Source organism: Magallana gigas, chromosome 4 (assembly GCF_963853765.1).
Source record: "Magallana gigas chromosome 4, xbMagGiga1.1, whole genome shotgun sequence".
Lineage (NCBI taxonomy): Eukaryota > Metazoa > Mollusca > Bivalvia > Ostreida > Ostreidae > Magallana > Magallana gigas.
The window spans coordinates 49,154,000-49,226,088 of NC_088856.1; the positions used below are offsets into that span (position 1 = coordinate 49,154,000).

At 35.4% G+C, this 72,089-nt stretch overlaps 3 protein-coding genes and 1 long non-coding RNA gene across 4 annotated transcripts; 2 read left to right on the plus strand and 2 right to left on the minus strand.

Moving 5' to 3' along the window:
- Positions 1-1,936: 1,936 nt before the first annotated feature.
- Positions 1,937-7,773, plus strand: LOC136274884 (calcium-dependent secretion activator 1-like). The gene is made up of 8 exons (XM_066082707.1): positions 1,937-1,954; positions 2,264-2,281; positions 3,162-3,236; positions 3,564-3,647; positions 3,757-3,864; positions 4,131-4,235; positions 4,759-4,845; positions 5,196-7,773. Exons 1-8 carry the CDS (start codon positions 1,952-1,954, stop codon positions 5,331-5,333), a joined length of 618 nt encoding a protein of 205 aa, XP_065938779.1. The 5' UTR covers positions 1,937-1,951; the 3' UTR covers positions 5,334-7,773.
- Positions 7,774-22,608: 14,835 nt separating this feature from the next.
- LOC105320447 (uncharacterized) lies at positions 22,609-25,075 on the minus strand. Its single transcript, XM_034457591.2, has 8 exons — positions 24,948-25,075; positions 24,512-24,653; positions 24,175-24,272; positions 23,989-24,063; positions 23,677-23,799; positions 23,183-23,299; positions 22,820-23,004; positions 22,609-22,719 (listed from the first exon to the last, which is right to left on the minus strand). The coding sequence occupies exons 1-7, from the start codon at positions 24,954-24,956 to the stop codon at positions 22,822-22,824; spliced, it is 747 nt and encodes a 248-aa protein (XP_034313482.1). The 5' UTR covers positions 24,957-25,075; the 3' UTR covers positions 22,609-22,719; positions 22,820-22,821.
- A 58-nt stretch (positions 25,076-25,133) lies between these two features.
- Positions 25,134-35,520, plus strand: LOC117687027 (uncharacterized). The gene is made up of 17 exons (XM_066082683.1): positions 25,134-25,604; positions 25,726-25,851; positions 27,697-27,794; positions 27,906-28,101; positions 28,225-28,313; positions 28,791-28,926; positions 29,339-29,592; positions 29,699-29,846; positions 29,949-30,121; positions 30,237-30,297; positions 30,583-30,732; positions 30,853-30,930; positions 31,094-31,219; positions 31,524-31,720; positions 31,958-32,096; positions 32,420-32,584; positions 33,682-35,520. Exons 1-17 carry the CDS (start codon positions 25,134-25,136, stop codon positions 33,988-33,990), a joined length of 2,916 nt encoding a protein of 971 aa, XP_065938755.1. The 3' UTR covers positions 33,991-35,520.
- A 15,009-nt stretch (positions 35,521-50,529) lies between these two features.
- LOC136274358 (uncharacterized) lies at positions 50,530-51,837 on the minus strand. Its single transcript, XR_010712661.1, has 3 exons — positions 51,615-51,837; positions 51,018-51,121; positions 50,530-50,919 (listed from the first exon to the last, which is right to left on the minus strand). It is a non-coding gene; the product is annotated as an uncharacterized lncRNA (long non-coding RNA).
- Positions 51,838-72,089: the final 20,252 nt, after the last annotated feature.

Genomic DNA, 72,089 nt, shown 5'->3' on the forward strand with positions numbered 1-72,089 from the left:
ATGTTCGTAAACTATGAGTGATTTCTACCGTATTAGCAATAATGGGGAAATTAATTGAAAGCCTTCTTTCATTTTCGGTAAACTGCATGCCAACAAAAAGTTGAAGACAGGCTTTGGTGGATTTCTGTTATTGTGAGTTTGTATCAATGTGACAGCTTGCAATGATATAATATTAAACGATTACTTTAAAACTGCATACACTAATTATCCGCCAATGATTTAAAGTATACATAGAAATAGGGAAATGACAAGTTGAAGTAGAATTAAAGTAAATAAAATGCGTAAATTCATTTTTTCAATCTTCTTTAGTATCTATGTTGTATCTGTGTTGTATAAATGTTTTTCCCCAAACGTGAATTTTTGTGGGTAATTTTCAAGTCGGACACATGCTGAAAATACATATCTTTAAGTAGTTTAGAAGAATGGGCTTGTATGCAGAACTGGAGGACCTTTAAATCAAAAGCGTTTAAAGCAGGTTTATTCTTGTTTGCGGTATTCGCAGTGATTTTGAATAGAGATCATTTAACTGTAACGCACAGTGTTTGTACACATTGACGTAATGTCAAAATACTGTGTAAAAGATCAAAAAGATATTTGCAAAGCGTTTCGATAAATGATAAACCTTTTTACATTAAGAAGAGAAATGATAAATGATAGGTATTTTCAAAATAAAACTAAGTGGTGGAAACTTGGGTTTTTGTTTAACATTTAATATATTGAAAAGAGTTTCCCTTCCCCTTCGGCCCCATACGCAACGTGGGGTTTTCGGTCAAATACTCCATAATTCATAATTTGGGATAGTTTTCATTAAGAATTTCGATTTTCTATTCTAAGAGAACGATTTTGGCCGAAAAAAATGTAGTAAGATTCAAACGTTTTCATAAATGACACAAAAACAATACGTGGCGCCTATCTCGATGACCTACTTTCACTGTATGTGTGTTTGTACATGGTGTTTTAACTTACAAATCATTAGTGGCTAGGAAGTATTTTATTTGTAAAATATGGAGGTTTAAAGATCTAATACGGGCAATTCTATTCAATAATATTGATTTATATGGTGTTTTTATTTGAATCTTTGAAATTGACGTACTCAGCTTTGTAGAAGGAGAAAATAATCAGCGCTTCTGGCATCGCATCGTTTTGCGCACAACCCATGCAAGATAGAACTTAATTTATGGTAGATAAAACAATGAAATACTGTGAGCATATATGGACAAAGAAACAATTTAACGTCAATATTTTCACTCTTTGGGTGGCGTCGATTGCACCAGTTCTTCAACATGTAATCATGTAACAAGTTGATCTACTTAAACTTAATTTAATTAACAGTTGGACAAGGACCTAAACGATACTTTACAGAAAAATGTTCGCCAAAAATATTATAAATGCAATTCAAATTGTTTCAAAAACTTCCATCTGAGAATTTACCACGTTACATTCTAGGAGACAAAACATTACAAGTTCCAAATTTGAAATTTTGAAATCTGTATTAAAACCGCCTCTTTGACCAATGTAAAATCATATGATTAGCTTTCTACTTTTTCAAGCTTGCAGACCGAGCTCTCTGGTAGGATTTTTGTGATGAACATTGTATTTACCAGTTAGCTATAGATAGCTAGCTTGACTAAAGCATTACATTGCCAAGGTGGATTGTGGAGATTTGTGAAGCTTGCAGACCGAGTTCTCTAGTAGAATTTTTATGCTGAACATTAATTGTTATTGGCAGTTAGGAATTTTAAGTTCACTTAAAATGCTTCATATACTGTAGATTAAAATCAACTCCCATCAGTACCTCTCTACTTTGATAACAATTTGAAATCTTGTAATTAAAAAATGACTTGTCAGTGTCAGAATTTTTATGAATTTAAAATCAAGTTATTATCCTTAAGTTTGCGTTTGTTTTACTTTAGGCCTTGCATTTGTGTGGGCACTTGACAGTGGAGAAAATATGGTATGTAAAATACAAAGACTTTTGCTGGGTTTTATCTTTAATTCATGAAATTTAAAGTCCCTGTAATATCAGACCATCAAATCTCTATATTTCAAGACAGTAAATACAAATTCACTGTTTTCAGATATATAAAACTTTCTTTCAAATTGATTATTATTTTGTAGTGTTTTGATTTGTGACCTCATCAATAACATTGTATCTACTTGTTGTTTATTATATAATTTATTACAAATTTTTTTAAGTAGCAGTATACATGTTTGTTTATTTTCAAACCAACTTTTTATCTTTTTGGATTTTGTTTCTTTTCAGACACTTGTAGAAAATTCGGTATTGTGGTATTATGCTAATTCATTTTCTCCCTCAACTCTGTCCTTTTTTTCTCCCCATGTGTTCTTTCATTAACATTCCTGGTGTCTCTCTGTGATCACATCAGCTATTAACATTCAAACATCCTCAGTATTTCTCAAAGTGTCTCATCCCTTCTTATGATCAGTGTGATTTTTCATGTTCTTTATGTATTTTACTAAAAATTGTGTTTGCTGTAATGCTTGCTTCTTCTGAAGCATTCATAAACGATTTATGGTATTTACAGTAATATATTATGCATATTTCCATTAATAGTTTCATAATTCTATCTTCCGTAAGAAACTAAAATGGTGATTGTAATAATCATTTTATCTCAATACATATGTACTAGGTTTTTTGGTTTTTAATAGAACTCAGTATTAACTAATGCAAGAAATGTTTCTCTAAAAATAGTCATTGTAAATCTTAAGCTGGCATGTGCTTTCAAAGTTGGAATATTTCAGTTTTCTAACAGTTTTGCTACATTTTATTATGGTTTGAATTTCATCTTGTAAGAATATGAAATATTTATAAACGATACCCATATATTTAAGACCTCCAAGACAAAGGGATTAGTAGATAAAAGTATCAACTGAAAGTAATATTTTGTTTGATAATTTTGTAATAATAATTAATCTGCTTATGATACATGTACTTGAAATAATTAAGTATTTTTATGGGCTTAATTTCAACTATTCTCATTATAATATGTTAATCTAAAATGAAAGTGATTACATCAAGATATGAGTTCCTGGTATTTTCTGTACTTTTGGTTTAATATATTCTTGTTTGGTTAAATATGTTACATTGATTATTCTTAAAAGATTTGAGAGTCTAACAAAATCTGTTTTGTTTTTTGAAGCACCAGTACCATACTAAAATAGTGGATTTTTTGGATAGGATACAAGTTCAAATGGTCAAATGTTTGATAGAAAAGGTAAAGTATGATAATGTGTGTTTCATGTGTGGGTTTGTGCCAGGGGAATAAAACAAAAGAAAGAGGCAAGGGTAGAATGAAGAGAGAGAGAGAGAGAGAGAGAGAGAGAGAGAGTTTAAAATTTAAGTAATTGCAGTTCTGACAAGTAAAAAAGAGAAAGAGAAGAGGAGAGATATTAAAGTTAATAGTCCTTCCAATAGTGAAGATAGTAGATGATATGAGAGAGAGAGAGAGAGAGAGAGAGAGAGATGAGTGATGAATGAACAAATCAGAAGAAAACCTGATTATTAGAACGTTTGAGAAGAAGGTGAATATTTGTCATTTCAGCTGTTGTCAGTACTGGAGTCAGTGCTTAGTAAACTTGCCGGATATGATGAGGGAACATTCTTTTCTTCAATATTATCACTAACAGTATGTACTCTCTCATTACATATTTGAAATATCTCAAATAAATACATTAAAACTTTTCAATAAATGCTATATATCAATGTATTAATTTCAACTGTATTTAATTGAATAGAAACCAGTGAATGAGCTGGGCAAAGCTTATGTTGATTTCATGAGAGGAAATCTGGACATTCTTAGGCAGAAAATTGCAGATGAGTTATTTACTCTGTCTATATTTGAGGTGAGGAGCCCAATTATTTAAGATGTCAGGCTTTCCTTAATAACAGTATTCTAGCAATGATGCAGATTTTTGTGAAATGAATTTGTTGAAATTTAATAATGAAATTAACATGGGTGTGAATCTTTATAAATTATATTTATATCTACCTTACTGTCAAAAGTAGTCTTAGGGACAAAAATCGTAAAATAAGATTTTAAGAAACTGATTTAATTAAATTGTATTGGTAAATGTGAAGTTCTAATGGTGTTCTATCTTGGACATTACAGCAATGGTACACAGGTCAGATGAAGATGATCTGCGATTGGTTGTCCGACCGGCTGGACCTGAGTCTCCACCCCTACCAGTTAACCTGTGTCATGACCATCAACAGGGTGAGTTCCGGGCCTCCATACCTCAATGTGAGGCTGGATGGTCAACAAATTAACATCAGTCTTCCTAAAATTTTAAGACATGATTTGTTAAGCTATAAACTATGATTCAGTAAAGAAGAAATCCATATATTTTACCTTTTAGATTAGGGTATTTTCCTATAGAGCTCTTCTTTAAAAGGAGATCAATGGTGTCTAAAATTGACCATGACCATTGAGCCTTTTTGATGTGAAAACGGGATCTTTATTTTGTCAGCTTTCAATGAATTGAAATTGTAATCATGTCTTCATTAATTTTGCTATCCATATTTTGTGGACTGTCCTAATTATTTACTAGTATATAATAATCTTGTTATGTACCCCAAAGCAAAAGCAGAATCAATGTAATGTCATTAATTCAACAATTCATGACTCTATGTAGTTTGGCATCCTTCTTTATTTAAATTTGTGGACTGTCAAGTAATTACTGTGTCATTTGGACTTTTTAAAAGTGGTCAATAAACTTGTGTGATGTATTTTGTTTCAGAAATGTTTCTCTGACTTTGAGCTGCAAGGTGTCCCAGAGAATGCACTCAATGCAAAAACCTACCAGACCATCTGTAGCAGACTACAGGTATTGCTTCTGCTCATACTCTGTAAAGATAATGGTTAAATAAAATATCCTATGCAATGTGTGATTATGATTTTAATCTAATATATATTTCTTTTGATACAATTAAAGACTATGAGTGCTTTTGCTTGATATCAATACAAACCTGGATTTAAATGATTTACTTAATAAAAGATTAATTGAAATTTTGCAAGTGTAATTATTTTTCAGTGAAAGAATTTAAAAAATAAAGCATGTACATTTCAAAATGAAGTAGACTGTTTCACAATTTTATGTTATCAAATTTTGTCCCTAAACGTACTGTTAAATGTTTGTTGTACTTGTATAAGTATAATATTCTGTTTGAATTTAAGGTTGAGGAGGCCACACAATCTGTAACTCAGTCAGAGAACAGCAGCAAGACTTCAAGATTCCTGGGGGGTGGGGGTAGCTCCATGGGGGGAGCCAGCAGTGGTACTGGGAGCCAGGCCAGTGGTGACGAGTCTGACTGAGGGAGAGGTGGGGGGTTTTATGATGGAGGGCAGGAGTTTCGAGAGGGAGGGGTGCAAGTTTATGAGGAAAGAGTAGGGTTCTATGATGGTGGTTCATGAGGTTATAAGAGTTAGGGGTTGGGGCTTTATGAGGGAGGGGCGGGGTTATAGTTCTGTGATCTGCTGTTTTACACGTCAGCTTTGTTTTCTTGTTGAAGTTGACACACTTCTCAGTAAATATGTATGCAGTTAAGCTTTACTGTGTGAGAAGTTTAGACTAGATGTGTTCAATTCAGACTTTACGGTGTGTAGAAAGTTTTATTCCATGTATCTGAGTGCGTTAGAAAAATTTACCAGACTTAATTGTTGATCTCAAAGGCTCTGATTTGTCTGATTCACTTTGTGCTAGTTTATCAAAAATTTTGTGATTCTTTTTTTTGCAAAGGGCAACAAATTGCTTTACAGACAAATTCATGTTTAGAATAGAATGTCTTCATCTTTGCGAAAGCAAAATTTTTTAACTTTATGAGTACAAGTCAAGATAAAGAATTATTTCTTCTTCAATGTGATTCTGTCAGTAAAATTGTCCTTTCTCTCCAATTCTTGTTACAAGGTATTAATAATTGTTACTTCTTAATACCAATACTAATATATAGGCTTAAAATAAATCAGAGTAAATGATGACATTTTCTTATGTTGAAGCATAATATATTGTATATTTAAATATGTATTTAGATTGTAGCATTGTAACTGCTGCTTGGTCAATGAGCCCATGATTGAAAATTAATTGTGTAAAATATTTTTTTCTTTTGTTGCCATATTTTTTTTTTACAAGAAAGTGAGTAGAAGTAAGCTATAAAATTGGAAGAGTAAATTTCCGTATTTAAATCATATAAGTGTTGTGGAGCCGTAAAGGAGAATAAGTTATATTTTACATTATACAGATTACTAAGCTAAAACTATCATGCCTTTGGGTGAAGCTTTGTTGAATTGCAAGTGGAAAATTTCTGTCTAAGCTCTGGTAATAATTTCCACTTTTGATGGAATACTTTTGTCATATCACTGCCAATTCTGTATTAAGTAATTAATCACTGGTAAATGATTTTATTGATAAAAACTGGTTGTTTTTTTCTTACACATGTACACAAAATATCAAGATGCAGAATGATGCAATTTTTTTTGGAACATTTTGTTTATTTTTGATTGTTTGTGAGATTACTAGTATATACATGTACAAGGTTGTTTATGTTTTTACTGTGAACTTATTTCAGAATATTTTATTTTTATCAGGCATTCCCGACTGTTTTAGATTATATCTATAATATTTTGTCTACATGACATTACATAGTTATGCATTCCGAGTTATTTTTTATGGTAAAGAACATTCCAAAGATTTAAGTACAAAATCTCTTTATAAGCGATCACAAATGTCAGTTGTGATGGAACTGATTTGGACATCTCAACTTTGTCTTTTTACGGAGTAAGAACCAGTAACTGTTGTATTTGACAGATTTTTGAAATCAAGGAGCTATATTATGTAAGTTCAATTCAAACAATTGAAACAATCATAGCTGATCCATGATTTATGTCAAAATTTTGTCAACTCATATGTGCTGTTTTAGTAAGGCCTTCCTGTGGTGTTTTTCGATCAAACAAAAGGGTCATTCATGCTTTCTGAAAAAAAGGTCATCAATATGTGTAGCAATTAAAGAAGCAATGTGGATTAATTATCTAGAGACTTTATGTAGCTGTTTGTTATTTATTGCTGTGAAGTTCATATATGTATAGCATTCCTTTAGGATAAAAGCAAACTCATTGGTTAGTAGAGCTGATAATCGATGTAGGGCAATTTTCGTGCAAAATTTTGATCCAGAATTTCTCTCTACATTAACTATGACCAAAGATGTCTAGCATTTTTTTGTTTCATTTATATCATCCTCCTAAGGCTGTTGCTGTGCTACATTTGTGTTTTTGGTTGAGCTCATGCATTCAGTTTTGTGTTCTATTGAGTGATAGTAGAGATTATTATTTTGTCTGCCGAATTTTCACTAGTTTACAACATGAAATCTACAATTTTACAAGAACAGTTTTAATTCAACATGAAATCCATATAATACATAGAAAAAATGTGCTTTTTGACTAGAAGTTACAGTATTTCTATATGAAAAGAAATCCAATTTATTCAAAACAGATATCTTAGATACAAATTATAATGTGCTTTTTACATGTACAATAAAATGCTGTCAATCTGTGCTAGGAAATCCAATTTATACAAATCGCTTAAGGTTACATTTATGAAATCCATCTGGATGCCAGTTGGCATGATCCAGTTGGCTCCAGTTCAAGGCGGTCGTTGGAATCAGTATACATGTTGTTTCTTCTTGTTATTGAGAATTATGCAATCTGCGTGCAATATTTATTAAAGTCTGATGATCCATATTAAAGATGTAGAATGATTTTATGCCTGCGTTAGTTTTTTTTTCAAAAAGATTATTTTTTTGTACCTCACGAAACATTTGGTGGCTACGAACCAATCCATTCGTAAAATATGCATTCTTGAAAATTTGCACGGACGATTTTATTCAATAATGTCTGATTCAAGTATTTAGAAGGACATCTTAACACTTCTGCTATCTTTCGCACAAATCGTGCAAGATGGGATTATTATATGCGAGGAATCAAGTATGTGGAGGCAAAACAATTGATATCACTGTTCTTTGTCTGCAAAATGGCCAAAAAAGTATGATAGATGTAGTCTGCAATTGAATTCTGTAGGGGAAGCATGCATCAATCATACATTTGTGCTAATATTTTAAAGTATAGTTATTATATATGTTTTCAGAATTTGGGATCTTAACAAGCAAGAGAGTTTATTATGTGTATCCCATAAATATTAATTTTTAAGATTTTTTATTTTTGATTCAAAGAGATAACATTATTAGTTTTGATTTGCCCATCATAATACGTTGGAACATCATTATTTCTGGTGTTGGTTAGGTATTACAACGCAGGTATGATAAGGCAACTCTCAGCGATCAAATCCCTCTGATCGACATGACGTCACAATAAGCAGGATGATGTCATATTTTACTCAGAAACATGTTGATTTTAACTTTATCTCTGGTTTAAATTATAAAAACTACAGGCATAAAATATCACCAGAAACTCTTCTAACTGAATATATCTTCGATTTCTCTGTATTACGTATAATTATCATTGATGACGTCAGAAGCATGTTTAATAGAGAAGATCATGTCGGAAGACAAATCATCGGAATGCAGTGTAAACAATGCCGAAATAAGACGTATTTAATGCATATATCTAAGATTTAGATGAGTTTCAGTTCGGATATAATCGGGATAATATAGGCATGGATACTTTGTTTAATCAGCGAGTGTTATAAGGTAAGCAGATCGACATTTATATGGCTTTTCCAGTCTTTCCTCTGTCAGTGTGTACAAAAAAGGCAAAAGTGTAACACTACCCCGGATATTATAAGTGATGACTTTGGTAAATATCAACAGTATATGACCTAAACTACATGAAAAGTGCTGCTAGAATCCTGTGCTTCGTTGTTTTAAATGAAATATACGTAGTATTTTCAATGAAATTATAGAAGTTGAGAGGGTTTCCGATAAATATTTACAATATTTATGTTATGCGATCAACACTAGGATTCTAGCAGTAATACTAATAAACATGAACTAATGGCCTATCGAATAATTGTAGCAAACATACAAATGAACTTTGGGGTAGTGTTACACTTTTTGATTTTTTGTTAAGGTACAAAAGTGATCTATTTTTAACTGTCACGTGATATCAGGGCACGGCAGCTTCAAAGATCGAGTCGATTCCGAAGTAGAAAAATAATATTTTGGTGAACATATTCACTTGGTATTAATATTCCGCACTGTTTACATATAAATAAACAGTTTTTAAATTGATCATAATTTTGACGGTCATTAAACTCGGAGTTGCCTTAACCTACCCGCGAATTTCTAGTCAGGCAATTTTTTCGCCCAGTTTAGACCCTTTATGTTTTGAACATCCATGATGTTTGTCCACAAAACGCCTGGGCGTCGATAGAGATCTGTTACAACTAATTAATTTATATACCCTATAATGTTGCTGGGACAGAGATTAATGGTGGTGCCACTTTTTCAAAGGCAGGAGTTTCAGGACAAAAAATAGCTTCAGCAAGAAAAAACCAGAGAACATATTATTTACAAATAATGATCATGTTAAGTCATAACTCTAAAATAATGACTTGCACCTAAAGTTTGGTGTGGTACGTGTTGTCATACAGATTTGTCATTCCTGTGACCTAGAGTAAAACAGATAAAACATTGCGGTTCCCAACACTGGCTCATCAATTCAGACCTAGCCTGTCTACTTTTCTTTTTCATGTCATTGTACTATCACAGTGGTCTAGACAGTAATAGTGCTGTAATTGTCCATGGTATTTAAAGGACAACAGACTATGTCAGAAATAAACAGCATGTTAAAAAGTTCACCGGGATATTAATTTTTCGTTGGACACATGATCAAAAATGAAGAAATAGTTACTCTGTCATTGTAAGTTTTATCATTTTCCTTGATTTACACATTACAATTACTGGAAGACAGATAATTGTCTGAGAAACATACCAGCCACAACTAGAACTTTTTTGTCTTCAGCAAAAAGTAAGGGCTTTTCGACATCCCCTTTCCCTTTTTTGATTGTAAATGTAAGGTAAAATCGTATCTATTTTTTATTTAAAAATTCTTCACCGCCTTGGTATAATCAGTTGCCTATTAGAAATATAACATTATAAATAATGCAATGTTAAAAAAAAGATAACTTCAGCACTTTAAAAGTAAATATACTTTTAATTTCTAAAAGAATATTTCCAAAAAATCATAAAAAAGTAAGTATTAAATAGAAAACGTGGTATGCCTAGAGTATTAATGTTCTACGTTCATTAAGCAAAGCGAGATAACTCTTTTTAAATCACTTTTTTAACTTTTAAAAAGTTGCAATATTCACGCCCTTAATACTCCTATAAGAAGTAAAAAAATGGCCGTATGGACCATCATTTTTAAAATGTACTCTTTACTCAAAACCGAAAAGATTTTAAAAATCGGATGAAAAATAAAAAAGATACAGCTAAAGGGTTGTTTTTAGCTTTGACCCCTCTAGATCCCTTATCTTTCAAAATTTTTATCTCAAAACATTTTTCGGTCTGCAAATTAGGTCCCTCAATATAAATATTAAATATGAAAATATTTACTTCAAAACTGTTTGAGAAAAAGTTTAACATTAAAACACCCATAGACGATTTTTTTTATCAACTTATAAAACTGGAAGTTCTCAATGGTTTCAAACGAAACTTTAAATATATGATAATTATGACAGTTTTAACATTTTCCATTCCCCATTTAAACAATTTGTTGGTTATTTCAATTTTTAGTTTTTTCATCCCCCCCTTTTTTCATAGTTTGAAGTCTAATATCTCAAAAACAGCAAGAGATACAAAAAAGTTGTCGCTTACGATTTTGTATATCATACTATGAAGTATCTAAATCCAAAAATTTTTTAGTTTATAATCAAAAAATAAAATAGATACAAAGGTCCTTTTAATATTTTGTTTTTTGCACGTGTAAACCGGAAGTTTATAGACCGGAAGTCCAAAAAGGGACATACGGGAGAACTAAACAATTGCTAAAAGAATCTAACATTAAATTTTTATTTTTCGGTTCCGTTTTCAAAAAATCGCTGACGAAACTTTGTCGAGAAGAATAATAATAACTAGAACTTTTTTTTGTCTTCAACAAAAAGTAAGGGCTTTTCGACCGCCCCAGTTTCCCCTTTTTTGTTTAATATTTCAAAAAATTATCTTTAATCTATTTCCAAATTTTCTGAACACCTTGGTATAACCAGTTTCTTAGATAGGAATTTTTGAGTAGTGCAATGTCAATACCTCAATTTCCAGAGGAATATTTTCAAAAAAATCATTCCCCGGACACAAAACTTGGTATGCCTATAGTGTTTATGCTCTACATTCTTACAGCAAAGCAAGATTACTCTTACTAAATGAAATTTTGAAATTTAAAGAAATGATGATCTTTTGGCCTTCCAAACCCCTATAACGAGTCGAAAAGTCGAAAGTTACAGCTAAAGGGCTGTTTTGTTCGTTAGCCCCTGCAGATCTCTAATTCTTTCGAATTGTCTACCCACAAACGTTTTCGGTCTGCGCATTGTGTGTATCATTATATATATACATTGTGCGAGTTATTATAAATATAAAACCTGTTATATTTACTTTGATTTGATCTTAAATTAACATGGAATTCCAATAAACGAATTGATTTTTAACTATATACATTTATAATAAACACTAAAAACAATCTTTACATCTATCTTTATGATACTACATTTCAACGGCTTTAATTTGTTGTACTAAATAATTTTAATTTGAAGTTGAACCAATCCAATTAAGTTTAAAAGCCACAAATGCAATATTTATTCTATTAGGAATTTGTAAGCTAATCAACAACTAGCTCTTGAGTCAATTTAAACGTGTCTATTTTCAATAGTGTACCATAATCTAAAGTTTTTTTTTAAAGATATCTTTTTGACAGAACACTTAAAATAAACCCGGTATTTTTTTAACAACATTTTGGTCTCATCAAGAGGATAAAATAAATTTCTTATATATCATTTTCTCATATAAACACAATCTGAATTACTGGAGTTGTTAAGAAACTCCAAAAACTGACAATTCAAGCGCTTCATGGTAACTATAGTATGTTGGAATCATTGATATTTTTGCATTAATATCTTTGCCATACACATGATCTATCATTGTTCCACTATCAGTAGTTACTTCCGTTACTAGTTGAGTATATCCATTTCTCTCCATTAACTGTTTAATCGAAGAGCTCCCATTGTTTATGTTTTGATTAAAATCACCAATAATAAGGCAAGGAAGATTCAAAGTCTGAACAACTACTAACATTTTATTCATTGTTTTCAAAAAGCCTTCAACAGAATACGACGAGGGTCTGTACAATGTAATAAATAATACATTACTCGCTTTAAAAGCTATGTATTCAAGATTGTCAATAGGTAGCATAACTTGTTCATACTGGCATTGTCTGTTAAGCCCTCTGTATACAGATACTCCTCCTTTGGCTTGAGTTTGTATAGCATTGTCCGAAGTGTATGAATTTTTGCGAAGTTGATGAACTGAAGCAAACGAATTCAATTCCGTATTAGGAGTTATTTCATTTGTGATCCATGTTTCTACTAAACATACGAAATCAATATTTCTGTTTCTTAAAGTAATCTTAAGATCTTCTAAATGGTTTTGCAAGCCCTCTATGTTGTGATACAACACTGTCAGTGTCTTTTCAGTCACCTCTTTCTCTGTTTCAAGAAACTGATCCATCGATGCTAGAGATTCCTGGATACATGGATTTGAATATATTGACTTTTCATTGAAATCTCGCAACGTTAAACCTTCCAGAGAAGTTACACGGCTTAAGGCAACATAAGCTTGTCCTGGTTGAAAAATCTTTTTCAATGATACAACTGCTTTAGAAACTGTTAAACCTTGCACTTTATGAACAGAACATGCCCAGGCAAGCTTTAATGGAAATTGTTTTCTAACAATGTTACCGCCTTTTCCTACCATTTCTTCTACCCGCTCGATTAGAACTCTAAGTTCGCTATTTACTTTTGTTCCCCGTCGTTTACCAACATGGTTATTGTCAAAACAAACTTCTATCAACTTCACTTCCGATGTATTCGCCTTTCCATGTACCAATCTTGTAACAGTTCCAAATGCACCGTTAACCAAACCATCTGCAATATCTACGTTGTAAATCAGCATAACACGTGCACCAACACATATTTGAAGCTCTTTTACTAATCTGAATTGTTTTTTAACCGACGAAAGCGTGTTTACTTTCTGTTCTCCTCGTGATGCCTTTTGTTTGACACAGTCTTCGGCTTTTAAAACCATTGGTTCTATTTCATTATTTGAACAGAGTGAAGCTAATGCTTGTGCATTGAATTCATTGACTTGAGCGTTTGTCGAAAATATATGTAATGCATTAACAATTTCGTCATTTTCTCTGCTCTGTAGTAAATCTTTGTCCTCCGAATTTAAGTTTTCCTTCTTAACCTTTATTCTACATCTGTTGAGAAGCTCGGCAAATTGTTTATCTTCCTTTTGTCTCATAATCTCGGTCAAAGTCACAAGTTTGAAAGAATCATTCCAAAGATCAAAGTAGCAATCGTTTATGAAAAGGGGTTTTCCCTTAACTGGTGGTAATTGGTAAAAGTCCCCAAAGGCTAAAACGCTCACATTTCCAAATGGGGTGAAATCTCCAGTTTGTTTAATTTGTCTTAAACGGCCATGTATGTAGGTCAACATTTTTTTATCAACCATCGAGATTTCATCAATTATCAACAATTTTAGCTGCCCAAGTTTTGTTCTAAGAGTATTTAACTTATCATCACCAAGCGGTTGATATTCAAAAGGCAAAGCGCTGTTTCCAGGTATGGCAAATGTACTGTGAATAGTTGCTCCTCCAATATTAAATGCTGCTACACCAGTCGGCGCCGTTAACAATACAGATATATCGTCAGGATTTGCAAGGGAAGGAGCAAACAATCGGGATAATTCATAGTAAATGCTTTTTATCAAATGACTTTTCCCCGTTCCAGCACCTCCTGTGATAAAAACTTGTAGTTGCGAAGGTTGTCTTCCACCAATTGTTTCAAGACACCATGATTTCAGTTTGTAGAAAATCCTTTGTTGGGTTTCATTTAAAGATCGTATAATCTTTGAGCCTTCATCTTTTGAAATTAAAGGTTGGGAAATTTCAACTGAATTCGAAGACTTTTCTAGCAAATCAGGAACTTGCAATTCCAATTCAATATTGTCAGTTTCTTGAGCTTCGAGCCTTTCAACTTCTATTTCTGGACAAATCTGTGACCATGCATTTTCTTGAATACCACCGTTTTCTAGAGTTTCTTCAGCTTTTTCTAAGGCTTCTATATCTTTTTCAAATGAACGCCGGTTCTTAACAACTGTTTGTTTAATACCCGGAGAATTATAAAATTTCTCGTAGGTCTTTCTTGATTTGAATTCTTCGATTGATCTATGTGGACAAAATAATTGCAAAATACTGAGATAATATTTCTCAGGTGCTTTGTCGGGTGAAAATCGGGGATAGCGTATGACAGCTTTTTCAGTTAATGTTCTTTTCCGAATGAAACCCAAGTTCTTTTGCAATGAATGAATGGGACTTCTTGGATTTGTTGATACTTGTGATGAAGCTAAAACTCTATACTCTGAACAGAATGCAGCCAAGCACATACTATCAAATTCATTAGAGATAGGCCTTGCACTGTATTTCTCCGTAAGGCTTGACATCCAAATTTTTTCATCAGCATCTGATTTTTTTTCCAAAACTTTTAAAGGTAGACTCATACGAATTGGATTTTCTCCTATAGGTATAAACTGAACTTTTCTTGAACATCCTTTCAACTGCAAATTGCATACTCTGAAAGCAGCCTCTTGTGCACTAACTTCTCTGTGATGTAAATATGCTGCTCCAAGTTTCTTCATGGCAGTTTTTGCTTCATGATTACCATCTCTTGCTTCTCTTTGGGTGCAATCCAAAATTTGACTCATTTCTCTTTCTGCTTTTGAAATGTAAGACACTATATAGACCACGCATGCATATGCATCAGTTATATATTGAATGTCCATATTTGCATTCCAGCAGGCGAGTAGCTGTGCGTTGTACTGATTGATCCATGATTCTTTAAGATTTCGTTTAAGGACAACACATGTTGACTTTGTAAGAGAGTTGTTTGCCTCTTCGAACTGTTCTTGAGTAATACCTAATGTCTGGAACAGTTCTCCAGCAACCATTTCTGTCGAGTCATTTTCTTTAATAAAATTCCAAATCCTTGTTAAAAGTTCCTTCGATCTATCTTTTCGGTTGGTCTCTTCAATATTGTGACGAATAACTTTATCGTATTCTTCTTCTGAGAGATTCAAATCAACAGTCTTAATATTTTCCTGTTGTGGATGACACACAAAAGTTTTTTCTGATGGTGGTCGTGGAAAATTGAATCTACATTCTTTAGAACCCTTTTTACATGACTTTGAATGCGACTTGCTGTGTGATTGAACGCTTTTAACTATTTCATATGTTTCATCATCTTCACAAGGAATTTCACAGGTAACATACGTGTCAATAAAGTCAGCTACTTCACAATCAGAATCTGTATGCAATTTTGGTGCATCTTCAATCCAAAATAGACAGTGCGTATGGGGAGATCCTCTTTGCTGGAATTCAACTCGATAAAAGTAATCTTTAACTTTTCCAATAGGATTGGCATTTGATAAGATCACTCTCTTGAGAAAGGTTTGAAACCGATAATCAAACATGCGTGAAACAGTGATTGGATTCTTTTTAAGAAGTTCCCATTTTTCTGAAAGTGATAAGTCTTCAACATTTTTGTAGTCATTCTGTTGTTTTAAGATAGCTTCAAATATTTCTGGCCATCTCATTTCAGCAGCAGAGAAGGAACAAAACCATGTTGGAAGACCAAGTTGTCTGATCATTGCAAACAGATCCTTCTGTGTTGTCTGCCAATATGGAGGAGTCCCTCGAATCGGTTTTAGAAATTTATATCCGTCATCCGCTTTAAAAATTTCATTAAGAGATTCTTTGTTTTTTAATGACCTCAAAGTCAACTTTTTTCCATCAAAACCCTTCTCTGGTGTCTTTCTTAATGCTATTGAAACGTTTGATACTACTTGTTGCAATTCTGTTAAATACTGAGAAAAGAAAATGAAATCGGTATCATTCGCGTATCTAGGGTCAACATTCATTAATTTGTTCAAAAGGTATCTGGACAATGTTAAACGCACATTTCTTTCATCGTCAAATACATTTTCACCTGTTGGAAAGTGACATGGAAAGCACTTTGTATCTATTCCTTTTTCTGTTAAAATGCTAACTGGATTATTTCTTTCACAAGGTGCAAAACAAAATATTTGATCGAAATATTGGTCAAGAACCTCTAAATCAACTGGCTGCAGACAAGTATCATGTGGCAATGCATGATTCAATTCGTCATCAACAGTTTCGCACATTTCTTTCTCGTGTACAGGTTCAGCGTCAGGGTCTTCATCGTTATCAGTTAGCAATTCAATGGGGTTTTCCCAGGTCTCATCAAATTTAAGGTCGTTGTAATATTTATTTGCTTTACATAAATATTCAATTGCTCGTCTGACCTTTTGAGTGTTAATAAACTTGAAATCGCAATGTCCTTTGTAAGAAAGTTTTCTTTTTAATTTAACTTGGATCAATTGGTTATCATTTTCAGGTCGTGGCAGTGACTCTATAGTATCAGAAATATTGCTTGGTACACACACAACAGGTCCTTGAACACCAAACTGACCTCCTTTAGGTAAAGCCATCATTTTCTTGAATGGAATGATTCGCGAGACAAGGTGACGCTCAACAGAGTTTAATTCTTTTAAAACTTCTGGTACCTCCGCATTTTCTAATTTATTCATATAACATTCACTAGGCATAGTTCCAGATAGGAGTTTTCTATGGCAAGTGTGGCAGACCCACAATTTACATCTAGAAGAACACATGTGTTTTTCAGTCCCTGGACATCTTTCTAGATAGTTTCTGGATACACATGCCTGTCCTAATTCAATTCCGTCTGGTGTTTTCTTGTCGTATATTTGAGGCTCGCATATCAAGACTTGTTTTCTGAATAATAGTTTGTAACATACCGAACAGACATGATCGGGGTACATCTTCATTTCATTTCGAAACTGTTCTTGCACAAAAGTCCATTTCTTTTTATTTTCGTGATATTTTCTTCGTTTACCATAAACAGAGTTCTTTATTTGTTGTCTGTGAACTTCGCTTGTTTTATACTGTACATGAGAAGCTCTTTTTACTTTGTCTTTGTGAATGATATCGGTTTTGTACTTTTTCACCGAAGCTTCTTGAACCTTTGTTCTATGACTATCGTTCATTTTGTACTTTTTAATTGATGCATCTTTAAGTTTGGCTTGGTGCATTATATCTGAACTGTATTTCGTTATTGATGCGTCTTTAATCTTGTCTCTGTGTTGCTGATCTACTCTATATTTGATTTTTGAATACAATTTAAAACTCTCTCGAAGCTGTTCACTTGTTTTATATTTTTGCTGTGATGCATCGATCTTTTTCTGTTTGTATTTTTCATCTAGGGTGTATCTTTTTGTTGCATACATTCTTTGTTGATCTTTTCTTTTATCTATCTTATCATTACAATCAAAATCATTGCAATTGGCAAATTTTGCTCTTTTCTTTCTGTATAAATTCCGGGTTTCAGTACTCTTTCTTTTTCTTTTCGATTTCAACGAGTCAGCAATTTCATTCCGGTTGAGTGTATTGCTCGGGATATAATCTTGAAAATCTGTGTTTTCAATCGACAGCTTTCGGTCGTTTTCTGAATTTGTTTGTTCTAATTCATTTATTTCTATCTGATTACCGGGTTCAGTGGTGGAAGTTTCAATTTGGCATAAATACGAATTCTTAACTTTTACCCCCGTGATTTCAAACTGTTCTAACCTAGTGGCTTTCATAGAATTTGCCAACTCTGTACAGTGCGAACTAAGCTCTTCTGTTGTGTGAAACTCAAGAAGTATACTAGATCCACATCCCGACACTTTACCATTCATATCTCTAGCGTGAGGATCAAAAACATAAAAGGAATTTCTGTCCTTCAGAATAATGTAGGTATTACCTTTGAATGTAACAAATGCGCCATCAGATTCGACAAGAGCAATATCCAATGCTTCTTGCACTGTATAGCTTTGAAAACCAGAATCATGCACACAATTCCCAGGATTTATCAAACCATACAATGAATCAGCAAATTCAAATGAATATTCTTTATTGAAGCATTCAATTTGTCTAGGAATTTCTGTAACTAAAACATAATCATTGTGCATTGTAGAACTGCCTGCCAAATACTTATACAATTCATTTCCAGTATTCAAAACAATATTCATATCATTAACATCCCAGTCTCTGGACTGTTTCACTTTGTTATACATCAAGGAAGCTAAACTGTTCAAAACACATTGTTTTCCTGCAGATGCACCGAACTTGGGATGTCCTTGATGACAGCTGCCTTGAAGAATTTTTTTCTGATATCTAGCTTCACGTGTGGTGCTTTGCTGGAGCTCTTCCATTACATTGTCAACACTTGCACATTGGTAATAAAAAGTCTCGTTTTCTGTAGATACTTCCTTTGTAATTGTCTTGGCTGTTTTCGGTGCTAAATGAAGGTCTTTATTTTGCTCTTCCACTGACAATACAACTTCGTAATGTGCCCTGTAACAATGTTTAAGATAAATACTTTCTGTTTCAACACTTAATCTGCGATTTGCTTGTTTTCCTGAATATCTTGACCAAGATTTGCTATTATCGTCATAAACAAAAATGTCAGTTTGTAGCAAATGTGCTGCAGCAAACATTTCAACTTCGGTAGCCCAGGTACCATTTTTTAACATTCCTTTTTTCAGAACATAATTGCAGACTGATTGATATCCTGATCTTAAAAAACTAAAAAATATATCATCATTTTTCAAAAGATGATTCACAATTATGCTTCTAATCTTAAAATGATGGCATTCTTCACCAAAGATTGCAAACGAGAGCGCTCTAAAGAAACAATTACCGTCCCCTATGATAGCTCTTGTTCTCGAAGGAAATGTAAGCACTCTGTAATTTGATGTAGATTGTTCTTTCAATTCATCTCCAACGACGAATGAGTTTGTTCGTTTTTGCAACCGTTCTTTTGTGGCAGGCGAAAGTGGACAGAAATTAAATTCGTTTTGTTCACTGTCAAACACATACACTTCTTTATCCTCTTCTTTTTGTTTTTCTGTGTCCCTGGCGACTTTAGTTTTTGGTTTTTGTTTCAAAACATCAATTAATCTTACTTCCCTTTGTCCACAGCCTGGCTCTGATAATTGGCGAAGTTTGCGTTCAATTTGATTTTGTATGTCGGTTGAAATTGAAACACGTCTTTTCTTAGTTGCATCAGTAATCTCGCCAATCCTTTCTTTGTCACCCGTTCGAGTTATTTTGCGCTTGTTTGACATGTTGAAGTCACTTTCCATTTCCCCTGCTTTGATTTCATCATAGTGATAAACTTTGCGTGGTGCTGTTTCATGATATGTTTCCTCCATTTTGATTTTCTGTTTGGATTTATTGGTATGTTTTCTCTGAGTTTTAAATATTGTTTTTATTTCTTTTTCACTGTTCTGTTTTGTTTTTGTCCCGATATCTTTTTCTTGACTCAGTTTGGTTTCATTTTTGTTTTTCAGTTTTATATCCATTTCTTTTTCATCGCTTAGTTTTGTTTCTTTCTTTTTGCTCAGGTTCGTTACAGTTTTATTGCTCAGCTTTTTTTTCGTTTCTGGTTTTGTTCTCGTTTCTGTTTCATTGCTCAGTTTATTTTTCTTTTCATTGATCACTCTAATTCTTGTTTCTGTTTCATTTTTCAGTTTGGTTTCTTTTTTACTTTTCACTTTTGTTCTAGTTTCTGCTTCATTGCTCAGTTGTGTTCTTGTTTCAGTTTCAATGCCCTGGTTTGTTTTCGTTTCAGTTTCTTTGCTCGGTTTTGCTCTCGTTTCAGTTTCTTTGTTCAGTTTTGCTCTTGTTTCATTGTTCAGTTTTGCTCTCGTTTCATTGTTCAGTTTTGTTCTTGTTTCATTGTTCAGTTTTGTTCTTGTTTCAGTTCTTGTTTTTGTTCTTGTTTCAGTTCTTGTTTTTGTTCTTGTTTCAGTTCTTGTTTTTGTATCAGTTTTTGTTTTTGTTCTTGTTTCTGTGTCAAGCTTTTTTAAAGAGGATTTGACAAGCCTCTGGCCACTAACATCGTTAGTTTTGGCCGTAGTTCCTGGCAAGGAACATGAGTTGCCAGGGTTTTTTAACGAGTCACCCTCTAAACTCGGGAGGTTCTCAGATTTCGACTTCCTTTTTTCTTTTGCCTTTGCTGCTCTCTGTGCAGCTGACATTCGTTTTGACCTCATCCTAAAAAAAATAAACAAGAAATGTTAGCAATAATTAGTCGTACCTGTCAATCAGTGACAAAATGTTACACTTTATTACAAAACTATGAATTAATAAACATTTCAAAAATTTTCATTCTATGTTTTATCAAACTCTACTTTGACAACTTATATATTGTTAAAGAACAACACTCTTTATATCATCAACTGTTACAGTGATATTCAATAAAATGAAGAAGCATAGTGAAATTTTTTAAATTCACATTTGTGTATAACTATCTTTGTTACTGTGGCTTCTACGTTGTATTAATATAACTCTTTTATTGTAAATTGCTGATGGAGCTTTTCCCCACTAGTAAATTCATTGTAAAATATTGAGATTCAAGCACAAAATAAAACTGCACGTAGAGATATATATTTTTAAAACACCTAAACAGCATAAATGGGAGTTAAAGTGGAAATAGTTGAGCTCTTCATTGTTTGATCAAGCCATCAATTCAAACAAAAGGCCCACGGGCCTACACAATGACCCGAGTATAGTGCATTATCAAACGAATTTGGAGGATTGTTATGTATACAATGCAACGAGTGGGTCTTCATGTTCCAAATACAATTCTAAAATTAAATGTTCTACACAATGACCCGAGTATAGTGCAAACGTAAGTAATATCATCAAACGAATTGGAAAGCTCGTTCTGTAAACAAAGTTGTGCCAAAAAAAACTTCTCAAAGATCTTCATATATATTCGAATATTTCCTGGTACGACTTATCAAAAATCAAATTCTCAATCGCAACTTCTCGGGAGTTTCCGGCAAGCTCGGTAAAACCCTTGGTATGTATTACCAAGGCGCCCATGACAACCTCCCTTTTTATAAAAATTGATATAAATTTAACACATTGTACGATCTGTTGAAATGTGAGTTCATTAAAGTCAATGATATACCCTAAAATATACCACAAAAACGACATACAATGCTGTCTAGCCGATATTCATTTTCATGGGAAGCGTCTCAATTTTGTATAAAATTCTAACATCTGGTTATGTAATACATTCGAAGTGTTTCACGAGCATGCCAGAAAGGTCCGAGAAGTTGCGATTGATTATATCTGGTACAGTTACAATATTACCGGAGCAACTTAACAAATTACTTATTTTTAAGCCAAACACTGGGAAATCGAATTGCCGGAAAAATGTATTGTTAGACCTCAATATCTCTGACATGTTTCTGCCGATTTTAAAAGGGATTTCAGTTTTCATCATGATACAGTCTACGAAATGCATTTGGTCAAAATAATCTGAAATCTTTTCGGTTTAGAACGTAAGTTACAGATGTTATAAATTTCAGACTTAACTCTGAAATACATGATAAATTAAAAAAAAATTCCAGTCTCTCTTCAACAGTTTACAAAAATATCATGAACAAATTGGCTTGTCTTAGTTTTAAAACTGACGTACCGTTAAAACGGAAGTACGTCAACTTCAAATATGTTAACATTCTTATAAATATATAGCTTTGAGGCACTACAAATTTACATAACCTCTTAGCCTCATCAGTTTTGTTCAAATCAGTTGAATACTTTTTGAGATACGAGGCAGAAATAATAAAAGGAATAATAAATAATAACTAGAGGTACTGTGAGCAAGCTCACAATTGATACCCCCCGCTAAGAAAAAAATCATAACTCATGTATGTTTTTCTATGATAGAAAATATTGGATGAATCTATTTCACCGTCCATTATCTATAAATAATAACTGCTTTATTTTTTAAAACTGATAATGCTAATATGAGTACACAGACCAATTTCTATTCTTTCAATTCCATTTTAGTTTAAGTTAACTGTCAAATGCATAACACAGGCAATTGTGCCTCACGTGAAATTCACGTTAATTTCACGTGAATTTCACGTGAAATTCTTCACGTGAATTTCACGTGAAAAGAGCACTCACACGAATTTCACGTGAAATTCTACACGTGAAATTCACGTGAAAATAACGTGAATTTCACGTGAAATTCACGTGAATTTCACATATGTAAGCTAGTACACATGCACCGGCATGCTTTTCATACCTTAGAATTTTTTTTAGCCTCTCCAATGATTTCTTTGTAAAAAAATTAATTAATTTGGTTTCAATTTTATCATGGTTAAAGAAAGCATTTTACATCCCATCAAAATGTATAATCAAAACAAAAAACAAATGTCATCTTATATGTATAAATTTTATTTTTCCTACGTAAAATTTAATAAAAAATTGTTCTCCTTCACTCTCAGTCATGATCATCTTCACTCTCAAAGTCAACCTCGTGCACCTAAAATTCAAACGGATAATTATAATATATATCAAGATACTAATATGATATCATAATCATGAAACAGGATGTAATATTTTGTACTGTGTATTGTACATACATCTAAAGCTTCTCATATCTCTCAATCCGCTTTTCCTCTCGGGCTTGGAGTTTCTCCCATTTAAGAGGATCTTCATCTGAGTCTATCCTTTCCTTGTGCTCTTTCAATTCAACCCAGAAATCCAAGGAGACTGGTTCCCGACCTCTGAGTTTTTTAAGGAGCTTCTTCTCATGGCAGAAGGAGCGCTGAAAATAGATTTTTAAAAATCAATATATTTAACAAGTATACATACATTGTGTTTTTTGGTTCATGCATTTTAATGTTGGATGTCGTAGTCAATTTGATCAAGGTACAGCAATTTTGGTGATCAGACATATATTAATACAGTGTATATAGTAAATAACATAAATAAATAATAATTACCAAAATGATGGTCATCTTGATAATTTCCAAGTTCCCAGCATCTGTGAACTTGGAAAAGATGGTCCTGGCCAGTTCTGCCAACTGCATTGCCCCCACATCTAATTTTTCTGAAAGCAACTAAAAAAAACCAAATCTATTTATGAAAATGTCTTACAACACACCATCAAGCCAATTTGTTTGTGTGAACTTCTCAGCAGCTTAGACATCATATTCATGACATCATAATCATTACTATACAAGCTTATGGTTCTACAGAAATACAAGCATAACACACTTTTATAACATGTCTTCATTACTAATTATATTTTTATTGCAGATGATCCACAACATCACTGTTTCTTATTATGATTATCATTCCTTGGAATGTGGCCATTTGTCTGAACAAATTTGTGAACCCTTAAGAATTCAAATTTTGTTCATAAAAGTGATCCCTTTTGCATTTATTCAATATGGGCTAAAAACTAAAATGATGTAAAATAAATTTAAATGTTGACCTTGGATTTGGTCTGTGCCCTGAAGTCAACGAACTTTCTTGCCGCATACTTTCGAACACTTCTGAGAACTACAGGAAGATCAGCGGTTACCCCGTTCTTTTGAAGAAGTACTGTCACTTTAGCCTGTAGTAATAAAGATTATAGTAAATGTAGTGCAGAGTACTCACTTTAAGTAATTTATTCATGCACAAATAAAACAATAATTAACTAATACATTTCATAGAAATTGATAATTTGTGTTATTTATCAGACATGCCTATCAGCTGATTACTTAATATAATTGCCTGCTTAATTTACTTTTCATTAACTTACTTTTAATTCTGTGTCTGGATTGACTGGGAATAGCATGATAGGGAACTTTTTCTTCAGGTGTTCAACAAGAGGGGCCTTTGATAAATAATGAGTATGAAGAAATTATTAATTCAATTTGTTTTGATCATAGACTATATGAGAGAGAGAGAGAAAAACAGAGAGAGAGAGAGAGAGAGAGAGAGATACCTCTATGGGTGATTTCTCTACAGTAAATCCAGTAGTGTTTGGACTTTGCTTATTTGTGTTCTTAGACAGTTCCTCTTTTAGTTCTTTTAATTCCTGTACTATAATAAATTAAAAAAACAAATCAAATTCATTGAAAACAACAATTTTGAATCAAACTATTTTCAGAAAAAAGGAGATATTTTCCATGCATGATGAATGAAATATTTAGAGTTATGCGCACGTACAGACACAGAGAGAGAGAGAGAGAGAGAGAGAGAGAGAGAGAGAGAGAGAGAGAGAGAGAGAGAGAGAGAAAAATTATCCGTAATTCTTTTTTAATATAAATATATATACATACAGACTTGTTTCAGAAGTTTTGTGTTTTCAACACAGCCATGGCAGGAATTTGAGGCACCCGAATGTCTGCTTAATAGTCTTGGGCTCGGGGGCTCCGAGTCCGAAAACATTGTCTCGCTGTTCTCTATTGTTTTCTGGCTATCCTATAATTTTGATAATATACTTAAAACCAAATATATGTTCAGTAGTAATAAGTTTTACGTGTGTGTTGAAAATACTAAATTGAGTATGGGTGTTTTTCACTATTGCTTTTTGATAAATTAATAGATCCTATATATATCGTTTATTTTTAACTTGGATTTTCCCTATGGGCGGAGCTTATGCAGTAAACAAAGGCATGCATATTCCTTCAGCGTAAAACAACAGCTAAAACTATGAATTTGATTATCCTGCTGATGAATTTTTTGATGTTTTTTTTATAAATAGTATATACATACCTCATACATATCTTTAATTTGACACTTCCACTCTCCCTTTCTTAATGTTGACAGTATTGTCTGCTTGACCTAGTTGTCGTCTGCAAATCTCGTGCAACGAGAATCTTACTCTTTAAAACGTTTCAAATATTTAGATAAGGGTTAATATTTTTCAAGGAGTAGATTGACGTCGATGAGCTGTCAAATATGTATCGGACAAAATTCAAGAAAAAAGAACGTTTCATTTGTGAATGCTGCGATTTTTCCACTGACCGATTTAATAACTACAAGCGACACTGTGAAACAAAAAAACACAGAGATTGTTTAGATTTAACAAATCACGAGGAAACTCTCTCAGTTAGCGATATTTATCAGGATCAGCGATCACAGGCCGATGTTGATCTGACAAGTTCTGATTCTACAGACTATGCTATAGACAGCGATGGCCCATCTTGTTGTGATTATATTGAAGATCACAGCGTCACTTCAGATTCTGATGAAACAAAGGGAAACAATTCAAAGCAAATGCAACACGAAGTTTTGGACGATGACGATGATGAAGAAATCGATACAAGGATTACGAACGACCAAGAGTCCGAGCCATCCGACTGGTTTCCATTCGAATCTAAGTTGCATTTTCTTTTAAGTGTTTTACACAGCTCTAAAACTCACCGAGTTGTAAGTATTCTCTCTCTCTCTCTCTCTCTCTCTCTCTCTCTCTCTCTCCTCTCTCTCTCGTTCAATATTGACATTTATATCGGACATTTTGTTTTAAAACACTTTTTCCCTTCATTTTCAGAGTGACGAAACACTCTCATTTATTCTCTATATTTTGAGAGAGTGTTGTGTAAAAAATGTACCTTCATTGGCTAAAATCAAGTCATTTTGGACAGAAAATCTTAAACTGGATGAGATGATACAACAGGTAAATATTTTTATTATAATTTAAATTATAATTTATTAAATCCATTTGTTTAAGAAAAATTAAGAAAAAACTGGTTTTTTATATGAACATATACAAGTAAGTACATGTACATGTAGAAAAACATACATAATATATACATAATTTAATTCTGATTGTAACGCGGCATTTGATTGGATAGAAAAATTTAGTTAAATTTGTATAACCTGGTTTGCACGTCACAAGACACGTCACAATGCACCAACGTACTAATTCACTTGACGTTACGTTTGAATTTTGAACAGATTTATATCATTTTTAAAAGTAAAACGGACTCAATTTGTACAGCAAATTCCAGAAAATTAAATTATAAGGAATGAACTCAATGTCTACCCAAGTTATACTCGTATAACCTGGGTTGGAGCAATTTACGCTTTTTTATAATCCGCTTCGCGGATTATAAAGCGTAAATTGCCCCAACCCATGTTATACGAGTATAACTTGGGTAGACATTGAGTTCATTTCTTAAATAATATATATTCTTGACATACACACACAGATATATATATTGCATGTAAAGTGTGTGGAAAGCTACTGCAGTTATAACACTGTAACACACACAGGGTATTGAGGGACCAGGCAAAATTTATCACAATGATGGGACCTGAACAAATTAAAATATCCATTAAAAAAATTGACATGTCCCATGGCTTTCACATTGAAAAAAAAATATGTGTCTCATGCCTTTACCCTTTTATTGTATATATGCATCAAAAATGTAGAACCGCATGCAAAGTTTGAACATTTTTCATGAAATTCTTATTGGTTTCCAGCTACCCTGCATGGTGTGTTTGATTTTTTTTAAATTTAAGGCAGGCATCACACTTGTAGGTTTTACTGTTTTAGCATGGTTTAATTAAAGGAGACTGAAATCAGAATAGATATTAAGATAATCACTAAATATGATTGTTAGCTTCCTTTTTCATGGAAACAAGAAACCACATGCAGGACGGCATGTCTATTTTTAAATAAAAATGCTACAAATCATCCAATTGACCAAAAAGGAGCAATTCTTAGCATCAATGATGATTATTCCAAATATTGTGAGAAATAACTCAAGGAAATTGCCACAAGTTTCATAATATTAGGTACCGTAAAATATTTCAAACTATTGCTTTTTATGAAAATCAAAAGATAGGGGGAGGGTATACATGTAAGGGTTATATTTCTAAGTGATGTGATGCTATTATCATGATAATATCATGTAGATGTATGAAGCATTTGAATAAGGTTTCTTATTAAAGGAGGTAGAACAATTGACCTCTAACAGATTAAGTAAATATGCTTTTTTGAAGGAGAGCCCTATGAATCTGTGTTAAATAGGGGAGAGTGGAAGAATCTGTGTTAAATAGGGGAGAGTGGAAATGGTGGGTTCACTTAAATGGCCATATTTCTCTTAAACCTCAATGGAATTGGCAATATGAGGCATACCTTTTCTCAGAATTGCATAAGCTTTCTAATTTTAGGACAAGATATCTTTTCATAGAATGTTAGTGTAAGTTAAAGGTAGCGCAGTAGCAGTAGCAATAACAAGGGGAGTAACTTACTCTTAAATGATTTTTTAAAAAGATTTTTTGTGTTTAAGAAATGAAATGTTTAAAAATAATAAATGTTTTTCTTGAGTTGAGAACTGTAATTCATTTTAAAAAATGTGCTCGTCCCATGGGTACTTAATACTAAAAAAAGTATTAACGCGCTTTACTCAATTTGTATGCACACACTGCTGCAGTTATGAGACAATGTCTTTCAAAAATAATGATTCAATGCTTAAATATATATATGATGTATTATTCCCTTGTATATTATTAGAATACAGATGAAAATGGGAATATCCATTGGATGGTCAAACCATCTGCGATGCTTCAAATGCTTATAGCAAATCCTAGCACTGCACAGAAAATAGACAGGTATTCACTTAAATTAAATTTCTTTGGTGAATTGTGGGATTTGTTGGTTGATTTATTTAGCTTAAAATTACATATACATTATTTTTTTTATATAACATGTATTTGTTCCAGATATCCAAATATCTTAAAAATCGGCACTCATAAAATCACAACACAAAGCTCTGCTGAAAAGTGGAAGGAAATGAAATTCCATTGGGGCAAAAGCAAAACAATGGATTTTATTTTGGGAGAGATTATTGAATTTTCCCACAAAGAGAAAACACTGTTGGGGAAAATTAGACAGTTCATGGTAAAGGAATGTGACCAGGTAATTAAATAATTCAATAATATTGTCAGACTCACATAATGTATCTCTTTGATCTCGGCAATAACTGTAGTAGATTTGTTCATATTTCTATATCAATTGTTTGGTATATCAAATTATTTACAGGAAAATGGTGAACTCTGTGTTGAAGTTGAGGAACTCAGAAAGGGTGATCACCCCTACTTTGAAGATTTGTTTAATGAAGAAGAAAATAGGTAACTGGACTATTAATATTAAGTGCCAAGCTCAGAATTTTTTATCATGCCCCCCGCAAACAAAGTAGAGAAACATTGGAAGCTCCTACTACACATACAGAGTTCTTATGACCTGAGGATGTGTCATTAACTTAATTGACCATGGGTCAGTAAAGCAGTTTAAGGTCATTGTTAAAAAAATGCATAATTCCTGTCTAGGCCATATCTTGTTATGGAAAATGATTAGAAGCTAAAATTTGACTCAAAGGTTATTATGTCTTGACCTTGAGCTTTGATCATTTGTGCAAGTTCAAGGTCAAGTTCAAGGTCACTATAAGAAAGAGATGCATCCAAGAAGTAATCAAGTTATTATTTGCGAGCTTGCTCAAAGTACCTCTAGTTTATCCAGATTTGTCATTTGCATATTAATATGGTTTGAAATATCTTTTTGCATGTAGAACTATTTGCTCTGATTTTTAAATTTTATACTTTTTAAAGGTGTTTGGTGATTATGAACAAATCACTCTGTGTCCCAATTGATAAATGTTCTAAGTACACAGTATCTCAGCCAATTGATGTGTACCTGAGAGAGGTTAATGATGGATATGAGAACTTCAATTTACTGTCAGAAGAGGTAAGCATTTGAATATCTACATATTATATATATATATATATATATATGTGTGTGTGTGTGTGTGTGTGTGTGTGTGTGTGTGTGTGTGTGTGATCTATCATGGTTTTTAATGGTATATGACCCAAATTTTTATCCAACAAGATGTTTGTTTTCTAACCTCAACCCTTGGCGAGGGGATAGAAAACATGAAACGAGTTGGATAAAAATCATTTACCATTCCAAATCAAGTGAGATATTCTTTTTATTCTTTGTTTTACCACGTCTTTTGTTAAACCTCAATCTCATCTGTAAAAATTATGATTGTGAGCCTCACAACACATTTACTGCAAGATGTCAACAACTTAAATGTCAATAAAACAGCATTAATTTTTAAAATTATATTGCAATGAAAATTATAATTTTTTTTTTTCAGGAGAAAAGGGATTTTTTTGCAACATCTTCACTCTGGAAAGGAAAACCCATCATTAAAATTCCTCTTAATATATTTGTGGATGATTTGTCTGCAAACCAGTCCCGGAGATGGGCTCCTTTGCATGGGATACAAGCTCAATTGGCTGGTCTTCCTTTGGAGGAAAAAAACAAGAACAAGAACTCGATATTTCTAGCAGCATCAGAACAGGTTGCAATGATGGAGCTTTTAAAGCCAGTATGTGACGACATAAAAATGTGCGCAGAATACGTATGACGTAAGAACACATACAATAATTTGAACATCGATGGAAGTTTGTCCACGTACATGTATATATTAGGTGTTTAAATCTGACTTTTTTAGAATAGGAGTTGACAGCTATGACGCCTTTTTAAAGCAAGAAATAACGCTAACATCAGAAATTTCATCCATAATATCCGACTACCAGATGATGAGTTTGGTTTCAAATCACATGGGACCTGCAGCAATTAAGTTTTGTCCCAAATGTTTGGTAAGAAAATTTTGAATTTGTAAAAGCTTTTAATTTCCTTCAGTTTCTTATCATTCTTTAAATGAAATTACATAACTGCAACTTTAATAAAATCCATTTCAGGCTGACAAATCAGACCCATTTACAATATGGCCATTGCGAACATCATCTGCAACAAGGAAAACACTAAGGAGACTTGAAATTCATGCTCAAGGTAGTGCAAGAACAATGATACAAAAGCAGACCGGTATCAAATTCTACGACAATTGCTTGTGGCAGCATGTTGATCCCCACAGGTATTGATTTTATTAAACAACAATTCTCTCTAGATACAAGATAGTATTAGGATTATATTATAAAGTTGTGATGCATCAATATATTGGTTTCGATATATTTTCCCTCTCCTCATAGGGATGCACCTGTAGGAATTCTTCATTTCTTGTACCTTGGATTAGCAAAACACTTGATTCAGGTAAGATATCTTTAATATCAAGAATATGGAAGTAAATTATACAGTGCACACTTGCTTAATATACCAGTATATAGTGGTTATAATATAGTTTTGCCTTGACCTATAACTAAGAAATTTTTCAGCTGGCATAAAACTTTTAATTCGAATCTCATTACCCCTTACATACAAGCATTCTTTTTCAACCTGAGCAAGATTAAGCAAATATATATGCTCTGAAAAAAGAATTTTGCATGATCCAGTATCCATAAATAACATTCTATATAATGACCTAATTTGCTTTTGAAGCACTGTGTCAGAACTCTAAGTGAACACCAGATGCAACTTTTGACTTTACATTTGGAAACTGTTGATCAAACTGACTTTTCCTACCGCATCAATGCTGACACTTTTTTCAAGTTTTTGGACAGTCGACAAGGAAAGGATTATAAACATTATGTAAGTATGAAAAGTTCAAAAGTACAACTTTTCCTTATTCTTAGACACAAGTGATGCATGGCAATGAGCAATTTCTTTAGGTGTTTATTCATGTACTTATAGATGTTAATCTTTTTACAGCTTCAGGTCGCTCCATTTAATATGGAATTCGCTGGGTTGAAAATGCCATATGTTGAAGCACTTGGAAAGCTTGCTTTGGTAATAGAGAAATGAATTATAGCCATTAAAAAAAAACATAAATGTATACTTATGATTTTAAAACTAAAATTCTAAAATTTAATCACAAAACAATAACATATTTTCACTCTTCAATCAGTTGAATTATATGTATTATTTGATTCATGTACCAGTATATTTTCAGATATCCAAGCACATTTATCAAGGTGTTACGTCAGTTGGTTCTGAATTTGAAGATTATCTTGCATTTATCAAAGACAACATTCCTCAACTTGGCAGCAAAAGCAAGACACATTTCTGTGTTCATATAGTATGTAAAATATAGCTCCCAATTGACTTGTGTTTACAGTATCACTAATAAATGACTCAATTCTGAATGTAACATATATACCATATATTAAATACTGCAAGGAAAGGCACATTAATTTCAAGCATATATATAGATGGTTAACTATGAATGTGGCAAAATACTTTCAATAAAGGATAATAGGACGGATATATATATATAATGTAAATTCATGGCACATATATTATATCTTGTAAGTTACCATATGGTAAATCATACATGCTTGTACTTAAATGTTAGATTGTTTGATCTTGTTTGATAATTGCAGTCTGATGACATAATAAGGCATGGGCATCCTCTTCATTTCACTGAAGACGTGTTTGAAAAAAACCACAAATCAATAAGAGAGAGTATTCGTCATCAGAACGGCCATCAAAGGTCAAGGGATACGGTCATCCAATTTGCAAAGTCAGAATTGACAAAACATGTGGTGTCTGGAGGTTTCTTGCATTTGAATGATACATGGTAACAATTTTATTGTTTAATTTATGTAAATATCAGTAATTTTTTTCAGTTCCATACGCAATTTAAATCTAATGAAATGTTATATGTTCAAGCAATATTTATCTGTTATGTATAGTTATGTCAAACCATTAGCTCATGGAAATGAAGTGTAAATATCAAAAATTTATTACATGATAGATACATTTTTTCCCCCGCATATTGATCGACTAAACAACTGATAAAAAAATTATCTTGCAGGAAACAAGCTAGCAGTTTTGTGCTGTCATATGGAAATGACAAGAAAATCAAGTCTTTTCTTGGAGTCCCTGACCAAAATGAAAATTTTAAAGCTGGGGAGCTGCGGAACGTGACCAGAACTTCTTCAAGGAAACCAATGGCAAGTACATATATAATTAATGATTATAGGTTAAGAATAAATGTATAGATTATTACCTGGCCATAGTTTTTATATCGCATTCCTTATTAGCCCAATGCCACTGTATATTCAGCATGAGAGCCGCTAGGCTCGAAATCAGAGTTGAAGAAGGCATATATACCAAACTCTTCATCATAATAGCTGATGGTTGACGAAAATTTTATGAAAAAATAATTAATGTACATGAATCTGTCTTAATTAAAGGAATGAATTGTATTAACTCTAAAAATGAAATTTTGTTTGTCTTTGAGGGTTTTATATATTGCTTCATCTGCATTAAACAGGGTAACCCCAATCTACTGGAAGAGTTGGAGTTGCTCACAATATCTGTTGCCATTGACACTGATATTGCTAAAGATGCAAAACTATACAGCTGCCTAGGATGCATAACAAGCGAAGGAGATTATGCAGGCATTCAAAGCTTTGTCTTATATTCAGAAACTGTAAAGGTAACTTTTAATTAAGTATAGATAATATAACAAATATGGATATAATGAATATAATGAATTCATTTCTAGGTCACCTGAGTAAACTCAGGTGACGTATTGCTATCTGTTTTCGTCCGTCGTCATGCATGACTTCTGTCGTGGGTTAACAATTTTACATTTTTAACTTCTTCTTAAAAACTACAAGGCCAATCGTTACCATTTTTGGTGTGAAGCATCTCTATGATAAGAGGAATCTCATTTATGAAATTTATGGGTCTACCACAGGAGAAGTGAGTAACTCATGATGATTTTTAAAGCTGTTTATTTGTTTTTTGTCTAAATGCCCACAGGGAGAGCTTCTGTCTGCCCCCCAGGGGATGGGGGATGGGAGGTTGTTTTAGATAAAACATGTATACTAACCACCTTGTTTTACATGTAGATTATCCATGAGAACATATACACATAAAACCTATCCTAAAAGTTAACAAATATGGGATTATTATTTTCTGTCAGAGGCTTGCAACTTTTTAAAATCAGGTCATGCACTCTATTATGATCTTTAAGTTTTTCGCTAAAATTATAGGTTTCATAGTCCTTTTTGAAAGAATATTTCAGGCAGGGAGATGGCCGTTATTACAAATTTATAATTTTTTTTACTTCATAATGAAACTTAATTAAATGCATATATGAGACTCCTAGACAAGTTTGGGTATGGGTTATATGCTACTCAGGTGACCATTAAGGCCTATTGGCCTCTTGTTTTTTAAAGTATTAAATTGATTTTATTTGTTGATACATTGTCTACATCAAATGGAGAATGGTTTTGTACATACAACTTTTAATGAAAACCATATAGCTATATTGAGCTTTATGGCCAACTCGGATTCTTATCATAAACTGCAATAACAGTACCAAATGTAAATGTAACAAAACATAACATCATGTAGGTTGATATGTTTTTTAAACAGAGATATTGTGACATCATTAAAAAAGGTTTATATAAGCGTTAACTTTTTAAATTAGCAAATGAAATAGCATATCACAAAAATATAATAATGTAGTTATAATGTAGGAACTAAGGGTATTGTATGTAATGTATATTCCGATATTTGTTTCAGGACAGGATTGGAGTGATTCAGAAGCTTCTACGTATAAAGACCAAGACAGCAGAACACGAGATAGCTTTTTTGAAAGTGTGCAACATTTCCTTTACAAGTTGCAACCAAGTGGTGCAGTTAACAAATGAGACTCACATTAAGAAAACATGCCACATTCGGCATGTTGTTCATGTTATTCATGACTGCAAACGAGGTGGCTGCAGAGTTGTAGAGAATCACAATGAAAAATCTCTAAAGCACAGCAATCACAATGGTTACATTATTAACAGATTTAGAATTTCCAAACTACCCGATAAGCTACAATTATAATTGTTGGTGCAGATCGATACAGTTAGTTCAAATGCAGATTAATGCTAGGTACTTTTAAATGAATATTCCAAGTCTTGTAAATGATTTTTTTTTAAAATTTACCAATTGGAATAACATTGTATTAATAAATAGATAAATTAAAGAAAAATTTGCTACAGCAAAAATCTCATTATAATGACATTTTTCAAAGAAAACCAATGAGTTTTGTCAGTAATGTTTACATATGACAACAGCAAAAGATTCTTGCCTTATTTTTTGGAAAATTATCTAACTAGTGTTATTTTTGATTTGTAGTCATTCTGCTTTGAAATGTTCACTTATCACTTGTAAAGTTTTACAATAGAATAGCATTAGCAGTTTTGTGTGCCTTTATTGTGTATAAAGCACCTTTTCTAATCTAAATAAGTTTGTATTTCTATTCTTGTTATAAAATAGGTTTGTATTTCTGTTCTTTTTATACATGTTAAATAGGTTTGTATTTCTATTATTGTTATACATGTAAACTCTTTATTATATGATGATGATATTGTATTACTACCTGAAAGCAAAAATGGGTTTACATAACTGTTTAAATATTCTTGAAACAGTTCACCCTTGAAACATGTTGTTCTAAATCAAAATTACAGGTCAATATTGAAAAATCAAAAGTTCTTTTATTTAATTCAAATGTGAAATCTTGTATTGATAAATTAATTTACTTATAATGGAAATTTACTTCAAACTGTGTCAAAATATTGTCATTTGGTTTAACTTTAATATGTAATGTACTGTTTATAACTTTGCTACAGCAGTTCTCATGGAAAAGACCAGAAAAGCTTACTATAAGATCAAGAAGACAATTGGACTAGAAAACCTGTGTAAACTTTTAGAAAAACTTTTTGACTATATAGTAACACCAGTTCTTTTGTAGTGAGATATGGGGTTTATTTGCTAAAAATTGATGAAAATTCTGTTATCTATCAGAAATTTTTTCCTCTTATGTGAATGGGAAATATAATGATATATCTATGTAAACAATATTCTGTTTATACATATCTTAGGCCTTTGCCTATTATTGTAAGTGTGTTTGTGCCAATAAAATATTAGTATTTGTTATACTTGTATTAGTCATATAATTTATTGTTGTATATTTTTAAAAAATACTAAAAAGTATACAAATGATAGTTTCAAAAAAAGGCTTATTATGTATCTTTATTTCAAAAGTTATTTTTTCATGATAAACATACATCATATATTTCATAAATTTAAAAGAAATATTTGTCTTTTGCGTACTAATTGATGCATATTGTTGTTAAAAACCCAAATAAATAAATGCAAATTTGATGCTACCAATTTGATCTTGTTTCATGTTGTATATTCCTTTCACAATAATGAATTAAGTATGGTAGTCATTCTTAATAATATGATAAACAGTCTAATTTTTCCGAATATTGACAGTACTTAAAAAAGGATGCATATTGAAAGCAATTATAAAAGCAAAACAAGAAATTATAATAGAAAAGTGAACATGCTTTTGGAAAAGAAAAATAATTCATGTGAAAACAATTTCACGTGAAATTCACATGAAATTTTTCACGTGAATGTCACGTGAAACTGTTTTCACGTGAAATTTTAGTGAAAAATGTGTGAAATTTTCACGTTAATTTCACGTGAAACACATTCACGTGAAATTAACGTGAACAAATTCACGTGAAATTCACTTAACGCGAAATTCACGTGAAATTCACGTGTATTTCACGTGAAGCTTAACGTGAAATTCACGTGAAGCTCATTTCACGTGAATTTCACGTGAGGCACAATTGGCTGTTTACATATAAATAAACAGTTTTTAAATTGATCATAATTTTGACGGTCATTAAACTCGGAGTTGCCTTAACCTACCCGCGAATTTCTAGTCAGGCAATTTTTTCGCCCAGTTTAGACCCTTTATGTTTTGAACATCCATGATGTTTGTCCACAAAACGCCTGGGCGTCGATAGAGATCTGTTACAACTAATTAATTTATATACCCTATAATGTTGCTGGGACAGAGATTAATGGTGGTGCCACTTTTTCAAAGGCAGGAGTTTCAGGACAAAAAATAGCTTCAGCAAGAAAAAACCAGAGAACATATTATTTACAAATAATGATCATGTTAAGTCATAACTCTAAAATAATGACTTGCACCTAAAGTTTGGTGTGGTACGTGTTGTCATACAGATTTGTCATTCCTGTGACCTAGAGTAAAACAGATAAAACATTGCGGTTCCCAACACTGGCTCATCAATTCAGACCTAGCCTGTCTACTTTTCTTTTTCATGTCATTGTACTATCACAGTGGTCTAGACAGTAATAGTGCTGTAATTGTCCATGGTATTTAAAGGACAACAGACTATGTCAGAAATAAACAGCATGTTAAAAAGTTCACCGGGATATTAATTTTTCGTTGGACACATGATCAAAAATGAAGAAATAGTTACTCTGTCATTGTAAGTTTTATCATTTTCCTTGATTTACACATTACAATTACTGGAAGACAGATAATTGTCTGAGAAACATACCAGCCACAACTAGAACTTTTTTGTCTTCAGCAAAAAGTAAGGGCTTTTCGACATCCCCTTTCCCTTTTTTGATTGTAAATGTAAGGTAAAATCGTATCTATTTTTTATTTAAAAATTCTTCACCGCCTTGGTATAATCAGTTGCCTATTAGAAATATAACATTATAAATAATGCAATGTTAAAAAAAAGATAACTTCAGCACTTTAAAAGTAAATATACTTTTAATTTCTAAAAGAATATTTCCAAAAAATCATAAAAAAGTAAGTATTAAATAGAAAACGTGGTATGCCTAGAGTATTAATGTTCTACGTTCATTAAGCAAAGCGAGATAACTCTTTTTAAATCACTTTTTTAACTTTTAAAAAGTTGCAATATTCACGCCCTTAATACTCCTATAAGAAGTAAAAAAATGGCCGTATGGACCATCATTTTTAAAATGTACTCTTTACTCAAAACCGAAAAGATTTTAAAAATCGGATGAAAAATAAAAAAGATACAGCTAAAGGGTTGTTTTTAGCTTTGACCCCTCTAGATCCCTTATCTTTCAAAATTTTTATCTCAAAACATTTTTCGGTCTGCAAATTAGGTCCCTCAATATAAATATTAAATATGAAAATATTTACTTCAAAACTGTTTGAGAAAAAGTTTAACATTAAAACACCCATAGACGATTTTTTTTATCAACTTATAAAACTGGAAGTTCTCAATGGTTTCAAACGAAACTTTAAATATATGATAATTATGACAGTTTTAACATTTTCCATTCCCCATTTAAACAATTTGTTGGTTATTTCAATTTTTAGTTTTTTCATCCCCCCCTTTTTTCATAGTTTGAAGTCTAATATCTCAAAAACAGCAAGAGATACAAAAAAGTTGTCGCTTACGATTTTGTATATCATACTATGAAGTATCTAAATCCAAAAATTTTTTAGTTTATAATCAAAAAATAAAATAGATACAAAGGTCCTTTTAATATTTTGTTTTTTGCACGTGTAAACCGGAAGTTTATAGACCGGAAGTCCAAAAAGGGACATACGGGAGAACTAAACAATTGCTAAAAGAATCTAACATTAAATTTTTATTTTTCGGTTCCGTTTTCAAAAAATCGCTGACGAAACTTTGTCGAGAAGAATAATAATAACTAGAACTTTTTTTTGTCTTCAACAAAAAGTAAGGGCTTTTCGACCGCCCCAGTTTCCCCTTTTTTGTTTAATATTTCAAAAAATTATCTTTAATCTATTTCCAAATTTTCTGAACACCTTGGTATAACCAGTTTCTTAGATAGGAATTTTTGAGTAGTGCAATGTCAATACCTCAATTTCCAGAGGAATATTTTCAAAAAAATCATTCCCCGGACACAAAACTTGGTATGCCTATAGTGTTTATGCTCTACATTCTTACAGCAAAGCAAGATTACTCTTACTAAATGAAATTTTGAAATTTAAAGAAATGATGATCTTTTGGCCTTCCAAACCCCTATAACGAGTCGAAAAGTCGAAAGTTACAGCTAAAGGGCTGTTTTGTTCGTTAGCCCCTGCAGATCTCTAATTCTTTCGAATTGTCTACCCACAAACGTTTTCGGTCTGCGCATTGTGTGTATCATTATATATATACATTGTGCGAGTTATTATAAATATAAAACCTGTTATATTTACTTTGATTTGATCTTAAATTAACATGGAATTCCAATAAACGAATTGATTTTTAACTATATACATTTATAATAAACACTAAAAACAATCTTTACATCTATCTTTATGATACTACATTTCAACGGCTTTAATTTGTTGTACTAAATAATTTTAATTTGAAGTTGAACCAATCCAATTAAGTTTAAAAGCCACAAATGCAATATTTATTCTATTAGGAATTTGTAAGCTAATCAACAACTAGCTCTTGAGTCAATTTAAACGTGTCTATTTTCAATAGTGTACCATAATCTAAAGTTTTTTTTTAAAGATATCTTTTTGACAGAACACTTAAAATAAACCCGGTATTTTTTTAACAACATTTTGGTCTCATCAAGAGGATAAAATAAATTTCTTATATATCATTTTCTCATATAAACACAATCTGAATTACTGGAGTTGTTAAGAAACTCCAAAAACTGACAATTCAAGCGCTTCATGGTAACTATAGTATGTTGGAATCATTGATATTTTTGCATTAATATCTTTGCCATACACATGATCTATCATTGTTCCACTATCAGTAGTTACTTCCGTTACTAGTTGAGTATATCCATTTCTCTCCATTAACTGTTTAATCGAAGAGCTCCCATTGTTTATGTTTTGATTAAAATCACCAATAATAAGGCAAGGAAGATTCAAAGTCTGAACAACTACTAACATTTTATTCATTGTTTTCAAAAAGCCTTCAACAGAATACGACGAGGGTCTGTACAATGTAATAAATAATACATTACTCGCTTTAAAAGCTATGTATTCAAGATTGTCAATAGGTAGCATAACTTGTTCATACTGGCATTGTCTGTTAAGCCCTCTGTATACAGATACTCCTCCTTTGGCTTGAGTTTGTATAGCATTGTCCGAAGTGTATGAATTTTTGCGAAGTTGATGAACTGAAGCAAACGAATTCAATTCCGTATTAGGAGTTATTTCATTTGTGATCCATGTTTCTACTAAACATACGAAATCAATATTTCTGTTTCTTAAAGTAATCTTAAGATCTTCTAAATGGTTTTGCAAGCCCTCTATGTTGTGATACAACACTGTCAGTGTCTTTTCAGTCACCTCTTTCTCTGTTTCAAGAAACTGATCCATCGATGCTAGAGATTCCTGGATACATGGATTTGAATATATTGACTTTTCATTGAAATCTCGCAACGTTAAACCTTCCAGAGAAGTTACACGGCTTAAGGCAACATAAGCTTGTCCTGGTTGAAAAATCTTTTTCAATGATACAACTGCTTTAGAAACTGTTAAACCTTGCACTTTATGAACAGAACATGCCCAGGCAAGCTTTAATGGAAATTGTTTTCTAACAATGTTACCGCCTTTTCCTACCATTTCTTCTACCCGCTCGATTAGAACTCTAAGTTCGCTATTTACTTTTGTTCCCCGTCGTTTACCAACATGGTTATTGTCAAAACAAACTTCTATCAACTTCACTTCCGATGTATTCGCCTTTCCATGTACCAATCTTGTAACAGTTCCAAATGCACCGTTAACCAAACCATCTGCAATATCTACGTTGTAAATCAGCATAACACGTGCACCAACACATATTTGAAGCTCTTTTACTAATCTGAATTGTTTTTTAACCGACGAAAGCGTGTTTACTTTCTGTTCTCCTCGTGATGCCTTTTGTTTGACACAGTCTTCGGCTTTTAAAACCATTGGTTCTATTTCATTATTTGAACAGAGTGAAGCTAATGCTTGTGCATTGAATTCATTGACTTGAGCGTTTGTCGAAAATATATGTAATGCATTAACAATTTCGTCATTTTCTCTGCTCTGTAGTAAATCTTTGTCCTCCGAATTTAAGTTTTCCTTCTTAACCTTTATTCTACATCTGTTGAGAAGCTCGGCAAATTGTTTATCTTCCTTTTGTCTCATAATCTCGGTCAAAGTCACAAGTTTGAAAGAATCATTCCAAAGATCAAAGTAGCAATCGTTTATGAAAAGGGGTTTTCCCTTAACTGGTGGTAATTGGTAAAAGTCCCCAAAGGCTAAAACGCTCACATTTCCAAATGGGGTGAAATCTCCAGTTTGTTTAATTTGTCTTAAACGGCCATGTATGTAGGTCAACATTTTTTTATCAACCATCGAGATTTCATCAATTATCAACAATTTTAGCTGCCCAAGTTTTGTTCTAAGAGTATTTAACTTATCATCACCAAGCGGTTGATATTCAAAAGGCAAAGCGCTGTTTCCAGGTATGGCAAATGTACTGTGAATAGTTGCTCCTCCAATATTAAATGCTGCTACACCAGTCGGCGCCGTTAACAATACAGATATATCGTCAGGATTTGCAAGGGAAGGAGCAAACAATCGGGATAATTCATAGTAAATGCTTTTTATCAAATGACTTTTCCCCGTTCCAGCACCTCCTGTGATAAAAACTTGTAGTTGCGAAGGTTGTCTTCCACCAATTGTTTCAAGACACCATGATTTCAGTTTGTAGAAAATCCTTTGTTGGGTTTCATTTAAAGATCGTATAATCTTTGAGCCTTCATCTTTTGAAATTAAAGGTTGGGAAATTTCAACTGAATTCGAAGACTTTTCTAGCAAATCAGGAACTTGCAATTCCAATTCAATATTGTCAGTTTCTTGAGCTTCGAGCCTTTCAACTTCTATTTCTGGACAAATCTGTGACCATGCATTTTCTTGAATACCACCGTTTTCTAGAGTTTCTTCAGCTTTTTCTAAGGCTTCTATATCTTTTTCAAATGAACGCCGGTTCTTAACAACTGTTTGTTTAATACCCGGAGAATTATAAAATTTCTCGTAGGTCTTTCTTGATTTGAATTCTTCGATTGATCTATGTGGACAAAATAATTGCAAAATACTGAGATAATATTTCTCAGGTGCTTTGTCGGGTGAAAATCGGGGATAGCGTATGACAGCTTTTTCAGTTAATGTTCTTTTCCGAATGAAACCCAAGTTCTTTTGCAATGAATGAATGGGACTTCTTGGATTTGTTGATACTTGTGATGAAGCTAAAACTCTATACTCTGAACAGAATGCAGCCAAGCACATACTATCAAATTCATTAGAGATAGGCCTTGCACTGTATTTCTCCGTAAGGCTTGACATCCAAATTTTTTCATCAGCATCTGATTTTTTTTCCAAAACTTTTAAAGGTAGACTCATACGAATTGGATTTTCTCCTATAGGTATAAACTGAACTTTTCTTGAACATCCTTTCAACTGCAAATTGCATACTCTGAAAGCAGCCTCTTGTGCACTAACTTCTCTGTGATGTAAATATGCTGCTCCAAGTTTCTTCATGGCAGTTTTTGCTTCATGATTACCATCTCTTGCTTCTCTTTGGGTGCAATCCAAAATTTGACTCATTTCTCTTTCTGCTTTTGAAATGTAAGACACTATATAGACCACGCATGCATATGCATCAGTTATATATTGAATGTCCATATTTGCATTCCAGCAGGCGAGTAGCTGTGCGTTGTACTGATTGATCCATGATTCTTTAAGATTTCGTTTAAGGACAACACATGTTGACTTTGTAAGAGAGTTGTTTGCCTCTTCGAACTGTTCTTGAGTAATACCTAATGTCTGGAACAGTTCTCCAGCAACCATTTCTGTCGAGTCATTTTCTTTAATAAAATTCCAAATCCTTGTTAAAAGTTCCTTCGATCTATCTTTTCGGTTGGTCTCTTCAATATTGTGACGAATAACTTTATCGTATTCTTCTTCTGAGAGATTCAAATCAACAGTCTTAATATTTTCCTGTTGTGGATGACACACAAAAGTTTTTTCTGATGGTGGTCGTGGAAAATTGAATCTACATTCTTTAGAACCCTTTTTACATGACTTTGAATGCGACTTGCTGTGTGATTGAACGCTTTTAACTATTTCATATGTTTCATCATCTTCACAAGGAATTTCACAGGTAACATACGTGTCAATAAAGTCAGCTACTTCACAATCAGAATCTGTATGCAATTTTGGTGCATCTTCAATCCAAAATAGACAGTGCGTATGGGGAGATCCTCTTTGCTGGAATTCAACTCGATAAAAGTAATCTTTAACTTTTCCAATAGGATTGGCATTTGATAAGATCACTCTCTTGAGAAAGGTTTGAAACCGATAATCAAACATGCGTGAAACAGTGATTGGATTCTTTTTAAGAAGTTCCCATTTTTCTGAAAGTGATAAGTCTTCAACATTTTTGTAGTCATTCTGTTGTTTTAAGATAGCTTCAAATATTTCTGGCCATCTCATTTCAGCAGCAGAGAAGGAACAAAACCATGTTGGAAGACCAAGTTGTCTGATCATTGCAAACAGATCCTTCTGTGTTGTCTGCCAATATGGAGGAGTCCCTCGAATCGGTTTTAGAAATTTATATCCGTCATCCGCTTTAAAAATTTCATTAAGAGATTCTTTGTTTTTTAATGACCTCAAAGTCAACTTTTTTCCATCAAAACCCTTCTCTGGTGTCTTTCTTAATGCTATTGAAACGTTTGATACTACTTGTTGCAATTCTGTTAAATACTGAGAAAAGAAAATGAAATCGGTATCATTCGCGTATCTAGGGTCAACATTCATTAATTTGTTCAAAAGGTATCTGGACAATGTTAAACGCACATTTCTTTCATCGTCAAATACATTTTCACCTGTTGGAAAGTGACATGGAAAGCACTTTGTATCTATTCCTTTTTCTGTTAAAATGCTAACTGGATTATTTCTTTCACAAGGTGCAAAACAAAATATTTGATCGAAATATTGGTCAAGAACCTCTAAATCAACTGGCTGCAGACAAGTATCATGTGGCAATGCATGATTCAATTCGTCATCAACAGTTTCGCACATTTCTTTCTCGTGTACAGGTTCAGCGTCAGGGTCTTCATCGTTATCAGTTAGCAATTCAATGGGGTTTTCCCAGGTCTCATCAAATTTAAGGTCGTTGTAATATTTATTTGCTTTACATAAATATTCAATTGCTCGTCTGACCTTTTGAGTGTTAATAAACTTGAAATCGCAATGTCCTTTGTAAGAAAGTTTTCTTTTTAATTTAACTTGGATCAATTGGTTATCATTTTCAGGTCGTGGCAGTGACTCTATAGTATCAGAAATATTGCTTGGTACACACACAACAGGTCCTTGAACACCAAACTGACCTCCTTTAGGTAAAGCCATCATTTTCTTGAATGGAATGATTCGCGAGACAAGGTGACGCTCAACAGAGTTTAATTCTTTTAAAACTTCTGGTACCTCCGCATTTTCTAATTTATTCATATAACATTCACTACGCATAGTTCCAGATAGGAGTTTTCTATGGCAAGTGTGGCAGACCCACAATTTACATCTAGAAGAACACATGTGTTTTTCAGTCCCTGGACATCTTTCTAGATAGTTTCTGGATACACATGCCTGTCCTAATTCAATTCCGTCTGGTGTTTTCTTGTCGTATATTTGAGGCTCGCATATCAAGACTTGTTTTCTGAATAATAGTTTGTAACATACCGAACAGACATGATCGGGGTACATCTTCATTTCATTTCGAAACTGTTCTTGCACAAAAGTCCATTTCTTTTTATTTTCGTGATATTTTCTTCGTTTACCATAAACAGAGTTCTTTATTTGTTGTCTGTGAACTTCGCTTGTTTTATACTGTACATGAGAAGCTCTTTTTACTTTGTCTTTGTGAATGATATCGGTTTTGTACTTTTTCACCGAAGCTTCTTGAACCTTTGTTCTATGACTATCGTTCATTTTGTACTTTTTAATTGATGCATCTTTAAGTTTGGCTTGGTGCATTATATCTGAACTGTATTTCGTTATTGATGCGTCTTTAATCTTGTCTCTGTGTTGCTGATCTACTCTATATTTGATTTTTGAATACAATTTAAAACTCTCTCGAAGCTGTTCACTTGTTTTATATTTTTGCTGTGATGCATCGATCTTTTTCTGTTTGTATTTTTCATCTAGGGTGTATCTTTTTGTTGCATACATTCTTTGTTGATCTTTTCTTTTATCTATCTTATCATTACAATCAAAATCATTGCAATTGGCAAATTTTGCTCTTTTCTTTCTGTATAAATTCCGGGTTTCAGTACTCTTTCTTTTTCTTTTCGATTTCAACGAGTCAGCAATTTCATTCCGGTTGAGTGTATTGCTCGGGATATAATCTTGAAAATCTGTGTTTTCAATCGACAGCTTTCGGTCGTTTTCTGAATTTGTTTGTTCTAATTCATTTATTTCTATCTGATTACCGGGTTCAGTGGTGGAAGTTTCAATTTGGCATAAATACGAATTCTTAACTTTTACCCCCGTGATTTCAAACTGTTCTAACCTAGTGGCTTTCATAGAATTTGCCAACTCTGTACAGTGCGAACTAAGCTCTTCTGTTGTGTGAAACTCAAGAAGTATACTAGATCCACATCCCGACACTTTACCATTCATATCTCTAGCGTGAGGATCAAAAACATAAAAGGAATTTCTGTCCTTCAGAATAATGTAGGTATTACCTTTGAATGTAACAAATGCGCCATCAGATTCGACAAGAGCAATATCCAATGCTTCTTGCACTGTATAGCTTTGAAAACCAGAATCATGCACACAATTCCCAGGATTTATCAAACCATACAATGAATCAGCAAATTCAAATGAATATTCTTTATTGAAGCATTCAATTTGTCTAGGAATTTCTGTAACTAAAACATAATCATTGTGCATTGTAGAACTGCCTGCCAAATACTTATACAATTCATTTCCAGTATTCAAAACAATATTCATATCATTAACATCCCAGTCTCTGGACTGTTTCACTTTGTTATACATCAAGGAAGCTAAACTGTTCAAAACACATTGTTTTCCTGCAGATGCACCGAACTTGGGATGTCCTTGATGACAGCTGCCTTGAAGAATTTTTTTCTGATATCTAGCTTCACGTGTGGTGCTTTGCTGGAGCTCTTCCATTACATTGTCAACACTTGCACATTGGTAATAAAAAGTCTCGTTTTCTGTAGATACTTCCTTTGTAATTGTCTTGGCTGTTTTCGGTGCTAAATGAAGGTCTTTATTTTGCTCTTCCACTGACAATACAACTTCGTAATGTGCCCTGTAACAATGTTTAAGATAAATACTTTCTGTTTCAACACTTAATCTGCGATTTGCTTGTTTTCCTGAATATCTTGACCAAGATTTGCTATTATCGTCATAAACAAAAATGTCAGTTTGTAGCAAATGTGCTGCAGCAAACATTTCAACTTCGGTAGCCCAGGTACCATTTTTTAACATTCCTTTTTTCAGAACATAATTGCAGACTGATTGATATCCTGATCTTAAAAAACTAAAAAATATATCATCATTTTTCAAAAGATGATTCACAATTATGCTTCTAATCTTAAAATGATGGCATTCTTCACCAAAGATTGCAAACGAGAGCGCTCTAAAGAAACAATTACCGTCCCCTATGATAGCTCTTGTTCTCGAAGGAAATGTAAGCACTCTGTAATTTGATGTAGATTGTTCTTTCAATTCATCTCCAACGACGAATGAGTTTGTTCGTTTTTGCAACCGTTCTTTTGTGGCAGGCGAAAGTGGACAGAAATTAAATTCGTTTTGTTCACTGTCAAACACATACACTTCTTTATCCTCTTCTTTTTGTTTTTCTGTGTCCCTGGCGACTTTAGTTTTTGGTTTTTGTTTCAAAACATCAATTAATCTTACTTCCCTTTGTCCACAGCCTGGCTCTGATAATTGGCGAAGTTTGCGTTCAATTTGATTTTGTATGTCGGTTGAAATTGAAACACGTCTTTTCTTAGTTGCATCAGTAATCTCGCCAATCCTTTCTTTGTCACCCGTTCGAGTTATTTTGCGCTTGTTTGACATGTTGAAGTCACTTTCCATTTCCCCTGCTTTGATTTCATCATAGTGATAAACTTTGCGTGGTGCTGTTTCATGATATGTTTCCTCCATTTTGATTTTCTGTTTGGATTTATTGGTATGTTTTCTCTGAGTTTTAAATATTGTTTTTATTTCTTTTTCACTGTTCTGTTTTGTTTTTGTCCCGATATCTTTTTCTTGACTCAGTTTGGTTTCATTTTTGTTTTTCAGTTTTATATCCATTTCTTTTTCATCGCTTAGTTTTGTTTCTTTCTTTTTGCTCAGGTTCGTTACAGTTTTATTGCTCAGCTTTTTTTTCGTTTCTGGTTTTGTTCTCGTTTCTGTTTCATTGCTCAGTTTATTTTTCTTTTCATTGATCACTCTAATTCTTGTTTCTGTTTCATTTTTCAGTTTGGTTTCTTTTTTACTTTTCACTTTTGTTCTAGTTTCTGCTTCATTGCTCAGTTGTGTTCTTGTTTCAGTTTCAATGCCCTGGTTTGTTTTCGTTTCAGTTTCTTTGCTCGGTTTTGCTCTCGTTTCAGTTTCTTTGTTCAGTTTTGCTCTTGTTTCATTGTTCAGTTTTGCTCTCGTTTCATTGTTCAGTTTTGTTCTTGTTTCATTGTTCAGTTTTGTTCTTGTTTCAGTTCTTGTTTTTGTTCTTGTTTCAGTTCTTGTTTTTGTTCTTGTTTCAGTTCTTGTTTTTGTATCAGTTTTTGTTTTTGTTCTTGTTTCTGTGTCAAGCTTTTTTAAAGAGGATTTGACAAGCCTCTGGCCACTAACATCGTTAGTTTTGGCCGTAGTTCCTGGCAAGGAACATGAGTTGCCAGGGTTTTTTAACGAGTCACCCTCTAAACTCGGGAGGTTCTCAGATTTCGACTTCCTTTTTTCTTTTGCCTTTGCTGCTCTCTGTGCAGCTGACATTCGTTTTGACCTCATCCTAAAAAAAATAAACAAGAAATGTTAGCAATAATTAGTCGTACCTGTCAATCAGTGACAAAATGTTACACTTTATTACAAAACTATGAATTAATAAACATTTCAAAAATTTTCATTCTATGTTTTATCAAACTCTACTTTGACAACTTATATATTGTTAAAGAACAACACTCTTTATATCATCAACTGTTACAGTGATATTCAATAAAATGAAGAAGCATAGTGAAATTTTTTAAATTCACATTTGTGTATAACTATCTTTGTTACTGTGGCTTCTACGTTGTATTAATATAACTCTTTTATTGTAAATTGCTGATGGAGCTTTTCCCCACTAGTAAATTCATTGTAAAATATTGAGATTCAAGCACAAAATAAAACTGCACGTAGAGATATATATTTTTAAAACACCTAAACAGCATAAATGGGAGTTAAAGTGGAAATAGTTGAGCTCTTCATTGTTTGATCAAGCCATCAATTCAAACAAAAGGCCCACGGGCCTACACAATGACCCGAGTATAGTGCATTATCAAACGAATTTGGAGGATTGTTATGTATACAATGCAACGAGTGGGTCTTCATGTTCCAAATACAATTCTAAAATTAAATGTTCTACACAATGACCCGAGTATAGTGCAAACGTAAGTAATATCATCAAACGAATTGGAAAGCTCGTTCTGTAAACAAAGTTGTGCCAAAAAAAACTTCTCAAAGATCTTCATATATATTCGAATATTTCCTGGTACGACTTATCAAAAATCAAATTCTCAATCGCAACTTCTCGGGAGTTTCCGGCAAGCTCGGTAAAACCCTTGGTATGTATTACCAAGGCGCCCATGACAACCTCCCTTTTTATAAAAATTGATATAAATTTAACACATTGTACGATCTGTTGAAATGTGAGTTCATTAAAGTCAATGATATACCCTAAAATATACCACAAAAACGACATACAATGCTGTCTAGCCGATATTCATTTTCATGGGAAGCGTCTCAATTTTGTATAAAATTCTAACATCTGGTTATGTAATACATTCGAAGTGTTTCACGAGCATGCCAGAAAGGTCCGAGAAGTTGCGATTGATTATATCTGGTACAGTTACAATATTACCGGAGCAACTTAACAAATTACTTATTTTTAAGCCAAACACTGGGAAATCGAATTGCCGGAAAAATGTATTGTTAGACCTCAATATCTCTGACATGTTTCTGCCGATTTTAAAAGGGATTTCAGTTTTCATCATGATACAGTCTACGAAATGCATTTGGTCAAAATAATCTGAAATCTTTTCGGTTTAGAACGTAAGTTACAGATGTTATAAATTTCAGACTTAACTCTGAAATACATGATAAATTAAAAAAAAATTCCAGTCTCTCTTCAACAGTTTACAAAAATATCATGAACAAATTGGCTTGTCTTAGTTTTAAAACTGACGTACCGTTAAAACGGAAGTACGTCAACTTCAAATATGTTAACATTCTTATAAATATATAGCTTTGAGGCACTACAAATTTACATAACCTCTTAGCCTCATCAGTTTTGTTCAAATCAGTTGAATACTTTTTGAGATACGAGGCAGAAATAATAAAAGGAATAATAAATAATAACTAGAGGTACTGTGAGCAAGCTCACAATTGATACCCCCCGCTAAGAAAAAAATCATAACTCATGTATGTTTTTCTATGATAGAAAATATTGGATGAATCTATTTCACCGTCCATTATCTATAAATAATAACTGCTTTATTTTTTAAAACTGATAATGCTAATATGAGTACACAGACCAATTTCTATTCTTTCAATTCCATTTTAGTTTAAGTTAACTGTCAAATGCATAAGGACATTTGCATCCTTATGTTAACAAACATGACTCCAATCAAACAAAATTCCACATGTCAAGCAGCCATTTAATATAAACATTTTGAATTATTGGTATACTGAACCCGATTTTTTTTTATTAAACAATGACCTTGAACTTCCTAAATTGACCTTGGGTCAAGGTAATGTCACACCCTTAGGTTATAAGCAATCTTGATGTGAATTAAGAACCTCCAATATTTGTCCATTAGAAAGGTACGGACTGGACATGAATTTTGAACTTTTCTGCCAGTGATCTTGACCTTGCCCGAATGACCTTGGGTCAAGGTAATGACAAACCTTTTGGTCATAAGCAAACTTTCTGTAAAGTAAGAACTTCCAATGTTTCTCCATTAAAAAGATATGGACTGGACATGAATTTTGCACTTTTTCTGCCAGTGACCTTGCCCAAATGACCTTGGGTCAAGGTCATGGCACACCCTAAGGTCCCAAGTAATCTTTGTGTGAAGTAAGAACTTCCAAAGTTTCTCCATAAGAAAGATACGGACTGGACACGAATTGAACAGACAGAAGGACGGACAAGGTGATTCCTATATACCGCCCCCAAAATTCGTTTGCGGGGGGTATAAAAAGTATAACGAAGAACAACAAGAACGAAAGACCCTTATCAAACGTTTGCAAGCACTTGATATAATTAGTATGAGTTTATCTTTCATTTATAATAATATCAGTAAATGATAAACTGCAATTTCAATTTGAATATTAGTAGCTAACGTCTAAAAGTCTCTATTCTCTTCAGGAGGGAGTTTCCCTAGGTCTCAGCTTTCCCCTATTACCTTCTGAAAACCTATTGCATATGTTCTACGCAAAGTTGCCTGGTGGTTTTGAACTTTTGATAGATGTTTGGATTGAGCTACCAGGAATTCACAGTAAAGTATAAAATGTGTGAGGGCACCATGCTTAATTGAATTGCAACTTTCTACATTTGGTTAAGTACCAAATTTATTTTTATTTTCCTTGAAAAACATGGGTCTGTTGTAAAAATATTGAAAATGTTCATTAATACTTATAACAACAGTGATTTTTTACGATCCTATTTTTACACTACATCTAAAATGCATGCCACACTCCTTCAGATTCTCACGTTTGAGAAATCTCGCCATTTGCTGGGATTTCTCAAATTTTATTTACACACATTCCGGGACTCGGGTGCCAGTTTACACCTTCGTTATTCCCAATCTTTAATAAACCTTTCATTCAGCAATCACTAGATTGCTTATTATCATATTATATCATACATAACATCAAACAATTTGTATTTCGTAATGGATAACTTTGATTATCGATATACTTGAAATCAAAGTTCGGAACGGCCTCAAAGATGCGAGCTGACATTTTCTTTCATATGGATATCATTAATTTGAATTTCTGTACAGTACTAAAACTTGTCTATCAAATAATATTAGAATAAAAAAATTAATTAATATGTTTTGTGCTGCATAAAAATCTCAGTATATTTCCTTATAAAATAGGTAGTGATGCATTTATAATACAATAATTCATCATGGTTACAAAACTTAAAAGAAATTTCAAAGTATAAAATTAATTATTTTCTCTCTGCTTTAAACAGTCTTTGAACAATTTTCACAGGTTCATAATATGAATATAAATATAAATTTGAATATGAGTATACAACACATTATCAGTGTGTCCTTAGGCTGTTTAAAATTAATTCTACGTTTAACGTAACATGAAAATTTAAAACCTACGAGGGAGGGAGGAAAAAAATAAACAAACAAAAATTTCAAACAAGTGTGTATTTATTGAAAGTCACCCATTCAGTTATCAATACATCAACACTGTCATATAATACATATGGTAAGATTCAGTCCATGTTAATTTTTGCATTTTCAAAGCATATACTTTTGTGTAATTTATGTTTATATCCTTTCTGTGGGTGCATCATGTATACTGGACGAGAAGTAGAGTGACTTGCAAGCACATCAAGTGGTACATCCAATGGATTTACATCAACATAGCAACCAAAGGGAAAACTTTTTCTTTTCAGGGAAAATGTTGCACAACACACGTGATTCACAGATTATCTACAATCAAAATAATGATATTATATCATACATTTTCATAATGACACATTTTAAAATTTAACATATCAGAGTTGTGTTGTAAGATTCACTGTACCTACTTCTAGGAACTCAAGACAGGGTTCTTGAAATAACTGCCACCCTACAAGTGTATTCCACTTCTCTCCGTTCTTCCACTTTAGTTGGGCCTCCTGTTTGTTTCTTCCTATTATATATTGTGAAATAATGAATTATTATTCCTGAACATGTTATTAAAAATGTAGATACATTTCAAATGAAAGGGATTTGCAGTCATTATCGTGTCAAACCTCTTATTTAAATCAGTATATTATGCTGACTTAATGCATTGCTTCACATCCACAATTATTATGTTTAAAACCAAATATTGGTAGTTTGAACACTGAAATCTTTGTATGATTTTATTGGGTCATTCACCTTTGAAATTGAACAAAAGTTAAAAAGGAAAAACTTTATCACATCTTGGAGCTAATATTGAAGTCTATGGAGAAAGGTATAATTTTTTAAACTCTTTTTATATCTTTTCAGTAAAGCGGTGGTAAGAATTAAATTGCTTAAGCTTTCCCCTTCTTAAAAAATGCAAAAATAACTTAACCGTACACATTCTGAGTTTTTGTTAAATAAGATGGGTAGTCATTTCACTTGTTGATGGATCACTTAAATAAATATATACAACAAACCTCGTTTTTGCCTTTTTGGGCGGAAGTTGGTTCAGCATGGTTCAGGCTCTGTGACTTGACAACCGACACTTAACAATCTCGAATAAGATTTTTACTGCCAACTTCGATCATGTGTTTGTCTGATCCATTATTGTTGGGTTTTTTTTTACTTTGATAGTGGCGTAGACTCTCATGTTCTTCGTATTGTGAAAACTGAAAACCTCAATGCTGTCTTTGAGCATGTTTTTCTACTTTAGTCAAGCTACCTGCCAATAGCTACCTGCCAATAACAAATCTTAGCGTATTTTTATCGACTATTTTTAGAGACGTCCGATCCCGATTGCATTGTATAATAAGATAAAAGGGCGCCTATCGCCCAAACTAGGAGGTGTGCCATCTAGCTGAGACCGGTTCCTTGGGGGTACGGGTGTCCCCTGACGGAATCCGGTCTCAAAAGAGGCGATATAAGCACCGATTTCCGGCGCCAGGGCGCTGAGTTGACCCTATCATACAGGTTCCATACATTATTGTAGGGTCTCTATACAGGGCGCCTAGCGCCCAAACTGGGAGGTGTGCCATCTAGCTGAGACCGGTTCCTTGGGGGTACGGGTGTCCCCTGACGGAATCCGGTCTCAAAAGGGGCCCAATTGACACCGATTTCCGGCGCCAGGGTGCTGAGTTGACCCTATCATACAGGTTCCATACATTATTGTAGGGTCTCTATACAGGGCGCCTAGCGCCCAAACTGGGAGGTGTGCCATCTAGCTGAGACCGGTTCCTTGGGGGTACGGGTGTCCCCTGACGGAATCCGGTCTCAAAAGAGGCGATATAAGCACCGATTTCCGGCGCCAGGGCGCTGAGTTGACCCTATCATACAGGTTCCATACATTATTGTAGGGTCTCTATACAGGGCGCCTAGCGCCCAAACTGGGAGGTGTGCCATCAGGCCGAGACCGGATTCCCGGGGGTACGGGTGTCCCCTGACGGAATCCGGTCTCAAAAGGGGCCCAATTGACACCGATTTCCGGCGCCAGGGTGCTGAGTTGACCCTATCAAACAGGTTCCATACATTATTGTAGGGTCTCTATACAGGGCGCCTAGCGCCCAAACTGGGAGGTGTGCCATCAGGCCGAGACCGGATTCCCGGGGGTACGGGTGTCCCCTGACGGAATCCGGTCTCAAAAGGGGCCCAATTGACACCGATTTCCGGCGCCAGGGTGCTGAGTTGACCCTATCATACAGGTTCCATACATTATTGTAGGGTCTCTATACAGGGCGCCTAGCGCCCAAACTAGGAGGTGTGCCATCTAGCTGAGACCGGTTCCTTGGGGGTACGGGTGTCCCCTGACGGAATCCGGTCTCAAAAGAGGCGATATAAGCACCGATTTCCGGCGCCAGGGCGCTGAGTTGACCCTATCATACAGGTTCCATACATTATTGTAGGGTCTCTATACAGGGCGCCTAGCGCCCAAACTGGGAGGTGTGCCATCAGGCCGAGACCGGATTCCCGGGGGTACGGGTGTCCCCTGACGGAATCCGGTCTCAAAAGGGGCCCAATTGACACCGATTTCCGGCGCCAGGGTGCTGAGTTGACCCTATCATACAGGTTCCATACATTATTGTAGGGTCTCTATACAGGGCGCCTAGCGCCCAAACTGGGAGGTGTGCCATCAGGCCGAGACCGGATTCCCGGGGGTACGGGTGTCCCCTGACGGAATCCGGTCTCAAAAGGGGCCCAATTGACACCGATTTCCGGCGCCAGGGTGCTGAGTTGACCCTATCATACAGGTTCCATACATTATTGTAGGGTCTCTATACAGGGCGCCTAGCGCCCAAACTGGGAGGTGTGCCATCAGGCCGAGACCGGATTCCCGGGGGTACGGGTGTCCCCTGACGGAATCCGGTCTCAAAAGGGGCCCAATTGACACCGATTTCCGGCGCCAGGGTGCTGAGTTGACCCTATCATACAGGTTCCATACATTATTGTAGGGTCTCTATACAGGGCGCCTAGCGCCCAAACTGGGAGGTGTGCCATCAGGCCGAGACCGGATTCCCGGGGGTACGGGTGTCCCCTGACGGAATCCGGTCTCAAAAGGGGCCCAATTGACACCGATTTCCGGCGCCAGGGTGCTGAGTTGACCCTATCATACAGGTTCCATACATTATTGTAGGGTCTCTATACAGGGCGCCTAGCGCCCAAACTGGGAGGTGTGCCATCAGGCCGAGACCGGATTCCCGGGGGTACGGGTGTCCCCTGACGGAATCCGGTCTCAAAAGGGGCCCAATTGACACCGATTTCCGGCGCCAGGGTGCTGAGTTGACCCTATCAAACAGGTTCCATACATTATTGTAGGGTCTCTATACAGGGCGCCTAGCGCCCAAACTGGGAGGTGTGCCATCAGGCCGAGACCGGATTCCCGGGGGTACGGGTGTCCCCTGACGGAATCCGGTCTCAAAAGGGGCCCAATTGACACCGATTTCCGGCGCCAGGGTGCTGAGTTGACCCTATCATACAGGTTCCATACATTATTGTAGGGTCTCTATACAGGGCGCCTAGCGCCCAAACTAGGAGGTGTGCCATCTAGCTGAGACCGGTTCCTTGGGGGTACGGGTGTCCCCTGACGGAATCCGGTCTCAAAAGAGGCGATATAAGCACCGATTTCCGGCGCCAGGGCGCTGAGTTGACCCTATCATACAGGTTCCATACATTATTGTAGGGTCTCTATACAGGGCGCCTAGCGCCCAAACTGGGAGGTGTGCCATCAGGCCGAGACCGGATTCCCGGGGGTACGGGTGTCCCCTGACGGAATCCGGTCTCAAAAGGGGCCCAATTGACACCGATTTCCGGCGCCAGGGTGCTGAGTTGACCCTATCATACAGGTTCCATACATTATTGTAGGGTCTCTATACAGGGCGCCTAGCGCCCAAACTGGGAGGTGTGCCATCAGGCCGAGACCGGATTCCCGGGGGTACGGGTGTCCCCTGACGGAATCCGGTCTCAAAAGGGGCCCAATTGACACCGATTTCCGGCGCCAGGGTGCTGAGTTGACCCTATCATACAGGTTCCATACATTATTGTAGGGTCTCTATACAGGGCGCCTAGCGCCCAAACTGGGAGGTGTGCCATCAGGCCGAGACCGGATTCCCGGGGGTACGGGTGTCCCCTGACGGAATCCGGTCTCAAAAGGGGCCCAATTGACACCGATTTCCGGCGCCAGGGTGCTGAGTTGACCCTATCATACAGGTTCCATACATTATTGTAGGGTCTCTATACAGGGCGCCTAGCGCCCAAACTGGGAGGTGTGCCATCAGGCCGAGACCGGATTCCCGGGGGTACGGGTGTCCCCTGACGGAATCCGGTCTCAAAAGGGGCCCAATTGACACCGATTTCCGGCGCCAGGGTGCTGAGTTGACCCTATCATACAGGTTCCATACATTATTGTAGGGTCTCTATACAGGGCGCCTAGCGCCCAAACTAGGAGGTGTGCCATCTAGCTGAGACCGGTTCCTTGGGGGTACGGGTGTCCCCTGACGGAATCCGGTCTCAAAAGAGGCGATATAAGCACCGATTTCCGGCGCCAGGGCGCTGAGTTGACCCTATCATACAGGTTCCATACATTATTGTAGGGTCTCTATACAGGGCGCCTAGCGCCCAAACTGGGAGGTGTGCCATCAGGCCGAGACCGGATTCCCGGGGGTACGGGTGTCCCCTGACGGAATCCGGTCTCAAAAGGGGCCCAATTGACACCGATTTCCGGCGCCAGGGTGCTGAGTTGACCCTATCATACAGGTTCCATACATTATTGTAGGGTCTCTATACAGGGCGCCTAGCGCCCAAACTGGGAGGTGTGCCATCAGGCCGAGACCGGATTCCCGGGGGTACGGGTGTCCCCTGACGGAATCCGGTCTCAAAAGGGGCCCAATTGACACCGATTTCCGGCGCCAGGGTGCTGAGTTGACCCTATCATACAGGTTCCATACATTATTGTAGGGTCTCTATACAGGGCGCCTAGCGCCCAAACTGGGAGGTGTGCCATCAGGCCGAGACCGGATTCCCGGGGGTACGGGTGTCCCCTGACGGAATCCGGTCTCAAAAGGGGCCCAATTGACACCGATTTCCGGCGCCAGGGTGCTGAGTTGACCCTATCATACAGGTTCCATACATTATTGTAGGGTCTCTATACAGGGCGCCTAGCGCCCAAACTGGGAGGTGTGCCATCAGGCCGAGACCGGATTCCCGGGGGTACGGGTGTCCCCTGACGGAATCCGGTCTCAAAAGGGGCCCAATTGACACCGATTTCCGGCGCCAGGGTGCTGAGTTGACCCTATCATACAGGTTCCATACATTATTGTAGGGTCTCTATACAGGGCGCCTAGCGCCCAAACTAGGAGGTGTGCCATCTAGCTGAGACCGGTTCCTTGGGGGTACGGGTGTCCCCTGACGGAATCCGGTCTCAAAAGAGGCGATATAAGCACCGATTTCCGGCGCCAGGGCGCTGAGTTGACCCTATCATACAGGTTCCATACATTATTGTAGGGTCTCTATACAGGGCGCCTAGCGCCCAAACTGGGAGGTGTGCCATCAGGCCGAGACCGGATTCCCGGGGGTACGGGTGTCCCCTGACGGAATCCGGTCTCAAAAGGGGCCCAATTGACACCGATTTCCGGCGCCAGGGTGCTGAGTTGACCCTATCATACAGGTTCCATACATTATTGTAGGGTCTCTATACAGGGCGCCTAGCGCCCAAACTGGGAGGTGTGCCATCAGGCCGAGACCGGATTCCCGGGGGTACGGGTGTCCCCTGACGGAATCCGGTCTCAAAAGGGGCCCAATTGACACCGATTTCCGGCGCCAGGGTGCTGAGTTGACCCTATCATACAGGTTCCATACATTATTGTAGGGTCTCTATACAGGGCGCCTAGCGCCCAAACTGGGAGGTGTGCCACCAGGCCGAGACCGGATTCCCGGGGGTACGGGTGTCCCCTGACGGAATCCGGTCTCAAAAGGGGCCCAATTGACACCGATTTCCGGCGCCAGGGTGCTGAGTTGACCCTATCATACAGGTTCCATACATTATTGTAGGGTCTCTATACAGGGCGCCTTGCTGTAGGATTTTTTCAGAGAAAATATAGTACGTGATGTAATGTTTGTTTATTTGGATATTTAATTATTTTTGTTGGTTTGTTTGATTGTATATCAAAGTATGACAGTCATAGTTCTGATTGTTTAACATCAAGTTCTTTGAAATGCTTTTCTACGATTTTTACGAACTTCTTTGTTGTCCTACCAATTCCAATTTTAGAAAGGGGGTTTCCGATGTTTACAGTTTCCACATGCCTCTTTAGCTAACCACGTCAAATATTGAGCGTATCTAATGGGGATATAATTATATTAAAGAAACAAATTATTTATTCTTATACTAAGAAATGGCTTGTAGTACGAAATTTAGAGATTTGTTTTGTAGTGTGTGAATCTTAATTCGCTATTCTATAATCGTAATAGTTAGTTGAATTTACTAAAAAATTTGTACACGATAATATATATGTAATATAATATTATTATTAGTGGACTGAAAATAAAGAGTTTGCAGGAAACCAAGAGGCGTGGTTACAGTAAGATATTTTAAAATCAGATAAATTAAATTATTCTTGTTTTTAAGTAAATACATGAAGTAGTTAGGCTTATCTATCAAATCTATCAATTTATAGCTAAGGTTATAATTATATCACCATAGACGTTGGAATCTTGGGGGGGGGGGGGATAAGCTGCGCCCACCCCCGTACCCCACCACCCAATTCCCTCGGTTTAGGATTTGCTTTGGTGATTTAATTTTTTTTCCCTATTTTTCTTGATTGATTTCGGAAAAGTCTGTCCTTCTCAAATTTGCTACCATATGACACATTCTGTTTCTAACTGTTTTAATTGAAGGATACGTCGGTCCTATCACACAACAGGCCGTGCAGACAAATTGAACACCGCGCGTATGCGCGGTATTATAATTTGTTAGCTAATTTGTTTACACGGCCTGGCGTGAAATAGAACCGACGATACCCCCCCCCCCCCCCAAAAAAAAAAAATCATTCAATGCTTTTATTTATGTTTGTTTGATATGACATTGTTTTTTGTATAAGCATTATTATTACGTTTTTTGTCAGGGATATTAATAATTGATAGAAGAGCCGTAAAACATGTTACGTGTATTTAGTGCGCTTCCGTGACTGAAAATATGGTGTTAGAAACTTAGAAAAGATATGATTTAACAATTATATTACAAAAGTACATGTACGTATCAAAACAGTAATGTCCATGCAAGTTTCATTTATTGCACAATAATCAATATTTTCAAAATGCGTGATGACGTTTACTTGTGTTTGTGCATAATTTTGCTTATCCGTCGTGTGATTAATTGAAAATTGAACGTCACAGACTTTCAATGCTAGCACAAGGGGAAATATACACCGAATTTAGATAAGCATGAATGAAATAAAAATGAAATTTAAAACAAGAACAGCCCACTTTTAAAATCGCACTTAAATTGAATTGAATAAAGTGCCATGCATGACTGCACAAGAACGTACAGCAGTTGGAATTGGCCCAAGCAGGGCACAGTTCAAGATAGGTTTGTTTTTTTTAACAATATTATCCGGAAATTCCATAAAACCGGACGTGTTGACGACCTACTTGCAGGCCAAAACGTCGTGTATTGACACATCAACAGGACCGCTACATTTTGGTAATTCACTTTCGGAATAGAAACTTTACAGCATGCGCAACTGCACGTCGTACTTTTGGAACGCGTGAAGTCTCCAATTAAGTAACCAAACAGTGCGGGACAGACTGAGACAGGGAGGATTGCATGCAAGGGAAGTTATGTAGGCTTGTTGTTGTTAGCGGCTTAGCCAGACACAGACATCATTGGTTAGCTTAGGCAAGATGTCAACTGAGGTATACACGTGCTAAGTGGGGTCGATTTCTCTTTACTGATGGGTCCATATTCAATTTGCGGCGATCAGATGGACAGATTCGTGTCTATTGTACAAGGTGGACGTTAGAACGACGCATGTGTTAAAAAAAGAGGGCAATTTGCTGGTGGCTCAGTATTGGTACATCATTAAAAAGGCCGAGGAAAACTGCCATGTTCACCAAACCTAGATGGTGCGTGGTATCGAAACAAGATTATTCAGCCAGTTCTGATGCAATATAATGTCAAACTCCACACTGCCAGAACAACACAGCAGATGATACAGGAACATAATTTCCGCTTTCTTGCTTGGCCACCATGAAGTCCTGATCTTAACCTTATAGAGATATAGACAGGAGATTTAGACAGCTTCCCCAGCCACATAATTCTGCGGAACTTGAGAGAGACTTTATACACTCTTGGAATAACCTTCCACAAAGGTTTTCATTCAATTACGTATATTCTATATATGGAAGCAGATGTCTTTGTGTTATTCGTGCGAATGAGGGAGACACACGAGGTATTAGTGCTGTGACTTTTACATTCCATATTACCTACTCGTTTCTTGATTTTGTAATAAAGCCCTTAAAAGTCAGATTGAGGTTTTAAAAATTGTTCACTTACTTTTTATTTTTTACACGTAATAATAGATATGGTCAAAATAATAAAAAAATAAGAATAGTGTACAACAAAAACATTCTTTTTATTCAGGAAATATTTCTAAATAGGCTTAGTGGTCTACAATTTAATCATCAAATCAAATCTAAACTATAATACAGTAAAAAAATTCTACATATTTTAGCTTCTAATTTTGGTTGTGATACTACATGTATATCATTATACAGAGCTCTTCTTCCAAAGGAGACCAATAAGGTTTAAAAATTGGCACGACCATCCAGTTGCAATAAAACGCAAAGTCAAAACTAAACGTATATTGCCTAATGAATTCTATATACGACAGCCAACTATCAGCTGCCAATTGCTTACTGCCGACTGCTGACTGCCAACTGCTTACTGCCAACTGCTTACTCCCAAATGTTTTCTTTAACACTTTACTGGGTTCAGCGCATGTGCAGACATTCATTTGAGGATGGATGGATTGATAGATTGATTAGGCTAGCGTTTATTTTATTTTACACATATTAAACACATATTAACAACCATCTGCCAACCCTAAATCACCACATTCCATATCACCTGGCTGCCATTTTACCTTAAATCACAACTAGCGAGCGAGCTAGTGCACTGCACGATCCTACTATTTTTATTATACTCGATCACGTGACCCGAAACCTATTCAAGTACGTATGAAAACCCATCACGCACTTAGTTTTTTAAATACTTAAAAGTACATTAACTCGTGATTACCACTTTTAAAAGATATGAGAGATAATGGAGTTCTTGATTTTTCTGATGCTATCCATATACATGTACAATGTTTCAGATTTTGTTTAATTCTTCTCATCAAGAATGACCTTGAAAGAGTAATGGACTCATGGAATAATCATAAATATAAAACAAAATACACTTTGTCATCCGGGTCGTCCATCTTTTTTGCATAGAAACCCAGAAGTATTTGGCTTTTCCGATATGAAAAAGGATGTAGACTTAAACATTCTTGATATGTTTGAAAATACTCGGGCAACTAAAAATGATTTTGTAATGGGCTCATCTAACGAGTTTTCAAAAATTGCTTTAGAACCGTAACACTGGAGTCGGAAGCAAATTGAAAGGGGGGGGGGGCTAGACTCATCCTCAAAAATATTGAGGAAAAAAACACTAATTCCATAAAATCATTGAAATCCTAATCCGTGGGGAGGGGGGGGGCTAGTATGCCCATGACTCCAACTTCTCAATCTTTCAAGGTAAATTTAGGAACAATTATCTTTGCTGCGAGAAAAAGTTGGGGGGGGCTGAACCCTCTATGGTGCTATGTCCCTAATTGTTAGGTCTAACTTTGCAAAAAAAGTGGGGGACTCAGCCCCCCCCCCCTAGCCACCCCCCCCCCCCTGGTTCCGACGCCTATGCGTAAACGATGCTACATCTAAATCTATTGCCCCAAGCACGTTGCACGAGGCTATGGAACTTTTTTGACCTTATAACGTTTTATTTTCTGTAAAAATCAAAAAATCAAATTTCTGCCAAAACACTTTTTTAAAGTCACGGATAATATTAATCTCTCATTCCCAGCGCAAATTTTTTGCAGCAAGTTGCGCATGGGGATATTAGTGATAATATCGCGTACAGAGCAACGCAAATCAGGATTTCAAATTACAACAAAAACAGTGAGAAAAACTAATTAACGTTTTAATGAACCGCTATCAATCATAGCACATGTGATATATGTTTTTATATCATGATTATCACATTTCTGATATACTGAGATATCGGCTGTACTGAAAGTACTGAAAAGCGCTAATTTAGCTTAGTTCTAAAGGAAATTTACTTTGTGCAAGCTTGGTTAGAAATGAGACTTATCGACATAATGTTAATTAATATTAATTGAAAGTATCTAATGCCAGAAGGGTCGAAATGGCGTTTAAGTTGTACTCATCCAAAATTTATCCTTATTTAATTTAATTTGGTTAAGAAAATCTGGTCGAAATTACGTTTCTTTTAAATATACATGTACATGTATATTGTGATTTATCATATACACTACAATTAATTTAGATCAAAGCTGAACACGACTTGTAAATGGACACCTGCCTGAATCATGTTATATAAAAGCCTTTGATTTTGGTACACTTTATTTCACATCTGTACATTGTGTGCGACGTGTAAAATACGTTTGTTTGACAAATGTCTGCACTTGAATTGTCGTTATACGTGTGTATTATCTTTATAAAGGCATTGCATCAAATAGATGTTCTGAATCTTCTTCTGCATATGCTCTGCATTTATCTGGTAAGTTGTTGCGTCTTAGTAACAAATGTAAGCGACGTAAAATATACGTCCACACAGATGAGATCTACTATGCAAACTTAAAGTGTTTAGTTCCTTATATATGTGCTATGAGGAAAGCGGCGAACACCAAGAACTATATGTGGCTATTTACAAGTCGTTTTGATTTTTCTACATTCCAGCTTCTGTTTATGCACTCACAAGATTAGCTTTTTTAAAAGCTAAGAAACTCAGCCACTGGAATATACATTTTAGGTGACAAGAGACTACACACTCTACATGTTTAAAAATACAAGATATAAATATTTTGAATAATAATATGCAGATGTATATATTTTTTTTAATGTATGTGAGGAGGCAAGTGTGTAGCTGCTCATGGGGGGGGGGGGGGCAGTTATTCGATGCACCGGAAGTAGAAGTATAACGCCAATAAAGCGCTGGGCTATGCTTAGCGCTTTAAAAAAATGAAAAGAGATGAATATTCAAAATGGTTAACATAGGTAACCAGACCTGTTCCGTTATTAGATCGAAATATAGTCAGAAACATTAATTAAACTGTCTTCCACTTAAATGCCTTTATTTCTGAGACAAGACCATCTACAAGCAATTGTCAGTAAGCAGTTGGCTGACTAAGCAGTAAGCAGTTGGCAGCAATTAAGCAGTTGGCAGCTTACAGCTGGCTGTCGTATAAGGAATTCCATAAATATGGACAAAATTGTGTACATCAGCCTATTAATTAATCTTACTAAGTAAAATGCAAAGAAACACAATCAAATTTATTTTACTTATACGTTTTATTATCATTTTTGTGACATAATTTGTCTCGAACAAACACTCGCTCTTTTTAAGAAAAGCAAAGCCTTGGAATTTTTTTTAACTAGACTTCAAAGCTCCGAAGAAACAGTCACTTTTTACACTTTCATATCGTATAACTGTCGGCCGGTAATGAGAATGATTAATTTGTTCCACATGTTTATACAGTATATATAGATTCTTTTTAAGTTGCTGAATTATAACAATGTCGAACTAGTAGTACTACATACATATACCTCAAACAATATGGCAAAATATTCGCATAAATTTCATTTAGAACATACTCTTAATGTAAATACACCAAAGTACAAAGTGTTCACCTAGTATTATGTTTTTACTTTATGAAAAAAACAACATATGTTTGTCTTGGTCTTGATTACGGGTGGCTGCATTCCACTTCTTCACTTTCAAATAGTTAATAATGATGCATTGACCTTAAACTTTGGCTGAGATCCGAGACCTTAAACTTTGCTGGATATCACGAACACTTCCGGATTGGATGGATTTTGCACCAAACATTCAAAATGTTTTAGGTTGAAGAAAGAAATGAAGATACCCTTATGGAAGAGAATAACTAGGTGAAAACAAATTTTTCTTCGGATTGATTTGTATTTAAAACAATGTCGAGAACAAAATAAATGCAGATTTAAATTGAAAAAAAACCTGTCTTATGAACTATCCAAACACCAACATTCCAACGGCTCTGGCTCTTACCTCTATGATCATTTTGCCAATTTTAAGGATTAAAGACTAATAACAATCTTAAAACGTTGGCAAATTATATTAAGGAGGCACAGAAATTAGAATATAATGTACCGTTAGATAACTTTTATTCATCTTGAAATATGTTGACATTTTCTAACTTTGCCTTAAAATCAAATTTTGTACTTCAACAATCACAACTGATGTGTTATAAAGCTGCCACAAACTTTACGCTTAAATCAGTGTTAAAAGTTGTAATATACACATATTTAAGCATTGAAGCATTATTTTTTTAAAGATGTGGTCTCATAACTGCAACGGTGTGTGCATACAAATTGAATAACGCGCGCTAGCGCGTAATGAAAATTTGTTTGCACTCACCGTTGCAATTAATAATAATGATTTAATTCATTATCATTAACGTTGCATAATAATGATTTAATGCTTATATTTACCTTTTTTTAAATTCATTTCCTTTCGGCAACTATGGTTTATTTTTAAAAACCTCTGCCTTATTTTACGAGCAATGCGCAATTAACGGAAGAGCCATTGGAACAGCCGAATTATGGGGACAAAAATAGTGCAATCCGCTTTGAATTCTAATAATACAATATTGTTTTTCATTCTGTTATTTGATAAAATTACTTTTGAAATACCATGAAATTTATCAATTGAATCCATTTAACAGGTAAAGAAAATATTAACATCAATGAAATATCAATCAGCGTAAGTAAAACATCAGGTCGTTATCCGATTTGAAGTCGCGAGGAGAGTCAGTCATATTATTTGATAAATACTAAAGGAAGGTTGAATGTATTCATACGCACCAAATTTGGTGATTGGGTCTTCTGTGTTTTGCGTAAATATTACTCAAATTGATCAATGTAATTTAATATAAAGAAAGTGAATGTAAAGTGAAAGTGAAAGTTAGAGAAAAATCGCGCTATGCTATGGAATTTGGCAGCTTACAGTTAGCTGTCGTATATGGAATTCCATTATGTCTGTAAAAACTAGATTTTTAAAACTTTCTTTTTCTCAATTTGTTTCTTTTTTTTTGTTGTTCAGAAAACAATTTGGTTTGCGGCCGTTCGTTTGATACTTGCGACAGTTTTTTCTACCATCGCCATCTCACATTTTAGCTGTCGTAGTCAGGTTGCATTTTCATAAAAACTGAAATATTATATAGCAAACAATTTTTTGTTTGCTATCGCCTTGTATAGAGACCCTACAATAATGTATGGAACCTGTATGATAGGGTCAACTCAGCGCCCTGGCACCGGAAATCGGTGCTTATATCGCCCTTTTTGAGACCGGATTCCGTCAGCGTACACCCGTACCCCCAAGGATCCGGTCTCGGCCTGATGGCACACCTCCTAGTTTTGGCGTCAGGCGCCCTGAATAGAGACCCTACAATAACGTATCGATGTTGTACGATAGGGTCAACTTAGCGCCCTTGCACCGGGAATCAGTGTCAATTTGGCCCATTATGAGACTGAATTCCGTCAGGGGACACCCGTCCCCCGGAGGATCCGGTCTCGGCCTGATGACACACTTTTTAGTTTTGGTGCTACGCGCCCTGTATAGAGACCCTATCTTAATGTATGGAACCTGTAAGATCAGGTCAATTCAGCGTCCTGTCGCCGTAAATCGGTGTCAATATGGCCCCTTTTGGAACCGGATTCCGTCAGGGGACACCCGTTCGCCGGAGGATCCTGTCTCAGCTAGATGGCACATCTCCTAATTTGGGCGGTAGGCGCCCTGTATAGAGACCCTACAATAACGTATCGATTTTTATGATAGGGTCAACTTAGCGCCTTTGCACCGGGAATCAGTGTCAATATGGTCCTTTATGAGACCGGATTGCTTCAAGGGACACCCGTACCTCCGAGGATCCGGTCTCGGCCTGATGGCACACCTCCTAGATTGGGCGTTAGGCGCCCTGTATAGAGACCCTACAATAATGTATGGAACCTGTATGATAGGGTCAACTCGGCGCTCCGGTGCCGGAAATCGGTGTCAATAAGGCCCTTTTTGAGACCGGATTCCGTCAGGGGACACCCGTACCCCCAAGGATCCGGTCTCGGCTAGATGGCACACCTCCTAGTTTGGGCGCTAGGCGCCCTGTATAGAGACCCTACAATAATGTATGGAACCTGTATGATAGGGTCATCTCAGCACCCTGGCGCCGGAAACCGTTGCTTATATCGCCTCTTTTGAGACCGGATTCCGTCAGGGGACACCCGTACCCCCAAATAACCGGTCTCAGCTAGATGGCACACCTCCTAGTTTGGGTGCTATGCGCCCTGTATAGAGACCCTACAATTATGTATGGAACATGTATGATAGGGTCAACTCAGCGCCCTGGCACCGGAAATCGATGCTTATATCGCCCCTTTTGAGACCGGATTCCGTCAGAAGACACCCATACCCCCGAGGATCCGGTCTTAGCCTGATGGCACACCTCCTAGTTTGGGCGCCAGGCGCCCTGTATATAGACCCCACAATAATGTATGGAACCTGTATGACAGGGTCATCTCAGCGCCCTGGCACCGGAAATCGGTGCTTATATCGCCCCTTTTGAGACTGGATTCCGTCAGGGGACACCCGTACCCCCAAGGATCCGGTCTCGGCTAGATGGCACACCTCCTAGTTTGGGCGCTAGGTGCCCTGTATAGAGACCCTACAATAATGTATGGAACCTGTATGATAGGGTCAACTCAGCGCCCTGGCACCGGAAATCGGTGTCAATATGGCCCCTTTTAAGACCGGACTCCGTCAGGGGACACCCATACCCCCAAGGATCCGGTCTCGGCTAGATGGCACACCTCCTAGTTTGGGCGCTAGGCGCCCTGTATAGATACCCTACAATAATGTATAGAACCTGTATGATAGGGTCAACTCAGCACCCTGGCGCCAGAAATCGGTGCTTATATCGCCCCTTTTGAGACCGGATTCCGTCAGGAAACACCCGTACCCCCGAGGATCCGGTCTCAGCCTGATGGCACACCTCCTAGTTTGGGCGCTAGGCTCCCTGTATACAGACCCTACAATAATGTATGGAACCTGTATGATAGGGTCAACTCAGCGCCCTGGCGCCGAAAATCGGTGCTCATATTGCCCTTTTTGAGACTGGATTCCGTCAGGGTACACCCGTACCCCCGAGAATCCGGTCTCTGCTTGATGGCACACCTCCTAGTTTGGGCGCTAGGCGCCCTGTATAGAGACCCTACAATAATGTATGGAATCTGTATGATAGGGTCAACTCAGCGCCCTGGCGCCGGAAATCGGTGTCAGTATGGCCCCTTTTGATACCAGATTTCATCAGGGGACACCCGTACCCCCGAGGATCTGGTCTCAGCCTGATGGCACACCTCTTAGTTTGGGCGCTAGGCGCCCTGTATAGAGACTCTACAATTATGTATGGAACCTGTATGATAGGGTCAACTCAGCGCCCTAACACCGGAAATTGGTGTTTATATCGCCCTTTTTGAGACCGGATTCCGTCAGGGGACACCCGTACCCCCAAGGATCCGGTCTCGGCCTGATGGCACACGTCCCAGTTTGGGCGCTAGGCGCCCTGTATAGATACCCTACAATCATGTATGGAACCTGTATGATAGGGTCAACTCAGCGCCCTGGCGCCGAAAATCGGTGCTTATATCGCCCCTTTTGAGACCGGATTCCGTCAGGGGACACCCGTACCCCCGAGGATCCGGTCTCAGCCTGATGGCACACCTCCTAGTTTGGGCACTAGGCGCCCTGTATAGAGACCCTACAATAATGTATGGAATCTGTATGATAGGGTCAACTCAGCGCCCTAACACCGGAAATTGGTGCTTATATCGCCCTTTTTGAGACCGGATTCCGTCAGGGTACACCCGTACCCCCGAGGATCCGGTCTCGGCCTGATGGCACACCTCCTAGTTTGGGCACTAGGCGCCCTGTATAGATACCCTACAATAATGTATAGAACCTGTATGATAGGGTCAACTCAGCGCCCTGGCGCCGAAAATCGGTGCTTATATCGCCCCTTTTGAGACTGGATTCCGTCAGAAGACACCCGTACCCCAGAGGATCCGGTCTCGGCCTGATGGCACACCTCCTAGTTTGGGCGCTTTGAGCCGTTTTAAATTTCTATATAATGCAATCGGGTTCGAAAAGCTTTAATTCATAGTCGATAAAAATACATGAAAATTCATTATTGGCAGGTAGCTTATTGGCAGCTAGCTTGACTTTAGTTGTTTTTCTCTCATACAGGATGTATAATTCAGTCGCTAAATGAAAACCCAAACCGGAACGACTTTTTCAAATCCGGATTTGTTTGTTTTTTCAAAACGACGATTTCGTCGAAACCTACGCGCGCGGGTTACATTAAACGTAGAATTAATTTTAAACAGCCTTAATTATAATAATAGAAAAACTTTTATTTATTTGAATTCCCGTTTGAAACAAGATCATCTATGGTATGGTTGTTAACAAACAAATCCACACCACGTGCGTTGATCTGTCGTATTCACTTAATGCAACAAAATACAAAATCATTAGATACGTTTATCGCTTACACTTTTTTTGGAGACTGTGCCAAATAACAAATAAATTTACAATTAATTTTATTTCCATCGGGCACGGTCTCCAAATAAAATGTAAGCGATAAACTAAAATAATATTCATTGAATTTTTACATTTTTTGTCTCCAAGTAAAATGTAAGCGATAAACTAAAATAATATTCGTTGAATTTTTACATTTTTTGTATTCATCCGCCGCTTCTTGATTAAGCAAATTCATACTTTTGCAATGAGATGTCAATAATCAGAGAGGTATAGTTGGGTTTTTGTACACAATTTAGTTGAATAGATGGAATAAAAATCTATTACTTTTCATACTTAAAGGAACTCATTTCTTATGCCCATTTAAAAGGCAGTGCACAAGAAAAATCTGCGGTAAACATTGATCGTTTAAGCTGATGGTTAAATCATATTCAAGAAAGTTTTCAAGCAAACTCACTTTTCTTTATTCGAAACAGACAATTGAATTACGAGATCTCAGATAGTCACCTATTATAATTCTCAGTTTAGCCGAAAAATGGTCTTAGCCAATATAAACTTGTATGTACCAGTGTATGTCTTCACAGAAATTTTTCCCTATAAATTGGATCCACTGTTGTTTAACTGTCAAAAAATTCAAAAATTTAAAATAAGGTCCATTGGCCACATCAACAGGCAAGATAAAATTGATCTTATGGAGTCATAATAAAAATCAAAGTACTGAAGTACTGAAAGCCAGGCTCTTCTGGTGTGTCTTTATGCATATTGTGTAGTAAAGACTGAAAAAATCTCTCTCTCTCTCTCTCTCTCTCTCTCTCTCTCTCATTTGCTTTTAATGTTGGCAAAGCGTCAGAGAGCGACAAAATTTTGTAAGCGGCTATAAACAAAAATATGTCTGTCTCGTAGAAAAAAGTTCAACACTTGCTGCCTTGAATTTTGCAACAAGCGTTAAATATTCAATCCTCATTTCTTCAACGCGCAGCAAAGTAGTTCATGGAATTTCAGGCGCATTGTATGTGTCCAAAATGCATAGTCTTGTTTTTAAAACACATTATTAATAAGGAAACTAAAAAAAAAAAAAAGACAATTCTCTCAAAATTAGAAAAAAGAAACAAAATGACTATTAAATACAAAATACCAAATAACTATTTTTATAGCGGAAGCTTTTACTTTGACGCTGTTTGGTTTTCTGTATACTTTTTAAGTTGTGCTATTTATAGTAACACTGGCTATTTGCCTGCCTACAGCCAGGACTCTGCTTTCAGCAAAGCCTGGATAAAAATCTGGACAATGTGGGGTAGGACATGTAGATCCTGTATAAATAAATATATTAATGGATAATAAACCTACATCAAACTTTAAACCCCTTGTGAAGAATCATCCACAGTCAAAACAATTTTAAAGAATCAGCAATGTGTCAAAATGCTTGCATGTTAGTGACACCAAACAAGACAACATTTCAGTTTTAGTGAATAATTAAAATGATTTCTTTTTTAAAAAATGGATCCCTAATGTGGCCCCATCCTACTCGTCAAATTTTGATTTTATTGAATTTGAATCTACGCAATCTAAGGTTGCTTTCACTAAAGTTACAGGTTTTTTTAGGCAAATGCCTTTTAAGAAAAAGAATTTAAAAAATGTTCAATATATATACAGTAAAACACGGTTATAGCGAACACGCTTATAATGAATTGACGCTTACAGCGAAGTGAATTTCATTCCCCAAGTCTCTATTTCATGTTGTAAACTTGACGGATATAACGAATTACGCTTATAACGAAGTTAAATTGGCCGTCCCTGGGACTTCGTTATAAGCGTGTTTTACTGTATCCCTATGTAAAGAATTACACCCCCCCCCCCTATTGTGGCCCCACCATAAAATAGGGGGTCATAATTTTCACCATTATTTCACAACTTTGATTCTACACTACCTGATGCTTCCACATTATGGCTAATTGGTTTCCAAAAAAAAAGAGTTATGAAAATTTACTCTATATATGTGCATGTAAAAATTTTACACCCCCCCCCCTCCCCATCTAAACATTAAATTTTTTAAGTCCAAGGCACAAAACTCTGTCAAAAATAGCTCGATCATGCCCAAAATCAAACTTGACCTAGATATAATTAAGATAAATCTGTATACCTGGTAACCAAACTTCATTTCAACATCTGCAACCTCTGTGAAGAAAATAAATGTAAACTGCAAACAATTCGAGTTTTTCTAAGGCCAAGGGGAATAACTCTATTGAAAATGGCTCGATGATACAAAAAACAAACCTTGACCTAGATATTATAATGATAAATCTGCATGTATGTCAACTTTCATTTCAATATTTGCAACCTCTGCGAAGAAAATGAACGGAAACTGCAAATAGTTGGAATTGTTCTATGTCCAAGGAGAAAATGACTCAATCAAATACACAAACTTGACCTAGATGTTATCATGATAAATCTGTATACCAGATTTCATTTTAATATGTGCAGCCCCTGCATATAAAATGAGCGAAAACCGCTCATGGAACGACGGATCGATAGAGAGACAGACAGACAGCAGCAAAGCAAAATAAATACATAAACACCTTAATTGACAGGTAGATTGGTGAAAGAAATTTAAAATCAAAATAACATTGTTTAGTGTATTTTCTGACAGTTTCAATCAAAGCATCTGATATGATATACCATGATCATTCTACTTTCAGGTTAATTTCCAGCTGTACATTAGTTTTGTTAATTTGCTTCTCAGTTTTGTTAACTAATTATTTTGATTCATTAATGAAATTAAATTTATGTGTATTTACAAGACAGCTTTTTTTTTTAATCAAATAATTGAGGAAATAATTTAGAACACAATCATATATAAATCAATTTATCAGAGTAAAGGGCAATGCACTAATAAGGATATGAGGATTTGACAGTTCTGTATTTATTTCTGACATTCTATCTTATAAATTTACTTTTTGACCTCAAGATCAATATTGATTGATCTTTTTTAAGCTATTAGGAGTTGTTATATCAAATTTCATTACAGACGTACAAAGACTTAATGAGATACCACCTGCGGAAACGAATGTGTTACACTCACACAAAATATAGGAATTTTTATATTATTATCTTGACATTAAAAAAAAATTGCCACTTTGACTTCAAAATCAAAAATTCTGCAAAAGGGTGTTTACAGATAAAAGTTCACCGCAAAAGTTTAAGGTGGCTCCATTTCACTCTAAGTAACACATAGTCAGGTCGGGTTCCCTTCTGTAAAACATATTTTTCACAGAAGGAGAACCCTACCTGAAACACTAGTGGGAAGATAACATTGCGCACTTAAATTAAAACCAAATTTGAATGGAAAAAAATTATTGCAATAAGTCCAGGGAATGTTTTTAATTTTAATTAGTTTATTAGTAAAGAGTCGTTAGAAGAAAGTATAAATAAGAAATATTTTGTAGTCAAATGCAATCTTAAAATATGTACATGTAATCGGCAATAATCAATTCTATTGTTTATACAATAGGCTCACACTGGTTGTGCTAATACTATAGTAATCATTCCCTAAGGCTGAGATCCATACGGCGTGTTCACTCCCTGTGTATATAAAGAGTACCGTTATAAGGGTGATTATAATTCATTGATTAACTATTGTCCAATTCTTTTATTGTTGTTAATTAAGGAAACATATGTATGTTGTATATCGTCATTATCAAGTCGCACAAATGATCGATCTATTTCTAACAGTGTCTATTTAAAACAATAGAGTGTAACTGCATGACTGGATGCAAAGTGAACAATTTCATTAAATCATAGTACTTGCTAAGCTTTCTGCACTTGAGATCCCCCTTAGAAGTCGGACACAAGACAGGTGCATGCTTCTGACACAGGAAATTGTTGAACAAACATTGACCACATGCCGAGTCAAAAGGCGGCTGGTTGCGTAATGGCGAATACACTGGCGATGGTCAGAGTGGATATTTATTTTAATACATGGGAATAAAATATTTCTGACAAAGTAAGTTTAGTGTACTCTCACACAACTTGCATAACATGCAATATCAGGTATTGTATATTTGATGTGTCGTCTGAATCGACGTATCATAGGATCTAAAAAAAGAAAAATTGGGCTAAAAATGAGCAATTTGACTAGTTATCCGCATAGACGATTCGTCCGAAAAAATACGATAGTAGGATTTTTGGTAGCAAATACAGATGTTGGACCTGCATGTGAATCCTTGTTTTGTGAAAAAATAAACTTAAAATCATATTTACCGGATATTTTATCTACTTCGGTTTCAACTGTCATATCAACCATGCCAAACATTACAATAGTTCCTACCACTTAAATGTCTGTTTATTACATGTATATAATGGAAAAAAAAAATCAAACACACCCAAGAAGTTGTAGACAGATTAAAATTTTATGAAAAAAGCTAATTCTGTTCATGTTTTTTTTTTTAAATATTTTATAAAGCAAAAATATATTAAAAAAGTAAAAATATGTTGTTTCTTCTTCATTTCAAATTATTTTTCATATCAGATTCTATTTTATATAAATTGTCCAGTCCATTTACATATCCTA

Bases quoted from the DNA above. Each gene is read 5' to 3' on its own strand.
- LOC136274884 (XM_066082707.1), top strand. The intron at 3,237-3,563 runs GTAAAGTATGAT...TTGTCATTTCAG, and splicing joins TCAAATGTTTGATAGAAAAG to CTGTTGTCAGTACTGGAGTC. The intron at 3,648-3,756 runs GTATGTACTCTC...TTAATTGAATAG, and splicing joins CTTCAATATTATCACTAACA to AAACCAGTGAATGAGCTGGG.
- LOC105320447 (XM_034457591.2), bottom strand. The intron at 24,273-24,511 runs GTATGTATATAT...AATTTATTATAG, and splicing joins AAAACTTCTGAAACAAGTCT to TACAGGAATTAAAAGAACTA. The intron at 23,300-23,676 runs GTCAACATTTAA...GGTTTTTTTTAG, and splicing joins GGGCACAGACCAAATCCAAG to TTGCTTTCAGAAAAATTAGA.
- LOC117687027 (XM_066082683.1), top strand. From the start codon at position 25,134: ATGTATCGGACAAAATTCAAGAAAAAAGAACGTTTCATTTGTGAATGC. The intron at 28,102-28,224 runs GTAATTAAATAA...AATTATTTACAG, and splicing joins TGGTAAAGGAATGTGACCAG to GAAAATGGTGAACTCTGTGT. The intron at 28,314-28,790 runs GTAACTGGACTA...TACTTTTTAAAG, and splicing joins TTTAATGAAGAAGAAAATAG to GTGTTTGGTGATTATGAACA.